Source organism: Melospiza melodia, chromosome 10 (assembly GCF_035770615.1).
Source record: "Melospiza melodia melodia isolate bMelMel2 chromosome 10, bMelMel2.pri, whole genome shotgun sequence".
NCBI lineage: Eukaryota > Metazoa > Chordata > Aves > Passeriformes > Passerellidae > Melospiza > Melospiza melodia.
The window spans coordinates 5,059,461-5,131,549 of NC_086203.1; positions in this window are offsets into that span (position 1 = coordinate 5,059,461).

Consider the following 72,089-nt stretch of genomic DNA (forward strand, 5'->3'; position numbering starts at 1 on the left):
CTCTCTGCTCTTCTCTGTGGCTGCACAGAGCACACAGAAGGACACACTGGCATTGCACATGGGAGGGGGTGGACAGATAAATGCCCCTTCCTCCCACTGACAGCGATCCTGTGGGATCACAGAAGGGAGAAGGGCAAGATTTCCAGCTTCTTTAAACCCTGAGATTATGTTAAGGGAGCAGGCTCATGAATGAGCTGTTGCCACATTGACACTGATTATTTTTCAGGAAAGGCACACAGAGAACTTGCCTGCACCATGCCCTCGAGTCTTCATAGTGTCGTTCACCAGCTTTTCCATATAAGCCATCTTTTCGTTCCAGTCTAGAAGAGAGCAAAGACCAGGACATTTTCATGGTGTGCTGGGATCCCCCACTGCCTATAGTAAATCGGCACTGCAAGGGGGTCATGTAAGGCTGTGGGTGCCAGATGTGAATGCACAAGGCCAAAGCTGCACACGGGCCTGGGGAGCTCTGGGCCGGCTCCTGGTCACTCTCCACCCTCTTTGCAGGCCCTGTGACGCATCCCTGGAGAGGAAACGGCCAGCCCAGAGCCCTGGGGGCTCTCTCCCTCCCCCAGAGGAAACCCTCCCTCAAGGCCTGGGGAAAACCATCCCCAGCGCTTCCCGGGGAGCAGGGAGCGCTGTCCCGGGAAAGGGGAGCCAGGCTGCCGGCTCACCTGCTCGCCGCGCTTGCAGCGGAGCAGCCTGGGCAGCCCTGGCAGGCAGGGCCACGGCCAGGAGGAGCAGGAGGAAGAGGCGCAGAGCAAGGGCCATGCTGCCTTGCCCTCTGCCAGTCCCGCAGCTCTTGCTGCCACCGCTGTCCTGACACCGCTGTCCCAATGTCAGCACCACTGCTGCCAGCGCCGCGGCTGCTGCCGCAACAGTTGTGCTCAAGCACTGAGTGCTCGCTCCTTGTGCTGCTGTGCAACCACGGGGCTCTGGCACCTCTGTGACCTCAGAGCCTGCTGTGACCTCATGGCCAGGGTGGAGGTGTGTGGGGAGTGGGATCTGCCTTCTTTGGCAGGGAGCTCATCCTGCCCAGCTGCCCTGTCCAAGGGCTGTGACACGGTCCCAGCCCAGCTGATCTCACAGGCTGGGCCATGAAGGGATGGAGAGCAGCCCTGCCAAGAAGGACTTGGGGGTGCTGCAAGACGAGAGGCAGAACATGAGCCAGCCATGTGCATCCAAAGGAGAGTGCCCAGCAGCTTGAAGGAGGTGATACCACCCCTCTGCTCTGGTGAGACCCCACCTGGAGTACAGTGGAAGAGGTTTTACAGTGACCTCTGTGAGCCACTGGGAACTGTGACAAGAGGATCCATGTTTACCCCTGAAAGAATTTCCTACCAAGGTTGTTGACATAGAAACCAAGAAAGAAAGATGGATAAATAAGATAAATCTGCAACTGCCTACTCCAAGAAGTATTTTGCTTGTCTCTGGTGACCAGTGAGTAAAGTGTAAACTTATGAGCTTTGTAAGAATGTAGAACAAGCATGCATGTTAGAATAAAAACAGTGTTTGAAGCCTTCTGGAAATGGAGTGTGTTGCTTTGTACTGTCTCTGTCTGTACCACGACAGAGTACTGCATCCATCTCTGGGCTCCCCACACAGGAAGGCCACGGTCCTGTTGGATCTAGTCCAGAGGAGGGACAAAATGCTCTGAGGGCTGGAGCCCTTCTGCTTTGGAGACAGGCTGGGAGAGCTGGTGGCATTCAGCCTGGAAGGGAGCAGACTCCAGGGAGACCTGATTGCTGCCTTTCAGTACCTTAAGGGGGCTTGTAAAAGAGATGGGACAGCACTTTTAGTAGAGCCTTTTGTGAGCAGACCAAGAGGGAATGCTTTTAATCTAAAAGATGGTCGATTCAGACTGGACAAAAGAAACCCATTTTTTACACTAGGTCTGGAAGGCCTGGCACAGGTTGCCCAGAGAGGTGGACATCCATCCCTGCAGACATTCAAGCTCATGCTCTCAGCAACCTGACCTACTTAAAGGTGTCCCTGCTCACTGCAGGGCATTGGACTAGATGGCCTTTAAATGTCCCTTCCAAGCCAAGCCATTCTGTGCTCCTGGGCACCATCAAAGCAGTGCTGGATTAGTGCTGGGGTGATTATGTGGCACCTGTATTTTGGTAGTTGGGTCCTTTAGCAATTGGCCCTGAGAGCATTCATGGGCTGGGCAGTGAAGTCTGCAAACAACAGACAGTGCGCTCCAGGAGAAACAGGGGAGGAACACTGCTTCCATTTCAAATAAATGCCAGTGTTTTGCTGCCCATTCCTAGTAAAGAAATAAAGGAATGTCCTGAAGATCCCCTCATGTAGGCGCATTTTTGGCTGCATCAGTATTTATGTTCTGTAAAACAGGTAAGTTGTTAATGCTTCTTGCCCCATTTATCACTGGATGAAACACAATTACTGCGTTGCTCCTTGTCTACTTGCTTCCAAGTCAAGGCAAATTTTGGTCATGATTGAGTGGGACATATTCATCTGTTCACAAACAAGTTCTTCTTGCCATTCACACAGTGGCAAGATTGCTTTGTGGATTTGCTAATCAGACTGGAATTAAGGTCTACCTCTCACTAGAATTAAAGCTGATGCATTAGGATGTAAAGTTTTGAGTAATTTGTCCTGGTGTCTGGCACTGTAGAGAGTTGTTCTGGAATTAAATGACACTTGAAGACACGTGTAGTCTACCATACTTCTGGCATACTAGAAGTGAAAAAACAGCCTTTGAAACCCAATTTTATCCTTTCTTCCTCCTCCTTCTCATCCCAGGAATTTTAATCTCTGAGGTCTAAGCTCTTCAGCTGCCTCACAAACATTGTTTTAATTCAGACAGGCATCCATGCCTTGAGCCACAAATCTGGCCTGTGGCTGTGAATCTTGAAGCAATGTAGGTTTATAGCACTAAAAGTAATAATCCATTCCCAGGTTAAGCTAATAATTTCCCAAGTAAGCCTACCTATGCTCAGGGATGTTTCAAAAAGGATCATTGTAAAAGCTAGGAATGGGGAGAAAGTGTGTCATCAAAATTAAAAAGACAGCTTTCTGAGATTTTTATATTCCGATAGAAAGAGATTCAAAATTATTCATATATGGAGCATTGACTAAGAAGTGAATTACAGGTTGTCAAAGTAATTGGGGAACACTATACCATAAATAATAATAAGTTTACATGTAGATAATAGGTAAACCACCTTGCTAAGAAAAAAACAGACCTGCCAATACTAAAACCAATAAGGATGTTTCATCTGTCTCAATACAAAAAAAAAAAACCACTGAAAATAATCAGAGGTCATTAAGATGATTAGAATATACAGGAAATTCCAGGTATTGGGAAAAAATGTAGTAAACTGTATTGTGCAATTCCCAGAGGTAACCTGTAATTTATTGGTGGATTTGTTGCAAAATTTCTGAGAGCAGACTGGAAAAGCATAGGGGCTGGTCAGCCCATGTGTGGGCATTTAGAGCAGTGTGAGGGATGTTTCTGGGACCAACTGCAGGGAAGAAGAGCAGTAGACAATCACTGGGACAATCTCTTTGCTGGCTGTGGAGTTTGTGTCAGTCGGTTCCCTGGGGCTGGGGGAGCTGTCACGGGGCAGGGAGGGCCAGGGCTGGCAGTGGCTGCTCAGGGATGGCTTTGGCCCCTGTCCCTCCAAGCAGCCACTGCCCAAGCAGCTGCGCTGCCCCCGGGCTCTCCTCCCGGCCTGCTGGGCTTTGTTGGGTGGCACAGCCTGTGCCAAGGGGCAGCAAGGTGCCCGCAGGCCCCAGCTCTGGGGGAAACACAGAACGTCCTGCCCACATCCACCGTGCTGCCAGCTCAGCAGTGCAGCACAGCACGGGCTGACGCTCCCCATTGCTCCCACAGGTGCAGCTGGAACCACCACACGTGTTCCTGATTCCCAGAAGAGGTGTGAAAAATGTTAATCACTTGTTTTTAAAATTTTATTAATAATAAAATGGTTATAAAAATAGCAATATCATTAGAGTGATAAAAATTTTGGACAATTTGGATTAGGAGAATATGAGACAATAGAAACAAAGAGTTACGGACATCTGGGTACCTATTTTCTGGGCAATATAAGTCAAAAAATAACACATGTTAACGGAGGATTAACCCTTGGAAACAATAACCTGTTGCATATTCATGCATCTCATACATGATGCATAAATTCCATTCAGGCACAGGATTTTGTCTGGTCATCGTCAACCTCTCCCTCTTAGTCCTAACCAGCCTTCTGAGGGCTGAGCGAGGCAGGAAGAATTTAGTTTCTTCTGGTAGGAGAGCAATAAATTCTTTTTCTCTGGCAAATTGCAGTGTTCTATGGCTGCTACCTCGCTATGAGCCCTTGCTTTCAAACAAGTATCTTACATACTGTCGTTTATATTTTAACATTCTGTTATAACCTAAAATTATATTTATAAGACTACTTGAGAAAATTAATACAGCATTAGTTTCTAAGATAACACATATAAATTTCATTTTAATATTTGCAAAAAGCCAATCATAAAACAAGCATGTTTCACAGGGGTTTGGAAGAGGTTACTGTTGGGGAACACTCTGTTTGCTTGTGATGAGGGCAAGTTTGAGCTTCTATTGATGCCAGGAAACTATTTGGAAGCGCTCAACAGAGCCCTGACTGAGAGCTTCCCTGTTGCAGTGCATGTTTTTGATTGTAATTCGGTTGTAGTAGTCAGTTTTATCACGCCCCCTTATTTGGTATTGTTACACCATATTTTATTTCCAATGAGTTGCTCGATTCCCCCCTGTATTGCTGGTTTTTCCCTAGTTGTCCATCTCCCCAAAGACCTGCCCTTTTGTTTCCTGTTCCTCCTCCCATTCAATGTCAATCCCTCCCCAAGCCTGCCCCTTTCTCTAGATACTTCCCTATCAATTTGTTATCCTTTGAAACCCTATTGGTTTGTTTATGTTGTCCTCCTCCCCTGTAATCCCCTATTGGTTTAAACATTGTATTCCCCGCCTTGTGTTCCACCCTCAGTTTCTCCCAATTGGACTGTGTCCTCCCCAGGGACCTCCCCAGGTTGGAAATCGGTGTATGGCTTTAATTCAGTGTCTTTCTGTCGCCGAGTCGGCAGGGAACAAACATACAGAAGAGCTCTCCGTGTTCCTTGTCTCTACCCCAGCGCAGTCCACCTGTGCTGTAAAGCAGCTGTGCCCTACAGCCAAACCCCAGAGTTGACAGTTTTCTGGGGGCGGCCCACTCTGGGTGTTGGTGTTGACAGCTAGTCGGGCTGAAGAAATCGGGCACTGCAGCACTTCCCAAATGAGCTCTTCTCTTGCAATAAAGAGATGGAGCTGCCAGCCCAGTGTCCGGGTGGCAGCAGCAGCAAAGCCCACCTGGCAGCAGCACAGACTGAGCTCCGTGCCCAGGAGCAGCCGTGGATGCCCACGGTGTGGGCAGGCAGGAGCCAGGCAGGGGCTGCTGTGACCAGCGGCGGGGCCCCGAGGGCTGGGGGAGCCCATGCTGAGCGTCCCTGGGCTGAGGGCACATTTCCTTCCCTGGCATCAGCTGGGCCTGGAGCTCCTCCAGTGGCATGCCCAGGAAAAGAGGGAAGCCATCGGATGGTGCTTTCATTGAGAGCAATGGAAAGAGGCTGGACTCTGAAGGAAGTCCTTCATAGCCTGAGGGATGAGCTCAGAGCCCGACAGACACTGGGCCTGTGGCAGCCCCAGATCTCTTATGAGCAGAGTGGGGATTTGCCCCCCAGGCCTCATCTGTTCACCAAGGGACACATGGTGAACACACACACACAGAAGATGGCTCAGCACTGGTGCTGCTCCCTGAGTGTTATGTTTGGGTCCCTCTAAAGGCATGCAGGGGCTTTGGGTCACCTCTGTCCTGTGCGGGGGACTGGGGACAGCAAGAAATTGTGCAGGGAATTTAATGTATGCCCAAAGGTGTACAGGGGCTGAGGGACAGCTGTAAATTGAGCAGGGCTTGGGGATCTCTTGTGGAGGCCACAGGGGGAATATAGGGTGGCTGAGGACACCCCTAAGATGTGCACCTGGTTTGGGTGTCCCCTAAAGCGTGCAGGTACCCTGATGTCCCGTGCTGCATAATTTTTGTCAGCTTTGGCATCAAGTTCTTCACTTTTTAAACACAGGCCAAATGGCCGCACAGCGCAGAGCAGGGACTCGGTGTTAGCATGGCAGGGCTGCTGCTGCCTGCAATAGTGGGAATCACCAACATGAGTGGAATTTTGGATTTGGCATTGCTGTTGTATGTAGAACCATGAAAAGCCTCACTTGTCCAATGTTTTATAACTCACTTCCTGTGAAAAACAAAAAGACATTGCAAATAGGTACCAGGACGGATATCCTCTCCTTGCTGGAAGGGTACCTCTTGAGATCCATTCTAACAAAATCCTGCCCCAGCCATGAGGTCACAGCAGGCTCTGAGGTCACAGAGGTGGCAGAGCCCCGTGGTTGCACAGCAGCACAAGGAGCAAGCAGTCAGTCCTTGAGCACAACTGTTGCGGCAGCAGGAGCGGCGGTGGCAGCAGTGGTGCTGACATTGGGACAGCGGTGTCAGGACAGCGGTGGCAGCGAGAGCTGCGGGACTGGCAGAGGGCAAGGCAGCATGGCCCTTGCTCTGCGCCTCTTCCTCCTGCTCCTCCTGGCCGTGGCCCTGCCTGCCAGGGCTGCCCAGGCTGCTCCACTGCAAGCGCGGGGAGCAGGTGAGCCGGCAGCCTGGCTCCCCTTTCCCGGGACAGCGCTCCCTGCTCCCCGGGAAGCGCTGGGGATGGTTTTCCCCAGGCCTTTAGGGAGGGTTTCCTCTGGGGGAGAGAGAGAGCCCCCACGGGCCCTGGGCTGGCCCAGTTTCCTCTCCAGGGTTGTGTCTCAGCGCCTGCAAAGAGGTTGCAGACTGACCAGGAGCCAGCCCAGAGCTCCCCAGGCCCCTGTGCAGCTCTGGCCTTGTCCATTGACATCTGGCCCCCACAGCCTTACCCGACCCCCTTGCAGTGCCCAGTTCCCGGAGGCAGAAGGGGATGCCAGCGCATCATGGAAATGGGTCTGGTCTTTGCTCCCTTCTAGATTTGGATCGCGACTTTGATTATTTAGAATTGTTGTTGAATGACATTTCGAACGTCTTGAAGACTGCTGGAGGTAAGTTCTGAATTTCCCTTTCTAGTGACATATTAATCAGTATCCAAGTGGCAAGAGCTCGTTCATCTGCCTGCCATTTTCGTTATAGCTTAAGTCAGGACAGAAAGGTTCTGAAAACCTTGCCCTGCTCTTTTCTGGAGCCCTGAGTGATCCCACAGGATGACTGTCAGTGGGAGGAAGGAGCATTTAGCTGTCCATCCTCCTCCCATGTGCAATGCCACTGTGTCCTTCCGTGCGGTCTGTGCAGTCACAGAGAAAAGCAGAGAGGGAAGGGGCTGGGCCCAGGGCTGTGCCCCGGGGCTGAGCCTTTCCTGCAGCCTGAGGATCTCCTGCAGTGACACAGGAGCTGTTCTGTCCTCCCTTTCTTTGCAGCTGAACCTGTTGGTGAAGGTGATGTGGCTTCCCAACCCACGTTCAGGATTGAGCCTCTGGGACATGGCGAGGGTAGGTCAAGGCCTTTCCCCTGGGAGAGCTGCCAGCTCAGAGCCCAAAGCTCGGCCAAGGGGGCATCGCTGCAGGTGCCAGGACAGAGCCATGCACGTGTGTGCCCTCGCCCTGCGCGATCCCCTCACACCTTCTGCTCAGGCCTGGCAACTATTTGGAGGAAGGTGGGCCCTGGCCCAGCCCCAAAGGGCCAGATGGTTTTGAATCTTATCCCCATTTTTGATAAGCATGATGTCCTGAAGATGCCACCAAAAGAAATCAGAAATTGTTCCATCTGATCCAGCTGAACTTTTTCCTTTTTCAAGTGATGGAGGAAAAGGCAGGACAGAAGGGAGTGTTTCCCCAAGCAAGCAGAGGCCGACTGGCAGCCCCTGCTGCAGGAGAGGAGGAGATGCCAGACATGGGCACTGGCGCAGGAGGTAATTGCTCTGCCACGGTCAGCCCTTGGAGGGGCTGTGTGGTGGCAGCTCTTTCCACCAGAGCCTACCCTTGCACGGCCCAGTACCAGCCAAAGCTGGAGGAGCCTCTGGAGGCTTGGAGGCCTCTGGAGCCTTGGAGGCCTCTGGAGCTCATTCACAGCCCCGGGGACAGGGGACCCGTGCACCACTGTCCCTCCCGCTGCAGCTGCTCCGGAGCTGGCCCTGAGTGCCCAGAGGCCCAAGGCACAGGAGCAGCCCCGAGCGGGAGCCCTGCCGCGAGCCCAGGGCCAGAGCCAGCCTTGGCTCCCGACTGGGCAGGGGCTGCACTGGGTCCTGACAGGGCCTGACTCTGTGCCCTGGGGCTGGGGGAGCTGTCACGGGGCAGGGAGGGCCAGGGCTGGCAGTGGCTGCTCAGGGATGGCTTTGGCCCGTGTCCCTCCAAGCAGCCACTGCCCAAGCAGCTGCGCTGCCCCCGGGCTCTCCTCCCGGCCTGCTGGGCTTTGTTGGGTGGCACAGCCTGTGCCAAGGGGCGGCAAGGTGCCTGCAGGCCCCAGCTCGGGGGGAAACGGAGAACGTCCTGCCCGCATCCACCGTGCTGCCAGCTCAGCAGTGCAGCACAGCACGAGCTCACGCTCCCCATTGCTCCCACAGGTGCAGCCGGCCCAACCACACGTGTTCCTGATTCCCAGAAGAGGTGTGAAAAATGTTAATCACTTGTTTTTAAAATTTTATAATTTTATTAATAATAAAATGTTTATAAAAATAGCAATATCATTAGAGTGATAAAAATTTTGGACAATTTGGATTAGGAGAATAGGAGACAATAGAAAGATAGAGCTACAGACATCTGCCTACCTATTTTCTGGGCAGCATAAGCCCGATAAAGGACAGACTTTAATGGAGGATTAACCCTTGGAAACAATAACCTGTTGCATATTCATGCATCTCATACATGATGCATAAATTCCATTCAAGCACAGGATTCTGTCTGGTCATCGTCAACTTCTCCCTCTTAGTCCTAACCGGCTTCTTGTGGGCTGAGCGAGGCAGAAGAAGTCAGTTCCTTCTGATAGGAGAGCAATAAATTCTTTCTCTGTGAAAGATTTCGGTGTCCTGTGGATGCTATATTTGCAAAAAGCCAATCATAAAATACACATTTCTCAGAGGACCTCAGAATGGGTTGCTGTTGGGGAACACTCTGTTTGCTTGGGATAAGGGCAAGTTTGACCTTCTGTTGTTGCTGGAAAGGATTTGGAAGCGCTCACCAGAGCCCTGACTGAGAGCTTCCCTGTTGTGGTGCATGTTTTTGATTGTAATTCGGTCCTAGTAGTCAGTTTTATCACAACCCCTTATTTGGTATTGTTATACCACATTTTATTGGCAATGTGTTGCTCGATTCCCCCCTGTATTGCTGGTTTTTCCCTAGTTGTCCATATCCCCAAAGACCTGCCCTTTTGTTTCCTGTTCCTCCTCCCATTCAATGTCAGCCCCTCCCCAAGTCTGCCCCTTTCTCTAGATACTTCCCTATCAATTTGTTATCCTTTGAAACCCTATTGGTTTGTTTAAGTTGTCCTCCTCCCCTGTAATCCCCTATTGGTTTAAACATTGTATTCCCCGCCTTGTGTTCCACTCTCAGTTTCTCCCAATTGGACTGTGTCCTCCCCAGGGACCTCCCCAGTTTGGAAATCGGTGTATGGCTTTAATTCAGTGTCTTTCTGTCGCTGACTCTGCGGGGAACAAACATACAGAAGAGCTCTCCGTCTTCCTTGTCCCTACCCCAGTGCAGTCCACCTGTGCTGTAAAGCAGCTGTGCCCTACAGCCAAACCCCAGAGCTGACAGTTTTCTGGGGGCGGCCCACTCTGGATGGTGGTGTTGGCAGCTAGTCGGGCTGAAGAAATCGGACACTGCAGCATTTCCCAAATGAGCTCTTCTCTAGCAATAAAGAGATGGAGCTGTCAGCCCAGTGTCCGGGTGGCAGCAGCAGCAGCAAAGCCCACCTGGCAGCAGCACAGACGGAGCTCCGTGCCCAGGAGCAGCCGTGGATGCCCACAGTGTGGGCAGGCAGGAGCCAGGCAGGGGCTGCTGTGACCAGCGGTGGGGCCCTGAGGGCTGGGGGAGCCCATGCTGAGCGTTCCTGGGCTGAGGGCACATTGCCTTCTGGGGGATGATCTGGGCCTGAACCTCATGAGACACAATGTGATATTTTGGGGTCTGTGCTCAGAGGTGAAGGGGTCCCTCATGAGGCACAAAGTGATATTTTGGGGTCCCTGCTGAGGTGTTCAGGGATCCCTCATGAATCACAAAGGATTATTGATGGCCACTCCTAAGGTGTGCAGGGATACCTCATGAGGTTTGCAGCGGGGTTACATTTTAGGGGCTTCTTTACTCTTTTCAGCACAGCAAAGGGTCTCTTGGCCGAGGTTTTGCAAAGCTGGGAGAAAGCCTCTTGCAAAGCCTTGGGCCCGGCCTGCGGGCACAGCGGACAGGTGGAGCCCATCTCCTGGCGCAGGCCGGGCTGCTCAGGCCGGGCCGGGCCGGGCCAGGCTCGGGGCCCCGGCAGTGAAGGGCCGCGGCCCTGGGCTCTGATGAGGCTGCTGAGCTCCGCCATGGCCCTGTGCTGCAGCCCAACACATTTACAGCCAGGGCCGTGCCCTGGCCCACAGGAGGCACCCGGGGCTGCAACTGAGGCCGCACCTTCTCCCACTCAAGGGGGCTTGCTCTGTTCCTTTGGAGTATCCCAAGCCTTGTACCTCGGCCTGATGGTGCAAAGATCCCCCCAGCATCCCTGAGCTTGCAGAAATAAATGCTTTGTGCTCATTGTTGTGTTTCCCCAATTACCCCATCATCAGAAAAACCCAACAATATTAGATGTATTAGCAAATCTAATTGAATAGTTTAGAAAATATATAAAATTTGATACACTTGAAATATTGACAGTATATTTTAATTAAAAATAAGGGATCATTTGGTTCCAATAATAGTGCATAAGCAAAAGATAACTGTGGGGTACAGGTTGCAAGGTTCTTGGACCCTTGCCACCTCACGAACAAGCTTGCCAATTGAAGATTCTCCTCTTCTATGCCATATGCCAATGGCATCTCCTCCCATTTTCGATTCATCACACTTCTACCTCCGCCCTCATCACCACCTTTACTACACATGCTCCACCATTCTTTTGGTGGTAGCACCCCTTTTTGGGGGTCATCTTTGGATGAAGGCTCTCCTCTTCTTCGATGTCTTTTAATTCACTTTTGGGTTACGCATGTACACTAAGCTAGCATAATGCAAGCCAAAACGAACATAATATTATATTTCAGCTTCAAAGCAATAAATCTCTTATAGCTGGCATTTTCCTGGGACCCAACCAGATTTTCTTTTTTTTCTGTTAATTTTTAGTACCTGATATCTCTTTCTTTTTCCTGCTTTGAACATCTGCAGGAAAGAGGGGGGTCGAACCCCTCCTCTCCCTTTCTTGGCATGACACGTTTTAACTGTGTTATTATTTCCAAATATTAATTACTGTATGAATATTGATTACTGTTTTAATTTTGTCAGCACGAATCATACTTATTTACCACAAATCCCCCATTTCTCTTCTTCATCACTGATTTGTGCTTTTTTAAAAAACTGTGCCCTGATATCCTTTATATTCTTCAGAATTTGGATTTTCTCGTTGTCTCATTTCAACTTCAAACTTTTCTAGCATTTCTCTCGCTGCCTTTAGTTTTTCACACTCTTTTTCAAATTTGGTTAGCATTTCCTGGGTTATTTCAATCTCTCCAGGTCCTGCCACAGTTAATTGGTTCCTTGTTCTTTAACACAGGTCGATTTAGCTCTTACTACCATTATAGATCTTGGTTTTCCTTTCACTGCTGATTCTGGATCTAGAGGCATTGTTGTAATCTGCATCCCTTGAATCACAAGTGAATTAGCCTACTAAAACACGGAATCATACAAAGCAGAAACAAAAGTCCCAAAACTGAACATAACCACGTGAATCCTAACTTTTTCCACCAAACACCTCCAAAGAGGTTATCTCACCAATCTGCTTTCAAGATTGAATTCTACTTTTGTACTGGCACATGGGCCACCCTTTTAATTTCCTCCGCTTGTTCGGTGATAGCTTCTCCATAATCATCAATTTCTATGCAGCACTCAGATTCATTAAATCTGCCAGAAACTCCTCCTTCTTCTGCTAACAGATAGTCTAGGGCAATCCTGTTTTGGTACACAAACGCCCGCATTTGTGAATATTGCCTGGCCAGCAATTTTAGGGCACCGGAGGTGTTATTTGACACCACTTCTACTACTGCTTGGAGCCTTATCAATCAATTCAACAGGTAAATTGGGGTCCTATATCCCCATGGCCCGTCCTGAGCCCATGTTGCTGGGTCATAATATGCTATAATTCTTTCTGCAGGCCATTTGTTCTCTCCCCATTTTTGGTTCCCTCCTGCTGTTGGAAAATTGAAATTCAAATCTCTTTTATTCCGCTGCAGGGTTTCATACAATGGAGTTCCTAACGTATTGCTCCTAGACCTCAGTAGAACAAAGAAGGAGGGTTGTATTACTCCTAAGGTAGAAGTTCCTCCCCATTTCTGAGGTAACTCACTGTATGCTCGTTGCCCACAAATCTAATATATCCCCTATGGGGCTTTCCATTTCTTATCAGTTTTCTCTGGCTGTTCCCAATAAGACCTCAGGCTGTTGATGGATTGGTAGGGGTTAGCTCCAGGACCTCTGTACCAGCATAAATCAATTTGATCATCCCACTCACAGTTTATTTCTTTTATTGGTCCCCCATATCCATCAGGAATTTCAGGTCGCCAAACTTTTGAACCATTATCCATATTGACTACTAATGTGGACTTAACAGGAGTATGCTGCACTATTTTATTGCATTTCTTTCCTTCTCGGGTTATACAAATGGTTCCAATTACTTGATGGCTTAAAATCTATCCTTCAGGTCTTCAATGTTCCAGAAATTTGGGTGTGGTTCCATTTTAAAAACTGCTCTGGAGCTAAGCTCTCACCTTTCCACAGCCATGTTTCAGCCATTTTTAGACCCCCATAAATACAACATTTGGATAATCCCAATTCTGCAGCAATCTCTTGCATCAATCCCACAAACGGATTCTTTTTGAGGCTGGCAGGTCCCAATCTTTGTAGCGCTGTTTTAGTTGTTTATACAATTCGGCCAGTTCTTTTGACTCTTTTTTCTCCTGTTCTTTCCTCTATTCCCCTTTGGTTCCTTTTCTTCTTTCCTGTTCTCTTTTAATTTTTCTCCTATTTCCCGGCCTCCTATGCCTATACTTGGATCATCTCCATTATCCTCGCTTTCAAAACAAAGAATCTTTCGTATTGAGGGCAAATCTGATGGCCATGGGGATAAGGAGCTCATTCATTGTATTCCAAATTTTTCCTTACCCAATACATCTTTCCCTTTTTAACACAAACATCTCTAAAGCTGCTGCAATTGTAGCAGGCAGAACTAACACAGATTCTATTTTGCCCCTAATCCAAACAGGGTGATTGCAATAGTCACAAATGTTGAAATTGCTGGGACTTGGTTTTTCTCTGTTTGCTTTTTCATTGCCGATCCTTTCATTTCTTGAACTCTGTCCAGTGTGGCTCTCTGGCTTTGGCCAACTGTCCAGGGTACCATAATAAACACAGTGAAAATAATCCTCAGGAAATCTACCTTTCTACCATTCTCAAGGCCCCTTGGGTTGCAACCAAGGGCCAAGATGCCAGTCTTCTCAGTAGCAAAGGTAATATCCCGGGATCTAGTCACTGGTGGTTTTAGTTTCCTTGGTACCCATAGCCCCACAGAGCTTGCTTTTCCCCTTTTAAAAGCCATTTCCCAGTTCAGGCTGGTTAAGAAAAGATAATTAAAATTAAAAGAACAGGGGAAAGGTTAGGCTGAAACACTATAAACCTGTATTTTCCAAAATCTCAGGGATGTGCCAACCACAATAGGATTTTACCAATTATTTTCTGCTTCAAGGGCGGGGAGTTCATTAAGTCGCCGCCTCCAATAGGCAAACTCGCAGCACCAATATGCCCCTGGAATGTGCCTATGATGTGGTATATAGACTTCTTCTCCACAACAACTCTTGATTATAAGACACTGGTCTATAAGGCCATTAATTGCTCGTTCTCTTATTTGTGCTACAGCCAATATAGCAAGAACCAATTGATCTAAGTTCTCTGTTAATCCATTTGTTGCTGGAAGGGTCCCGTCTCCCAGTCTCAAAGGTATCTCAAAAAATCACTAGCAATGCGTTTTATAGTTAGCCAGCTAAATGCATAACCATAGCAAAACCAACAAATCAATTGTCTCTCCTTCTCTTCCCTCTTAGTTACTCTCAACCATAAGTTAAAGCAAAGTGTGCAAACAATACACATCCAGAGAGGACACTTTAAACCATATTCACCGCACTCCCAACGTTTTACTTGTCTCTGAGGTCTTTTAACAACAGGTGTTATCAATCTCAGTTTCTAAAATTGCAGTGAAATGCGTACCCTGGTCTGAATCAATGACCCTCACTAATCCAAATCTTGGAATTACATGTTCTAACAACATTTTAGCCACTGTTTGAGCTGTAGCCCAAGCTGCTGGAAAAGCTTCTCCCACAGAGTTAATTGATCTATTATAACTAATAAATACTTCCACTGACCCACTTTAGACAATTCTGTGAAGTCAGCCTGGATCTTTTCAAATGGCCTGTAGGCTGTTTTGTGTCCTCCAGAGAGAGGGCTCCTCAACATGTTCTTAGACACCCCTGGGTAATTTGTTTTCCACTTTCAAATATCTCTATACACCCATAAGATTTTAAAAAGTGATCACAAAGGGCTCTTGTTCCCCAGTGTGTCTGTGTATGCAAGTTATCTAAGATCTGACGTGCCACTGGCTTTGGCATCATAATCCTGCCATCAGGAAGAAGCCACTTTCCCTCCTTAAATGTTGCTCCTAATTTCCTTATAGCTGCCAGTTCTGCTAGTGAAAGGGAAAATGTCTCCTGCTGAATGTCTGTTTCTTGTAAGTTCATGATTTCAGTATCTCTTTTCCTTAAGGCTGCTCTTCTTGCTTCTTCATTGGCCAGATTATTTCCTCTGACTCTAATATCCCTCCCTCTCTGGTGCCCCTTCACATGAACCACTGCTATTCTCTTTGGGCCCTTTAAAGCTTCAAGTATCTGAATTATCAATCTCTCGTGTACAAACCCTTTTCCTTGAGTGCTTATAAGTCTCCTTTCCTTCCAAATTTTTCCAGAAGTATGTACTACACTGAAAGCATATCTGGAGTCCATATAAATAGTCCCTTCTCGCCCTTCTAGTATTAATGATGCACGGAGTAATGCATTAAGTTCACAAGCTTGTGCTGACCAGGATGGACTAAGGGGACCAGACTCCTTTACCTCAAGCTGTCCCCCACTGATTATAGCATAAGCTGATTTTCTTTTCCCACTCACTACCCGAGATGACCCATCTGTAACTTACTTTTCTCCCCTTTGTAATTCTTGGTCTCCCAAATCTGGACGTATTTTTGTTTGTAATTCTGTAACCTCTATGCAATCATGTACCAGCTGTTCCCCTGGATCCCCATAAAGAAACTGAGCAGGGCTCTGTACTTGTGTCACCTTCAAGTCTAATTCGGGAGAGGTAATCAAGACAGCCTCGTACTTCGGTATTCGGCTATCTCTTAACCATTTTTCCGCTTTCTGTGCTAAAATTCCCCTAATATTGTGAGGGGTGTATACTCCCAAAGGTGCACCAAAGGTTACTTTTTGGGCCTCTTCCACTAGCAAGGCAGGCGCTACCAAAGCCTGTAAACATGTTGGCCAGCCTTTACTAACTGGATTTAATAGTTTTGAACAATAGCCCACTGGTTTCCAGCTTCCTGCCCAGTCTTGAGTCAGTACCCCATAGGCTGTCTGATGAGTTGTACTTACAAATAACTGAAAGGGTTTTCCCAAATGAGGAGGACTTAGTATAGGAGCCTGCAACAAAACTTCTTTAACCTCTTCAAATTTTTTCTAATCCTCCATAGTCCACTTAAAATGATTTGTAGGCAATTTTTCATACAGAAATTTCACTTTTCCACTAAATCCTTCAATCCACTGTCTGCAATAACCCAAAAGACCTAAAAATTGTCTTATTTTTTATTTCAGGGGTCCCATGTTTCATATTCCTCAAACTCTCTCAGGGTCCAGCTTTTTCTTTCCCTTACTGATCCAATGACCTAAGTACCTGACTTCTGACTCCACAAACTGTAATTTGGATCTGAATATTTTCAGACCATTTTCACCTCAAAAATTCAGCAAATGAATAGTGCTCCTTCTAGTTTTCTCCTCCCTTTCCTCTGCTAAGAACAAATCATCCACATACTGTAACAACTTGATTCCTTCAGGCAACTCAAAAGTTTTTAAGAGATTTTCTAATGCTCTCCCAAAAAGATTAGGTGACTCGGTGAAACCCTGCGGTAGTACCGTCCACCTGAGCTGTTCTCTTCTACCTGTCTGCCTATCTTCCCACTCAAAAGCAAAATAATCTCTACTGCCCTCATCCAAAGGGCAAGTCCAAAAGGCATCTTCTAAATCCACCACACTATACGACATGTAATTAGGAGGCAATTGACTCAACAAAGTATATGGGTTAGCCACTATTGGAAAATGTGTAATAGTCCTTTGTTTTATTGCCCTTCAATCTTGAACCAGCCTGTAACTCCCGTCAGGTTTCTTTACCCGTAAGATGGGAGTATTAGGGGGTGACGTGCAAGGTTCTAATATTCCTTGCTGTATTAAATTTTCAATCACTGGTTTTAATCCCTTCCGCCCCTCTAGTGATATTGAATATTGCTTCACTCAGATTGGCACTTCTCGATTCTGTATTTCAGTTTTAATAAGCGGAATGTTGAGGTTCCCCCCTTCACCCGAATGCCAAACCATATCATTAATTTCCAGATTATCCTCTCCAGTTAAAGAATAACTTTTAAGTTTTTCTTCACAGGGTTTTATCTGTAAATCCAAGGCTATTATTAGATCTCTGCCTAATAAATTATTCTCGGCCTCCAGTATCAACAATAAATCATTTACTCCAAATTTGTCATCTGTTTCAATTTGCACCCCTTTAATTACAGGAACGGGAAAAGCCTCTCCCTTAACTCGAATTACTGGAACTCTCTCCCGACTTATCTTACATCCCTGGGGTAATTTTCTAACTGTTGACCGAGAAGCTCCAGTATCCACTAAAAATACAACTTCTTTACTATGGGGACCTATCTTGAACTTTATCAAGGGCTCTTCTGGTGGTGTTTTGGTCCCCTTCATTAAATAGAGCCCCTGACCTCCCTAATCCTCCTGAAAATTTTTCTCCTCTTGCTGTTTCTTCCTAAAACTTTTTTGTAGGTGCCCCTTTTTATGACAGTAAAAACAGGTGGGTCCTGCACCCCTCAAGATAGGGCAAGAATTTTTAAATGCCCCTTCTTGTGGCAAGAAAAACACATGGGTCCTGTGTTCCTAAAAATAGATGCTGACATCTGCTCTGTTCTTTCCTGCAGGTTTTTCTGTAATCAAAGCTGCCTGCATTTCTTTAACTGCTGCCACCAAAATTCATGCATCTGCCTTCTGCTTTTCCTCGTCTCTCCTTACATACACCTTTTGTGCTTCTCTCAGTAATTCCTGAAGTCCCCTGTCCTGCCAATCTTCTAATTTTTCCAGCTTCTTCCTGATGTCTCCCCAACTTTTTGCTACAAACTGAGTTTTTAAAGAACCTGCCCCGCTGCAGTATCAGTATCTATGCCTGAATATAATTGCAAGTCTTTCTTTAATCTCTCTAACCATTCTGCCGGGGACTCATTCTTTCTCTGCTGCTCACTCAAAGCTTTTCCTATATTATGTCCCCTAGGCACTGCCCCACAAATTCCTTGAACAATTATCCATCAGAGATCACTCATATTCTACCTATGCTCTGCATTCTGATTATTCCAGTTTGGATCCTGCATAGGCCATTTCTGATCACTCCGCCCTTGTCCCTCACATTCTCTGTCCCAAATCCGCATTCCTGCCTGTCTGATAACCTCTCTCTCTTCTCTTGTAAACAAAATTCCTAGCATAGACTGCATCTGCACCCAGGTATATGTGTTTGGTCCCAAAAACTGATCTAACTTTTCTGCCACTCTGACGGGGTCCTCTATCAGTGTACCCATCTCCTTCTTAAACTCTCTGGCATCCCCGGTCTTTAGGGGAACACTCACATAACCAATAGGTGGCCTCTGTCCTGAATTTGCCATGGGAACCTCTCTAAGTGGGTACAATTGATTCTCCCTTTCTTCCCCCTCATCTCCATCATTTTCCTCCCCCTGTCTCCCTCTGCCTCTGGTTCTGTGTGCCACCAGCTCCTCTTGAAGAGGAGGTGCATTTGGATTTACTGGGGGACTCTCAGGGGCCTGTGGCTGAGCTAGCTGGTTGGGTTGTCCATAAGGGGGTGGGAGCTGATTTAGTGGGTCCCACGGCTCCTGCCTGTTCCTTTTAACCACCTTCCCTTTGGTTGATAAAGGATACATCGGGAACCCCCAGCTTCCTGCCTCTGAACAACAAACCTACTTCTCCCCTCAGGACTCCATAAGGCAGCATACTCACTCGCCTGCTGATTAACAGGGTTTTTCGAATTCACATAAATATTTAGAGCCTGGCAAATCCAATCCTCAAATGATCCAAACTTAGGCCAATATATCTTTCAGGATCATTTCCTTTGTCCATTTGTTGCCCGATTGATAATGACACAAAACTCGGATAAGTGTTGTAGGTGCTTTATAAAGGGCCCGGGGAGCTGGTGGACTAACGTCCCAAGCCCGAGCCCCCAATTTCACGTATGGGTGCTTCCCTCTTATACATGCGATTCATAACAAAGTCTCCAAGAAACAGTTCCCCTTTCCCCTTGCCTAGTCACAGACCCCTTGTGATACATTCCTTGGTTCACAAACAAGATCATTAATCTTCTGCTTATCTTATTCTAAGAGCATTGTAGGCTGCCTCCAGACAGGTTAGCATTCTTTCTTTCCTGCACTAGTTTAAATATTTATTAAATCCCTAAGACTACCTGCTAGGTTACACACAAAACCCAACACACTTTCAACGGCTACAAACCTGCTTTTAACAAACCAGTTCACACACAACTCACTATAATTAAACATTTTGCTAAATTTCATTTCTTTTCCAACATTTCCCCCCTTTTGATCATCCTTCTGTCCTGCTGCAAGGATGCTCAATCAACAGTATTGACAGTAACATCTTCATAACGAGGTGGGGAGTGTTCCTCATTCTGCCGCCCGCGGGTCATCGCCTTCAGCAACCGGAGAGATTGCCTCTTTTCCTTTTCGATCACACCTAAGAGGCATTTATATACAATCCATATAGTCACTAAAAATACTAAAAACATTAGTGCATACTGTATAGCAGACGTAATCCAGCCAGACAGGTGAAGCCCTAAAGAATTAAATACTGCTCCTATCCAGTTATGCTGTGCTTCCTTTTCAATTTCCTTGGTTTTTGTTTCCACTTCTGCCAGTTGAGAAATATCTTTCTCAACTTCAAGTGTAACATTTGGAATGTGTACACAGCAATGATCTATTCTCCTACTCAGGTAACCACAAAGTCCATGTTCCTTTAACAGTAGCAAATCCAATGCCATTCTATTTTGTAGGGTCATTCTTGATGTAGCTTGCAATTGCAAATTTAGATCTTTAAATCCCTTCTTAGCAGCTGCTGCCAACCTTTCTGTCTGTCCTAACAAATTGTTGAGCATTTCCCTGTTTCGATATGTCGCTACCAGAGGGAATAATGACTCTAATATCCATCCAAATTGCACTCCTGAGCCAGGTTCATGCCCCTGCTTCTTTAGGGATTCTTCCCTCTTTCTGAATCCTTTTCTTTGGATCAATCTATTCTGTTTCCAGTATGGACACAATGTGGGAACCCCTAGGGTGATTTGTGTTACTGATCCCTCTAGAGGTAAATGTGTGGTCCACTGTCCATGTCCCAACACCCAGACTAAATTTCCAGGGCTATGCACAGTAGTATATCTGCAATCTATAGGTCCATCCATGGACTCTCTGCTAACCGTGTGATCATACCCCCTACACTCACATCCCCACTTTAATGCCATTTTCACCGGTACCAATCCAGTTCGGTCTTCCGGTGTATCACATGTAAAAACCTCAGTACAATTCCAATCCTCTTTCTGCAGTCTGAACTCTTGGGAAGATGTAGACGTGATAAGGGCTCTATAATGTGACTGATTCTTTACTCCTGAACGCTGGATGCGCCATTGTACTTCCCCAAGGTAATTATAGGTAATTATAGTGTTCCAAAACACTAGGTCCCCATAATGTCTTCCAACTATTCCAGGTGTCAACATTCTGTGTGACATTCTGACAACTCATCTCATTTCAGTGGGATTTCGTTCTTATTCATACTGTATTGCATGGCTCATCTATTGGGGTTGCAATTAAACACCTCCTGGTATTTTGAATCCAACCATAATGATTGGGTTTCTTTTCACATTCCTCTCTAGTCATAGCCCGAATGGTCATACACAAATCCCTCCATACATCTACTGGTTTGGGAACTGACTGGCAGGACCATGACACATTCTTGAATGTTTCATGCATTTTGGTTACCGGTATTATTCCCCAGGGAATTGGTTCACCTGCAGCCTGTGGTAATGGCAGGCAAGCTGTTATTTTAGTCACGTTCTGCATGATCCCAAAATCTCTGATTAATCCTACCACTAAGTTTTCCTGCTCAGTATTTCGTTCTATTGTATCATTAACCTCACGTCTACTCCTTCTACCGTGTCTCTGTGAGGATAACATCATTCTGTCATGCCTCCACCATGCATTTCCTATTCTAGGATTAGTGACACTCGACCACCCACAACCTTTGCCTTCCTTCCCCCACCAACTGGTCCTGTCCTCTATTCTGTCCCAGGTCAGTTCCCTATTTTGCTTCCACCATTTGACCCAAAGGTTCCTTTGATATCTTGATCTTACTAGGAAGGAACAATTTATTCTGAGGGGTGGCCCATCCCATATGTCCACTGCCATTGATACTGGATTAACCTTTATGTTTTCAGCACGATCCCCTGTCCATGGCAAAACCCTCATACTCACTCTTTTGTAATCAAAACTATCCCGTATTTTGACCAAACATGTATATTATCCCGTATCGTTTGTGGTTATCTTGGTAAGATTCAGTACCGTGTTTCCTTGTTGTTTATCCTGATCCCAACCGACTCCTATTTTGCCTCAGCTTCTTTCAGCCCCCCGTTGCCATATTGCAATAACTTCACTGGCCTCAACTTTCTGGCTGTCAAATATAACACAAGTTAATTGAACATCCATCCCTTCCATGACTGTAACCTTTGTTTCTTCAGCCTGTACTAGAGTAGACCCTTGAACGGGTACTAGTCTCATGATCACTAGCAGTAATATAATTAAGAAGGCGGCTTTGCGCGGAAGATCATCCGGGTTGGAGACACTATCTGGGTTTCCCATTGGAACGGTGCCTTCTTTACCCTGGTGTAATGGATCCAAGCATCCGTCCCCTGGACCTTCACCGCCGTGTAGGTCGTCATCATCACCTGGCGGGGTCCGCTCCATGATTCCCGTAGTGAATCCGTGATCCACTTCTTGACGTACACCTGGTCCCCAGGCTGGATGTCGTGGACAGAATTCTCCAGCGAGAGCGGTCTATTCTGCTGTAACGTATTTTTTAAAGAATTCAAGATCTTACTAAGTGACATAACATACTCTGCAATCGCCTGGTCCCCACTCACATGTACCTTCCCTTTTAATACAGTTGCATGATATGGTTTGCCATATAATATCTCATATGGACTTACGCCTACCTTTTCCCTTGGTTTAATTTGAATCCTGAGTAAGGCCAAAGGCAAAGCTTGAGGCCAGTGCAGTTTAGCTTCCTGGCAAATCTTTTTGATTTGTCCTTTCAGGGTTTGATTCATCCTTTCCACCTGCCCACTAGACTGAGGTCTCCAGGGGGTATGCAAATTCCAGGTTATATCTAACATTCGTGCTAATTCCTGCACTACCCCAGCTATAAAATGTGGACCCCTATCTGATGACAATCCTAAAGGTACTCCAAATCTTGGTATTATTTCTTTTAGCAAGGTTTTTACCACCTCCTTAGCCTGATTAGTTCTACATGGAAAAGCTTCCGGCCACCCTGAGAACGTACATACGTACACTAACAAGTATCTGTATCCCTGTGCCCTAGGCAATTTGGAAAAATCAACTTGCCAGTAATCTCCTGGTTGTGGCCCGACTTGCAACTTTCCCATTTGTATTTGTCTCCTAACTACTGGATTATTTTTCAAACATACCGGGCACATTGCATTAATTCTTTTTGCCATTGTTAACATCTGATTAGAGATTATCTCATTCTTCGAAAATTTTACCAATACTTCTGCCCCCCAATGACATTTATTATGTTCTGATTCCAAAATAAATTTCATTATGCGAGTAGGTACCACTATTTGTCCCATTGGTGTAACGTACCACCCAAGTTGATTCCTCTGTGCCCCTAGCAAGTTTATTAGTTTTCCATCTTCTGTTGAATATTTGGGCTCCTGATTCAGGTATGGGGTAGCCGGATTTGTTCTTACCGGTACCAATGCCATTTGAGTCCATACTTCCCGTGCCACTTGCCATGCTGTAACATCGATTTCCTCTGCAAATGTCTCCTTCCACAGTCTGATGTCCTCTAACATGCATTACTGCAACTGCTTTGGGACTGTGTATCGCATCCAGTAGCTGTAGCACTTCTTCCCGGTGCTTGATGTTGGTTCCCTGTGAATTCAAAAGCCCCCTTTCCTTCCATAACGCCCCATGTACATGAACCACACCAAGGGCATATTTAGAATCTGTCCAGATATTAACCCTTTTGTCTTTGCTCAAATACAGGGCTCTGGTGAGTCCAATCACCTCTGCCTTCTGGGCCGAAGTTCCAGGTAACAAAGCCTTTGCCTCTATTACCGGATCCAATGTTACCACTGCATACCCGGCATAGTGAGTCCCATTCTCGACAAAACTGGATCCATCAGTGTATAGTTCCCATTCAGGTTCTTCCAATGGTTCATCCTTTAGGTCAGGTCTGCTGGCATATACTTGTTCAATTACCTCTACACAATCGTGCACCAGTCCCCCAGCCTCCTGGTCACTGCGTAAAAATTCTGCTGGATTAACATGATTAGTAGTCTTTATTTCAATATCATCCTGTTCTCTCAGGATGGCCTGGTATTGCAACATTCGACTGGATGATAGCCAGTGACCCCCCTTTTGCTCCAAAACGGCCATGACCATATGGGGAACAAACACTTTCATTTTTGCCCCCAAAGTCAATTTCTGGGCCTCTTGAATAAGAATTATTGTTGCCGCCACGGCTCGTAAACACGAGGGCCACCCAGAACTTATCAAATCCAGTTGTTTAGAGAAGTATCCCACTGGCCTCTTCCAGGATCCCACCTTCTGGGTGAGGACCCCCAATGCCAGTTTTTGCCTCTCATTCACGTACAACTGGAATTCCTTGGTCAGGTCAGGGAGTCCTAGGGCTGGGGCCTCCTTTAGTGTCTGCTTCAATTTCTGGAAGGCTTTCTTTTGCTGTGTCGTCCACTCCAACTGATGCTGCTTCAAGGCCTCATACAGTGGCTTAGCTAGGAGACCGAAATTCATGATCCACAGTCGACACCATCCCACCATTCCTAGAAAAGATCTCAATTCCTGATGGTTACGAGGCAAAGGAATAGCACATATTGCCTCTATTCGGTTTACTCCCAAACGTCTCTGCCCTTGCGTGATCTCACAACCGAGGTAAATAACGCTATTTTTGACCAATTGAGCTTTTTCCTTAGAAACCCGATACCCTGCTTGGCTAAGCATGTTGAGTAATTTAATTGTTAATTCCACACACATTTCCCTTTCCTTAGTAGCCAGAAAAATGTCGTCCACATACTGCAGGACTACATACAAGGATGGGGATATTGTTACCTGGGTTATCTTCCATTCCTCCAGCTCCTTGGCCAGTTGGTTTCCAAAAATAGTAGGGCTGCTTCTTTCTCCCAAACTCAGGACTCTCCCACTCAAAGGCAAAATATTTCCCACTCTCTACTGCCAGTGGGATGCAGAAGAAGGCATCTTTAAGGTCAATCACTGAGAACCATTTAAACTCCTCCGATACAGATGTTAACAAGGTGTAAGGATTAGCAACAACTGGATGTATGTCTTTCACTATTCATTAATAGCCCTCAAGTCCTGTACCACACGGTACTTACCATTAGGTTTCTTTACTGAAAAAATTGGAGTATTATACTCCGATTCACATTCCTGTAATATTCCTTGAACCAAAAATTGTTTAATTAACGGGGCTACTCCCCTCCTTGCCTCAAGCTTCAAGGAGTATTGCTTTACCCTCACTGGTTGGGCCCCTTCCTTTAGTTCCGCCTTTACTGGCTACGCAGCTTTAGATTTTCCGGGGACCCCTGACTCCCATACCCAGGGTACTACAGCCTGCTCAATTTCTTCTGGAATAGGAGAGGCATCCACTTCCTTGATCACAAAAATGCCTGCTATTTGTTCCTCAGGTATTTCCAGTTTCACCCTTCCTCCTTCAAATATTATTTTCACATTAAGTCGGGACAACAGGTCTCTGCCAAGAAGGGGTGTGGGGCAGTTTGGCATATACAAAAATTGGTGATCTAATTCCTTCCCCCCAAACCTAAGATTTAAAGGTTGTATAAATGGTTGTTCCTCTAGCTTCCCTGTTGTCCCCACCACCTGTACCGTTGTGTCACTCAAAGGTCCCAATCGTCTATTGAGTACAGAATATGTAGCTCCAGTATCTACCATAACTTCTTGATCCTTTCCATCTATCTCTAAAATTACCCTCACATCCTGGTCTAGTCAGCTTTGATTCTGATAGTTTCCCAAAACTAGTGCTTGAGCGGCCTCTGCTGGTCCTCCCGTGAATCCTCCCACAGGAGCATTCCCCATTGGACCTGTCCTTAATCCCATGTTTCCCATGCCCATACCTCCTCTAACTGGGCATTCATTTTTCCAGTGTCCCAATTGTCGGCAAAATGCACACTGGTTTGGATCCAACCTCCCCATGTTAGGTGCAAACCCCAATCCTCCCCGACCTCTTGGCAACCCCCTCTGTCCGTGATTAGCTCCTCCCCGAGCTCGACCCCTAATGGGTCTTTCTCCTGCCCCTGTCTGTTGCATTACAGCCAGAATACTAGCTTGTTGTCTTTTTGCAGTTTCTTGTTCCCTGTTGTTGTATACCTTCCACGCTACCTCCAGCATTTTATCCAAACTTTGAGTATCATCCCCTTCCAGCTTTTGTAACTTTTTCCTAATATCCTCTTGCGATTGCCCCATAAACAACAATGCCAATTGAAGTTTTCCTGATTCATCCTCTACACCTAAATTAGTAAACTTCCGAGCCATGTCTTTTAATCGTTCCAAAAAGGCAGACGGAAACTCATTCTTGTCCTGCTTGACCGAATACAACTTAGACCAATTCATAGTCTTAGGTATTCCTGTCCTAATTCCTTCCACCAACAATTCCTGATATCGTTTTACAGCCCTTATTCCTTCCGTAGAGTTTGGGTCCCACCTAGGTTCCTCACTTGGTACCAATTCATCAACTGTCTCATTTAGTTGTCTCAACCGAATCTCCTCATGAGCCTTTTCTCTAGTGGCTCTAATAACCATTTCCTTTTCCGTGGAATCCGTTATAGTGTCTAATAATACCTGTAAATCATTCCAGTCCAGATCCTGAGTCTTTATTACCATTTTAATCGCCCTTGCCACCCTTTCAGGATCCTCCCGATAACTCCCTGCTGATTGCTTCCATATTACCACCAAATCCCTGGGGGAGAAAGGCACCTTTATAAGTATCCTTTCTCCCGGTGGTCCCACAGCTTCCCTTAACGGCACAATTAACTGTGGCCCCTTCTGCCCCTTCCTTCCCTTGTGAGTCCATCCTGCTAACGGAGTTCTTTTAACACTCTCATTCTTTTCACCATCATCACCATCACTATCACTCTCACTAGATCCCGTTTTTATAGCTATATCCGCAGGGGGAGCAGGGGGCACATTAGGAGCAACCGGAACCCTTGAGGGTGCTATACAATAGGACAAATCTTCCTCGACTGAAGGATACAAATTACGCTCCTTTCTTTCTTTACATCCCACACACTCCCTCTCATCATTCACTTCTAAAACCAAGATACTGCACTCCTTTTCCCATTCCTCTTTCTGGTATAAAACAAAAACAAATCCAAATATGGTATTTCATCCCATTTCTCATTTCTCCTTAAAAATTGCATCAAAGATTCCATTATCCCCAATTCCAGTGTACCATTCACTGGCCATCCCACTTCCCCAATCTCATATTCAGGCCACCAATGATTACAATAATCTATCATTTTGCTTTTATCCCGTTCTTGATAATATCCCTCACTTTTCCATCGTTCAATATACAACCTAATGGCGTATTTTCAGGTATTTTAACATTGGCTTGCACTAAGGTTTTAAAAGTTTTAAAAAACATCATATTACAGCCTTTAATTCCACCTTTAATCCCAATAAACCAGTACACCTTAAACCAATATACCTTCTCGCCATCCTTCCCTAAAAAAAAAACCAGGAGGCGAGTTCCGGTCCTGCGTCCTTAGACGTCTTATGCCCAGAGCCTAGGCTTTTCTACCAACCACCAAATCCAAATCCAATTATCACCTTTTTCCAATATAAAGCACCTTCGGGCTTACCTTGGAAGTTTGTCCGACAGGCGCAGGGGGTCGGGCACGACCGATGACTCCCCGAGAAGTGCTCGGTGCCGGCTTGGAGTGGATCGAGACGTGAACCGCCCCGGCAACCCTCGGAGTCCTGCCGCAGTTGCTAGAAAACTGTTGCCCGATTGATAATGACACAAAACTCGGATAAGTTTTGTGGGTGCTTTATTAAGGGCCTGGGGAGCTGGTGGACTAACGTCCCAAGCCCGAGCCCCCAATTTCACGTATGGGTGCTTCCCTCTTATACATGCGATTCATAACAAAGTCTCCAAGAAACAGTTCCCCATTCCCCTTGCCTAGTCACAGACCCCTTGTGATACATTCCTTGGTTCACAAACAAGATCATTAATCTTCTGCTTATCTTATTCTAAGAGCATTGTAGGCTGCCTCCAGACAGGTTAGCATTCTTACTTTCCTGCACTAGTTTAAATATTTATTAAATCCCTAAGACTACCTGCTAGGTTACACACAAAACCCAACACACTTTCAACGGCTACAAACCTGCTTTTAACAAACCAATTCACACACAACTCACTACAATTAAACATTTTGCTAAATTTCATTTCTTTTCCAACACATTCAAACATGCAATACTTAATCATTTTCGTTTACTTTTTCCCCTTCAGGATTCCCATTCCATCCCAAAACTGTATCATCGCCAGTGGGCTGTCCTGAGGAATGCTCCCTTCCTGAGAACCCCCCTCAAAGTTCCCAGATACCCTAAACTCCTGCGAATTTTTCACACAATCCGCAGCCCCTGGGTCTAAGGACTTACTTTTTCCCTGACCCATCTCTGGCAGCAACAAACTCAGAGATCCCCGGTACCAGGAGAGTCTTGGTTTTCCACACTCACCTCGTGGTTCAACTTCCTCACTTACTACTCTGTCTCACTGCCTTTTCAATCTACTTGTTCCACTCCTATTTCTCACTCTTTCTCAATCCATTAGCCATGTTCTCTCACCATCTAATCTCATACTAAATTGCCAGCTACCAAGCCCTCCAAGGAAATTGAACCTATTCAATCACTCTCCTTCTCATTCTCCCTACTGAGTCAATCCCTCCTGCTCAAGGACCTTCCCACAGGTGCTTGGACCAGGGACACCCTCCTTCCCCCATGGTCAAACCCTCCTGGGGTCTCCACTCGTTCACTTTTCTTTCACTTCCCTCCTTTACTGGCCAGTCTCCTTGCGGATATCTTGGAAACGCGGTACCGGGAGGCCTCACCCGCTTGAGGGGTGCAGGACTGCCCAGCCTCTGTCTCAGATACTCCACACACACTCACACATGCATACAGCCACCCCCCAGACTCAAAACCTGGTGATACTCACAGCCTCCTTTTCTCTTTGGGGGTCATTTTTGATGAAGGCCTCTCCTCTTCTTCGATGTCCCTAACTCACCCTTGGGTTGCACATGTGCACCAAACCAGTAGAATGTAAGGCAAAACTAACATATTACCACATTTAAGCATCAAAGCAATAAATCTTTTATAGCTGGCATTTTCCTGGGACCCATCCAGATTTTCCCTTCTTTCTGTTAATTTTAATAACTGTTATCTCTTGCTTTTTCGTGTCCTTGAACATCTGCAGGAAAGTGGCAGGGGGTGGAAACCCTCCTCTCCCTTTCTTTCTTGGCATGACACGTTTTAACTGTTTTATTATTTCCAAATATTAATTACTGAATGAATATTGATTACTGTATAAATTTTGGCAGCAAAATTCATACCTATTTACCATAAAACCAATCCGGCTGATAGGTGAGGAAAGAGAATTCAAGTTCATTTAAAGCACTGCTCAATTGTTGGCTTTCTTTTGACTGAGCTGATGCTAAGACCTATTTTCTCACATATGGCGGCGTTTCTCTGCAAAGAGGCTTTGATGAGAAATTTCTGACCACATTTGCTTTTGCTCTTTAAGATAAGTCAAGAACATGAGTAGCTTTGTTGAGGAATGGAGAATTGTTTGTAGCTCAGGAGGAACCTTACATTTTAGCACAGGAGGAAGGTAAGGCACAGGTTTAAATGCTTTCTCCTCCTGGAGTGACACACTTTCAGAGGAGTCTGTGACGAGAAGTCCCCTCAGCCACTGCCAGGGCTGTCTGCCTCCTCTGCAGGCTCAGTATTCTGGGAGTTCCACGAGCCTCACCTGCAACTATATTTTCCTCTGAATATTTCTTGTTGTGCAGTACACAGGAAGAATGTTTGGTGCTAGATTCCCTATTTGGGCTTTGAGGTAAATCTCAGTAATGCTGGTGATTTTTATGTCCAGATCAACTTTTTATGGATAGTAAGGAAAAAGGAAGCAGTACCATGGAAAATTAATTGCTCAAAATGTGAGCAACCCAACCATACTAAAAATGAAATCAAAACTGAAATTTTTTTTTATTTTTTTTCCCTTGACAGGTAAGGCAAAACATGCAGTGCTAATAAAGTCTTTAAGAGATGCAACCAGCTCCCAACTGTATGAAAAGCAAAGAGGTAAAGGATGAGAAAGGGCATGGGAAGAATCTTCAGCCCTTCCTGTTGAAGGCCCAAGAGTGTGAAAACTGACTCTGGCTGTTGCCCGTAGGTAACACATGCTCATTGTAGAGGAGGGCAGGTGGCCAAGCTGTTGGTGGCGCAAGCCCTGCGTGGCTGGCCCAGTTGCAGTCCTAGTTGGACCAGGGCGGTGGGCTCGGGAGGGGAGGAGGTGGGGGGATCTCGGGAGGCTTCCGCTTCAAGGCCGGGCTGGGGGGCCGTGGGGGAGGCACGGAGGGCTGGTGCTCTGCTTTCCTGGGCAACTGCTGCTGCCGAGGCCTCGTGTGAGAGCTGTCAAAGGCGACGGTCTCTGGGCTCTCTGGGGGCGAGGGAGAGGCACGCCTTCTTGGCCGGGATGCTGGAGCGGCGGCAGCGCGACTGTGGAGAGAGGAGGCGGCTGAGGCCCCAGCTGCCAGTGGCACACAGGGAGCCTCCTGCACAGCAGGGCCCAGAGCTGGCAAGGCTCCCCAGCACGGCTGGAGCTGCTGGCACAGCTTGGCCCAGCTGCACAGCTGCCCCTCAAGGCCCCGGCAAGCAGGGCACGGCTCTGGACAGGCTCCCTGGCCAGGAGCGGGCCCCAGAGCGCCTCTGCCTTTCAAGGGCAATTTCGTCCCTGCTCTTTCTCCTCCCCACCTTGCTCTGCCTCTGCCCTGTGCTCTTGGGGCTGCTCTTGGCCAGGCAGCCTCAGTGGGAGCCAGCACTGGCTGCAGCCCCAGCAGGCCTACCAGGCAAAGGCCCAGCAATTAAGAGGCCAAGGAAACCTCTGGGCAGCAGCAGAACCCTCAGCAGAGTTCTTTGGACAGCCATGGACTGGCCACACCGACACTGCAGCCTCTCTGTTCCCTGAATGTTCCCTGACTGTGTGCGGCCTTTAAAGATTCTGGTGGGTAGAGATGAGCAACAACTTACCGTTTCTTTCCCTTCCACCACCGGAACCCAACATAGCACAGCAGCATGGAAATTGGCACAGTGAACAGTGTCACTACCGTGCCAATCATGCAGGACCTGCGCACGTCCTGGGGGCAGATAATTCTTGGGTTTTTCCGTGGATTCTGGGCGTCAGTGTCTGACTTGCCAAGCACTTCTGTGGGAGCAATGGGGAGCGTCAGCCCGTGCTGTGCTGCACTGCTGAGCTGGCAGCACGGTGGATGCGGGCAGGACGTTCTCCGTTTCCCCCAGAGCTGGGGCCTGCAGGCACCTTGCCGCCCCTTGGCACAGGCTGTGCCACCCAACAAAGCCCAGCAGGCCGGGAGGAGAGCCCGGGGACAGCGCAGCTGCTTGGGCAGGGGCTGCTTGGAGGGACACGGGCCAAAGCCATCCCTGAGCAGCCACTGCCAGCCCTGGCCCTCCCTGCCCCGTGACAGCTCCCCCAGCCCCAGGGCACAGAGTCAGGCCCTGTCAGGACCCAGTGCAGCCCCTGCCCAGTCGGGAGCCAAGGCTGGCTCTGGCCCTGGGCTCACGGCAGGGCTCCCGCTCGGGGCTGCTCCTGTGCCTTGGGCCTATGGGCACTCAGGGCCAGCTCCGGAGCAGCTGCAGCGGGAGGGACATTGGTGCATGGGTCCCCTTTCCCCGGGGCTGTGATCGAGCTCCAGAGGCCTCCAAGGCTCCAGAGGCTCCTCCAGCTTTGGCTGCTGCCGGGCCGGGCAAGGGCAGACCCTGGGGGAAGAGCTGCTGCCACACAGACCCGCCAAGGGCTGAGCCTAGCGGAGCAATTATCTTCTGTACCTGTGCCCAAGACTGGCATCTCCTCCTTTCCTGCATCGGTGGCTGGCACAAAGCCATTGCTTCCTACAGGATATGGCCCCATCTGCATGGACTTTTGCTCCATCGCTTGAGAAAGGAAAAAGCACAGCTGGATCCAATGGAATCATTGCAGGAGGTGGCAACTTCAGGGGAAAATACTTGTCAAGTCATAGATGAGGATCAGGAAAATAGCCAGGTTATTGGGGCTGGGCCAGGGCCCTCCCTGACCGAAAAAGCCCCTACACCTGATTTGACTGGAGATTAGGAAATTGCAGGGGATCTCAGGGCATGTATGGCCCGTGGTGCAGTTTGGGCTGCCTGTGAACTGATGCCAAATGCCTTCCTGCAGAGGCTGGGGAGAAGCTGCAGCCAGGCCAGGCTGGCAAACAGCCCTGCAGGGCGTGGAAGCAGCAGTGGGGCAGCGAGGCTGCCATGGATCCCTTCCCGCTGTGCCGGGCACGGTGTGTCCAGATGTGCAGCCAAAGCCCCCGGCTGCTGAGCCCCAGGACAAGGCTGAGGGAAATGCACCCACCACGGCGTCTCTCCAGGTCATTCAGCATCTGGTCCAGATGTTTGGCTGCCTCCAAGGATTTCGTGTCTCCTATGTCTCGGTTCTTCCATTTAGGAGGACCTTAATGGAAAGTTCCATTTCTCCTTCAGGCACAAGTGGCAGTGAGGGCACCTGGGTGATTGGTGCCCTCCAAGGCACTCCCTCAGCTCTGCCTTCCACTCAGGAGCAGGGCCAGGGGGACCTCATGCCTGCAGTGGCCCCACACTGTGATAGGAGGAGCCCCCTGTGTGGTAGTCTGGGCAGAAAGGACTCCCTGGAGCTGCTGCAGCTCCAAACCCAGCCCCAGGCAGGGCCAGGGCTTGGCAGTGGCAGCAGGAGCAGCTCAGGCTCCCTGGGGCTGGCAAAGGAGCTGAGAAAGGCTCAGCCACGGGGAACAGCCCTGGGCCCAGCCCCTTCCCTCTCTGCTCTTCTCTGTGGCTGCACAGAGCGCACGGAAGGACACACTGGCATTGCACATGGGAGGAGGATGGACAGATAAATGCTCCTTCCTCCCACTGACAGCGATCCTGTGGGATCACAGAAGGGAGCAGGGCAAGATTTCCAGCTTCATTAAACCCTGAGATTATGTTAAGGGAGCAGGCTCATGACTGAGCCGTTGCCACATGGACAGTGATTATTTTTCAGGAAAGGCACACAGAGAACTTGCCTGCACCATGCCCTCGAGTCTTCATAGTGTCTTTCACCAGCTTTTCCATATAAGCCATCTTTTCGTTCCAGTCTAGAAAAGAGCAAAGACCAGGACATTTCTGTGGTGTGCTGGGATCCCCCACTGCCTATAGAAAATCGGCGCTGCAAGGGGGTCATGTAAGGCTGTGGGTGCCAGATGTGAATGCACAAGGCCAAAGCTGCACAGGGGCCTGGGGAGCTCTGGGCTGGCTCCTGGTCACTCTGCACCCTCTTTGCAGGCCCTGTGACGCATCCCTGGAGAGGAAACTGGGCCAGCCCAGGGCCCTGGGGGCTCTCTCCCTCCCCCAGAGGAAACCCTCCCTGAAGGCCTGGGGAAAACCATCCCCAGCGCTTCCCGGGGAGCAGGGAGCGCTGTCCCGGGAAAGGGGAGCCAGGCTGCCGGCTCACCTGCTCGCCGCGCTTGCAGCGGAGCAGCCTGGGCAGCCCTGGCAGGCAGGGCCACGGCCAGGAGGAGCAGGAGGAAGAGGCGCAGAGCAAGGGCCATGCTGCCTTGCCCTCTGCCAGTCCCGCAGCTCTTGCTGCCACCGCTGTCCTGACACCGCTGTCCCAATGTCAGCACCACTGCTGCCACCGCCGCTGCTGCTGCCGCAACAGTTGTGCTCATGCACTGACTGCTCGCTCCTTGTGCTGCTGTGCAACCACGGGGCTCTGGCACCTCTGTGACCTCAGAGCCTGCTGTGACCTCATGGCCAGGGTGGAGTTGTGTGGGGAGTGGGATCTGCCTTCTTTGGCAGGGAGCTCATCCTGCCCAGCTGCTCTGTCCAAGGGCTGTGACACGGTCCCAGCCCAGCTGATCTCACAGGCTGGGCCATGAAGGGATGGAGAGCAGCCCTGCCAAGAAGGACTTGGGGGTGCTGCAAGATGAGAGGCTGCACATGACCCAGCCATGTGCATCCAAAGGAGAGTGCCCAGCAGCTTGAAGGAGGTGATACCACCCCTCTGCTCTGGTGAGACCCCACCTGGAGTACAGTGGAAGAGGTTTTACAGTGACCTCTGTGAGCCACTGGGAACTGTGACAAGAGGATCCATGTTTACCCCTGAAAGAATTTCCTACCAAGGTTGTTGACATAGAAACCAAGAAAGAAAGAAGGATAAATAAGATAAATCTGCAACTGCCTACTCCAAGAAGTATTTTGCTTGTCTCTGGTGACCAGTGAGTAAAGTGTAAACTTAGGAGCTTTGTAAGAATGTAGAACAAGCATGCATGCTAGAATAAAAACAGTGTTTGAAGCCTTCTGGAAATGGAGTGTGTTGCTTTGTACTGTCTCCGTCTCTACCACGACAGAGTACTGCATCCATCTCTGGGCTCCCCACACAGGAAGGCCACGGTCCTGTTGGATCTAGTCCAGAGGAGGGACAAATTGCTCTGAGGGCTGGAGCCCTTCTGCTTTGGAGACAGGCTGGGAGAGCTGGTGGCATTCAGTCTGGAAGAGAGCAGACTCCAGGGAGACCTGATTTCTGCCTTTCAGTACCTTAAGGGGGCTTGTAAAAGAGATGGGACAGAACTTTTAGTAGAGCCTTTTGTGAGCAGACCGACCGAGAGGGAATGGTTTTAATCTAAAAGATGGTCGATTCAGACTGGACAAAAGAAACCCATTTTTTACTCTAGGTCTGGAAGGCCTGGCACAGGTTGCCCAGAGAGGTGGACATCCATCCCTGCAGACATTCAAGCTCATGCTCTCAGCAACCTGACCTACTTAAAGGTGTCCCTGCTCACTGCAGGGCATTGGACTAGATGGCCTTTAAATGTCCCTTCCAAGCCAAGCCATTCTGTGTTCCTGGGCACCATCAAAGCAGTGCTGGATTAGTGCTGGGGTGATTATGTTGTCCCTGCATTTTGGTAGTTGGGTCCTTTAGCAATTGGCCCTGAGAGCATTCATGGGCTGGGCAGTGAAGTCTGCAAACAACAGACAGTGCGCTCCAGGAGAAACAGGGGAGGAACACTGCTTCCATTTCAAATAAATGCCAGCGTTTTGCTGCCCATTCCTAGTTAAGAAATAAAGGAATGTCCTGAAGATCCCCTCATGTAGGCCCATTTTTGGCTGCATCAGTATTTATGTTCTGTAAAACAGGTAAGTTGTTAATGCTTCTTGCCCCATTTATCACTGGATGAAACACAATTACTGCATTGCTTCTTGTCTACTTTCTTCCAAGTCAAGGCAAATTTTGGTCATGATTGAGTGGGACATATTCATCTGTTCACAAACAAGTTCTTCTTGCCATTCACACAGTGGCAAGATTGCTTTGTGGATTTGCTAATCGGACTGGAATTAAGGTCTACCTCTCACTAGAATTAAAGCTGATGCATTAGGATGTAAAGTTTTGAGTAATTTGTCCTGGTGTCTGGCACTGTAGAGAGTTGTTCTGGAATTAAATGACACTTGAAGACATGTGTAGTCTACCATACTTCTGGCACACTAGAAGTTAAAAAACAGCCTTTGAAACACAATTTTATCCTTTCTTCCTCCTCCTTCTCGTCCCAGGAATTTCAATGTCTGAGGTCTAAGCTCTTCAGCTGCCTCACAAACATTGTTTTAATTCAGACAGGCATCCCTGCCTTGAGCAACAAACCTGGCCTGTGGCTGTGAAGCTTGAAGCAATGTAGGTTTATAGCACTAAAAGTAATAATCCATTCCCAGGTTAAGCCAAGCATTTCCCAAGTAAGCCTACCTATGCTCAGGGATGGTTCAAAAAGGATCATTGTAAAAGCTAGGAATGGGGAGAAAGTGTGTCATCAAAATTAAAAAGACAGCTTTCTGAGATTTTTATATTCCGATAGAAAGAGATTCAAAATTATTCATATATGGAGCATTGACTAAGAAGTGAATGACAGGTTGTCAAAGTAATTGGGGAACACTATACCATAAATAATAATAAGTTTCCATGTAGACAATAAGTAAACCACCTTGCTAAGAAAAAAACAGACCTGCCAATACTAAAACCAATAAGGATGTTTCATCTGTCTCAATAAAAAAAAAAAAAAAAACACTGAAAAGAATCAGAGGTCATTAAGATGATTAGAATATACAGGAAATTCCAGGTATTGGGAAAAAATGAAGTAAACTGTATTGTCCAATTCCCAGAGGTAACCTGGAATTTATTGGTGGATTTGTTGCAAAATTTCTGAGAGCAGACTGGAAAAGCATAGGGGCTGGGCAGCCCATGTGTGTGCATTTAGAGCAGTGTGAGGGATGTTTCTGGGACCAACTGCAGGGAAGAAGAGCAGCAGACAATTACTGGGACAATCTCTTTGTTGCCTGTGGAGTTTGTGTCAGTCAGTTCCCTGGGGCTGGGGCAGCTGTCACGGGGCAGGGAGGGCCAGGGCTGGCAGTGGCTGCTCAGGGATGGCTTTGGCCCGTGTCCCTCCAAGCAGCCCCTGCCCAAGCAGCTGCGCTGCCCCCAGGCTCTCCTCCCGGCCTGCTGGGCTTTGTTGGGTGGCACAGCCTGTGCCAAGGGGCGGCAAGGTGCCTGCAGGCCCCAGCTCTGGGGGAAACGGAGAACGTCCTGCCCACATCCACCGTGCTGCCAGCTCAGCAGTGCAGCACAGCACGAGCTCACGCTCCCCATTGCTCCCACAGGTGCAGCCGGCCCCACCACAAGTGTTCCTAATTCCCAGAAGAGGTGTGAAAGATGTTAATCACTTGTTTTTAAAATTTTATTAATAATAAAATGTTTATAAAACTAGCAATATCATTAGAGTGATAAAAATTTTGGACAATTTGGATTAGGAGAATAGGAGACAATAGAAACAAAGAGTTACGGACATCTGGGTACCTATTTTCTGGGCAATATAAGTCAAAAAATAACACATGTTAACGGAGGATTAACCCTTGGAAACAATAACCTGTTGCATATTCATGCATCTCATACATGATGCATAAATTCCATTCAAGCACAGGATTTTGTCTGGTCATCATCAACCTCTCCCTCTTAGTCCTAACCAGTTTTCTGAGGGCTGAGCGAGGCAGGAAGAATTTAGTTTCTTCTGATAGGAGAGCAATAAATTCTTTTTCTCTGGCAAATTGCAGTGTTCTATGGCTGCTACCTCGCTATGTGCCCTTGCTTTCAAACAAGTATCTTACATAATGTCGTTTATATTTTAACATTCTGTTATAACCTAAAATTATATTTATAAGACTACTTGAGAAAATTAATACAGCATTAGTTTCTAAGATAACACATATAAATTTCATTTTAATATTTGCAAAAAGCCAATCATAAAACAAGCATGTTTCACAGGGGTTTGGAAGAGGTTATTGTTGGGGAACACTCTGTTTGCTTGTGATGAGGGCAAGTTTGAGCTTCTATTGATGCCAGGAAAGTATTTGGAAGTGCTCAACAGAGCCCTGAGTGAGAGCTTCCCTGTTGCGGTGCATGTTTTTGATTGTATTTCGGTTCTAGTAGTCAGTTTTATGACACCCCCTTATTTGGTATTGTTATACCATATTTTATTGCCAATGGGTTGTTCCTTTCCCCTCTGTGTTGTTGGCTTTGCCCTAGTTGTCCATCTCCCCAAAGTCCTGCCCTTTTGTTCCCTGTTCTTGCTCCCATCCAATGTCAATCCCTCCCCAAGCCTGCCCCTTTCTCTAGATGCTTCCCTATCCATTTGGGATCCTTTGAAACCCTATTGGTTTGTTTAAGTTGTCCTCCTCCCCTGTAATCCCCTATTGGTTTAAACATTGTATTCCCCGCCTTGTGTTCCACCCTCAGTTTCTCCCAATTGGACTGTATCCTCCCCAGGGACCTCTCCAGTTTGGAAATCGGTGTATGGCTTTAATTCAGTGTCATTCTGTCGCCGAGTCGGCAGGGAACAAACATACAGAAGACCTCTCCCTGTTTCTTGTCTCTACCCCAGCGCAGTCCACCTGTGCTGTAAAGCAGCTGTGCCCTACAGCCAAACCCCAGAGCTGACAGTTTTCTGGGGGCGGCCCACTCTGGGTGGTGGTGTTGGCAGCTAGTCGGGCTGAAGAAATTGGGCACTGCAGCACTTCCCAAATGAGCTCTTCTCTTGCAATAAAGAGATGGAGCTGTCAGGCCAGTGCCTGGGTGGCAGCAGCAGCAGCAAAGCCCACCTGGCAGCAGCACAGACTGAGCTCCGTGCCCAGGAGCAGCCGTGGATGCCCACGGTGTGGGCAGGCAGGAGCCAGGCAGGGGCTGCTGTGACCAGCGGCGGGGCCCCGAGGGCTGGGGGAGCCCATGCTGAGCGTCCCTGGGCTGAGGGCACATTGCCTTCCCTGGCATCAGCTGGGCCTGGGCCGCCTCCAGTGGCATGCCCAGGGAAAGAGGGAAGCCATCGGGAGGTGCTTTCATTGAGAATAATGGAAAGAGGCTGGACTCTGAAGGAAGTCCTTCATAGCCTGAGGGATGAGCTCAGAGCCCGACAGACACTGGGCCTGTGGCAGCCCCGGATCTCTTATCAGCAGAGTGGGGATTTGTCCGCCAGGCCTCATCTCTTCACCCAGGGACACATGGTGAACACAAACAGACAGAAGATGGCTCAGCACTGGTGCTGCTCCCTGAGTGTTATGTTTGGGTCCCTCTAAAGGCATGCAGGGGCTTTGGGTCACCTCTGTCCTGTGCGGGGGACTGGGGACACCAAGAAATTGTGCAGGGAATTTAATGTATGCCCAAAGGTGTACAGGGGCTGAGGGACAGCTGTAAATTGAGCAGGGCTTGGGGGTCTCTTGTGGAGGCCACAGGGGGATTTTAGGGCGGCTGAGGACACCCATAAGATGTGCACCTGGTTTGGGTGTCCCCTAAAGCGTGCAGGTACCCTGATGTCCCGTGTTGCATAATTTTTGTCAGCTTTGGCATCAAGTTCTTCACTTTTTAAATACGGGCCAAATGGCCGCACAGCGCAGAGCAGGGACTCGGTGTTAGCATGGCAGGGCTGCTTGCTGCCTGCAATAGTGGGAATCACCAACATGAGTGGAATTTTGGATTTGGCATTGCTGTTGTATGTAGAACCATGAAAAGCCTCACTTGTCCAATGTTTTATAACTCACTTCCTGTGAAAAACAAAATGACATTGTAAATAGGTACGAGGACGGACATCCTCTCCTCTCTGGAAGGGTACCACTTGAGATCCATTCTAACAAAATCCTGCCCCAGCCATGAGGTCACAGCAGGCTCTGAGGTCACAGAGGTGCCAGAGCCCCGTGGTTGCACAGCAGCACAAGGAGCAAGCAGTCAGTCCTTGAGCACAACTGTTGCGGCAGCAGCAGCGGCGGTGGCAGCAGTGGTGCTGACATTGGGACAGCGGTGTCAGGACAGCGGTGGCAGCGAGAGCTGCGGGACTGGCAGAGGGCAAGGCAGCATGGCCCTTGCTCTGCGCCTCTTCCTCCTGCTCCTCCTGGCCGTGGCCCTGCCTGCCAGGGCTGCCCAGGCTGCTCCGCTGCAAGCGCGGCGAGCAGGTGAGCCGGCAGCCTGGCTCCCCTTTCCCGGGACAGCGCTCCCTGCTCCCCGGGAAGCGCTGGGGATGGTTTTCCCCAGGCCTTTAGGGAGGGTTTCCTCTGGGGGAGGGAGAGAGCCCCCACGGGCCCTGGGCTGGCCCTGTTTCCTCTCCAGGGATGTGTCACAGGGCCTGCAAAGAGGGTGGAGAGTGACCAGGAGCCAGCCCAGAGCTCCCCAGGCCCCTGTGCAGCTCTGGCCTTGTGCATTGACATCTGGCCCCCACTGCCTGACCCAACCCCCTTGCAGTGCCCAGTTCCCGGAGGGAGAAGGGGATGCCAGTGCATCATGGAAATGGGTCTGGTCTTTGCTCCCTTCTAGATTTGAATCAGGACTTTGATGATTTAGAATTGTTGTTGAATGACATTTCGAACGTCTTGAAGAATGCTGGAGGTAAGTTCTGAATTTCCCTTTCTAGTCACATATTAATCAGTATCCAAGTGGCAAGAGCTCGTTCATCTGCCTGCCATTTTCTTTCGAGCTTAAGTCAGGGCAGAAGGGTTCTGAAAACCTTGCCCTGCTCCTTTCTGGAGCCCTGAGTGATCCCACAGGATGACTGTCAGTGGGAGGAAGGAGCATTTAGCCGTCCATCCTCCTCCCATGTGCAATGCCACTGTGTCCTTCCGTGCGGTCTGTGCAGTCACAGAGAAAAGCAGAGAGGGAAGGGGCTGGGCCCAGGGCTGTGCCCTGGGGCTGAGCCTTTCCTGCAGCCTGAGGATCTCCTGCAGTGTCACAGGAGCTGTTTTGTCCTCCCTTTCTTTGCAGCTGAACCTGTTGGTGAAGGTGATCTGGCTTCCCAACCCACGTTCAGGATTGAGCCTCTGGGACATGGCGAGGGTAGGTCAAGGCCTTTCCCCTGGGAGAGCTGCCAGCTCAGAGCCCAAAGCTCGGCCAAGGGGGCATCGCTGCAGGTGCCAGGACAGAGCCATGCACGTGTGTGCCCTTGCCCTGCACAATCCCCTCACACCTTCTACTCAGGCCTGGCAGCTATTTGGAGGAAGGTGGGCCCTGGCCCAGCCCCAAAAGGCCAGATGGTTTTGAATCCTATCCCCATTTTTGATAAGCATGATTTCCTGAAGATGCCACCAAAAGAAATCAGAAATTGTTCCATCTGATCCAGCTGAACTTTTTCCTTTTTCAAGTGATGGAGCAAAAGGCAGGACAGAAGGGAGTGTTTCCCCAAGCAAGCAGAGGCCGACTGGCAGCCCCTGCTGCAGGAAAGGAGGAGATGCCAGACATGGGCACTGGCGCAGGAGGTAATTGCTCTGCCACGGTCAGCCCTTGGGGGGGCTGTGTGGTGGCAGCTCTTTCCACCAGAGCCTACCCTTGCATGGCCCAGTACCAGCCAAAGCTGGAGGAGCCTCTGGAGGCTTGGAGGCCTCTGGAGCCTTGGAGGCCTCTGGAGCTCATTCACAGCCCCGGGGAAAGGGGACCCGTGCACCACTGTCCCTCCTGCTGCAGCTGCTCCGGAGCTGGCCCTGAGTGCCCAGAGGCCCAAGGCACAGGAGCAGCCCCGAACGGGAGCCCTGCCGCGAGCCCAGGGCCAGAGCCAGCCTTGGCTCCAGACTGGGCAGGGGCTGCACTGGGTCCTGACAGGGACTCTTTGCCCTGGGGCTGGGGGAGCTGTCACGGGGCAGGGAGGGCCAGGGCTGGCAGTGGCTGCTCAGGGATGGCTTTGGCCCGTGTCCCTCCAAGCAGGCACTGCCCAAGCAGCTGCGCTGCCCCCGGGCTCTCCTCCCGGCCTGCTGGGCTTTGTTGGGTGGCACAGCCTGTGCCAAGGGGCGGCAAGGTGCCTGCAGGCCCCGGCTCTGGGGGAAACGGAGAACGTCCTGCCCGCATCCACCGTGCTGCCAGCTCAGCAGCGCAGCACAGCACGGGCTGACGCTCCCCATTGCTCCCACAGGTGCAGCCAGCCCCACCACACGTGTTCCTGATTCCCAGAAGAGGTGTGAAAAATGTTAATGAGTTGTTTTTAAAATTTTAAAATTTTATTAATAATAAAATGGTTATAAAAATAGCAATATCATTAGAGTGATAAAAATTTTGGACAATTTGGATTAGGAGAATAGGAGACAATAGAAAGATAGAGCTACAGACATCTGGGTACCTATTTTCTGAGCAGCATAAGCCTGATAAAGGACAGACTTGAACGGAGGATTAACCCTTGGAAACAATAACCTGTTGCATATTCATGCATCTCATACATGATGCATAAATTCCATTCAAGCACAGGATTCTGTCTGGTCATCGTCAACTTCTCCCTCTTAGTCCTAACCGGCTTCTTTTGGGCTGAGCGAGGCAGAAGTCAGTTTCTTCTGATAGGAGAGCAGTAAATTCTTTCTCTGTGAAAGATTTCGGTGTCCTGTGGCTGCTATATTTGCAAAAAGCCAATCATAAAATACACATTTCTCAGAGGACCTCAGAATGGGTTGCTGTTGGGGAACACTCTGTTTGCTTGGGATAAGGGCATGTTTGAACTTCTGTTGATGCTGGAAAGGATTTGGAAGCGCTCAACAGAGCCCTGACTGAGAGCTTCCCGGTTGCAGTGCATGTTTTTGATTGTAATTCGATCATTGTAGTCAGTTTTATCACACCCCCTTGTTTGGTATTGTTATACCATATTTTATTTCCAATGAGTTGCTCGATTCCCCCCTGTATTGCTGGTTTTTCCCTAGTTGTCCATCTCCCCAAAGACCGGCCCTTTTGTTTCCTGTTCCTCCTCCCATTCAATGTCAATCCCTTCCCAAGCCTGCCCCTCTTTCTAGATACTTCCCTATCCATTTGGTATTCTTTGAAACCCTATTGGTTTGTTTAAGTTGTCCTCCTCCCCTGTAATCCCCTATTGGTTTAAACATTGTATTCCCTGCCTTGTGTTCCACCCTCAGTTTCTCCCAATTGGACTGTGTCCTCCCCAGGGACCTCCCCAGTTTGGAAATCGGTGTATGGCTTTAATTCAGTGTCATTGTGTCGCCGAGTCGGCAGGGAACAAACATACAGAAGAGCTCTCCCTGTTCCTTGTCTCTACCCCAGCGCAGTCCACCTGTGCTGTAAAGCAGCTGTGCCCTACAGCCAAACCCCAGAGCTGACAGTTTTCTGGTGGCGGCCCACTCTGGGTGGTGGTGTTGGCAGCTAGTCGGGCTGAAGATATTGGGCACTGCAGCAGTTCCCAAATGAGCTCTTCTCTTGCAATAAAGAGATGGAGCTGCCAGCCCAGTGTCCGGGTGGCAGCAGCAGCAGCAAAGCCCACCCGGCAGCAGCACAGGCTGAGCTCCGTGCCCAGGAGCAGCCGTGGATGCCCACAGTGTGGGCAGGCAGGAGCCAGGCAGGGGCTGCTGTGACCAGCGGCGGGGTCCCGAGGGCTGGGGGAGCCCATGCTGAGCGTCCCTGGGCTGAGGGCACATTGCCTTCTGGGGGATGATCTGGGCCTGAACCTCATGAGGCACAAAGTGATATTTTGGGGTCCCTGCTGAGGGGTTCAGGGATCCCTCATGAATCACAAAGGAATATTGATGGCCACTCCTAAGGTGTGCAGGGATCCCTCATGAGGTGTGCAGCGGGGTTACATTTGAGGGGGTTCTTTACTCTTCTCAGCACAGCAGAGGGTCACTTGGCCGAGGTTTTGCAAAGCTGGGAGAAAGCCTCTTGCAAAGCCTTGGGCCCGGCCTGCGGGCACAGCGGACAGGCGGAGCTCATCCCCTGGGGCCAGGCCGGGCTGCTCAGGCCGGGCCGGGCCGGGCCAGGCTCGTGTCCCGGCAGGGAAGGGCCATGGCCCTGGGCTCTGATGAGGCTGCTGAGCTCCGCCATGGCCCTGTGCTGCAGCCCAACACATTTACAGCCAGGGCCGTGCCCTGGCCCACAGGAGGCACCCGGGGCTGCAACTGAGGCCGCACCTTCTCCCACTCAAGGGGGCTGGCTCTGTTCCTTTGGAGGATCCAGAGCCTTGTACCTCGGCCTGATGGTGCAAAGATCCCCCCAGCATCCCTGAGCTTGCAGAAATAAAGGCTTTGTGCTCATTGTTATGTTCCCCCAATTACCCCATCATCAGAAAAACCTAACAATATTAGAGGTATTAGCAAAACTAATTGAATAGTTTAGAAAATATATAAAATTGGATACACTTGAAATATTGACAATATAATTTGATTAAAAATAAGGGATCATTTGGTTCCAATAATAGTGCATAAGCAAAAGATAACTGTGGGGTACAGGTTGCAAGGTTCTTGGACCCTTGCCACCTCACGAACAAGCTTGCCAATTGATGATTCTCCTCTTCTATGCCATATACCAATGGCATCTCCTCCCATTTTCGATTCATCACACTTCTACCTCCGCCCTCATCACCACCTTTACTACGCATGCTCCACCATTCTTTTGGTGGTCGCACCCCTTTTTGGGGGTCATCTTTGGATGAAGGCTCTCCTCTTCTTCGATGTCTTTTAATTCGCTTTTGGGTTACGCATGTACACTAAGCTAGCATAATGCAAGCCAAAACGAACATAATATTATATTTCAGCTTCAAAGCAATAAATCTCTTATTGGTGGCATTTTCCTGGGACCCAACCAGATTTTCCTTTTTTTCTGTTAATATTTAGTACCTGATATCTCTTTCTTTTTCTTGCTTTGAACATCTGCAGGAAAGAGGGGGGTCGAACCCCTCCTCTCCCTTTCTTTCTTGGCATGACATGTTTTAACTGTGTTATTATTTCCAAATATTAATTACTGTATGAATATTGATTACTGTTTTAATTTTGTCAGTACGAATCATACTTATTTACCACAAATCCCCCATTTCTCTTCTTCATCATTGATTTGTGCTTTATTAAAAATCTGTGCCCTGATATCCTTTATATTCTTCAGAATTTGGATTTTCTCGTTGTCTCATTTCAACTTCAAACTTTTCTAGCATTTCTCTCACTGCCTTTAGTTTTTCACACACTTTTTCAAATTTGGTTAGCATTTCCTGGGTTATTTCAATCTCTCCAGGTCCTGCCACAGTTAATTGGTTCCTTGTTCTTTAACACAGGTCGATTTAGCTCTTACTACCATGATAGATCTTGGTTTTCCTTTCACTGCTGATTCTGGATCTAGAGGCATTGTTGTAATCTGCATCCCTTGAATCACAAGTGAATTAGCCTACTACTAAAACACAGAATCATACAAAGCAGAAACAAAAGTCCCAAAACTGAACATAACCACGTGAATCCTAACTTTTTCCACCAAACACCTCCAAAGAGGTTATCTCACCAATCTGCTTTCAAGATTGAATTCTACTTTTGTACTGGCACATGGGCCACCCTTTTAATTTCCTCTGCTTGTTCGGTGATAGCTTCTCCATAATCATCAATTTCTATGCAGCACTCAGATTCATTAAATCTGCCAGAAACTCCTCCTTCTTCTGCTAACAGATAGTCTAGGGCAATCCTGTTTTGGTACACAAACGCCCGCATTTGTGAATATTGCCTGGCCAGCAATTTTAGGGCACCGGAGGTGTGATTTGACACCACCTCCACTACTGCCTGGAGCCTTATCAATCAATTCAACAGGTAAATTGGGGTCCTGTATCCCCATGGCCCGTCCTGAGCCCTTGTTGCTGGGTCATAATATGCTGTAATTCTTTCTGCAGGCCATTTGTTCTCTCCCCATTTTTGGTTCCCTCCTGCTGTTGGAAAATTGAAATTCAAATCTCCTTTATTCCGCTGCAGGGTTTCATACAATGGAGTTCCTAACGTATTGCTCCTAGACCTCGGTAGAACAAAGAAGGAGGGTTGTATTACTCCCAAGGTAGAGGTTCCTCCGTATTTTTGAGGTAACTCACTGTATGCTCGTTGCCCACAAATCTAATATATCCCCTATGGGGCTTTCCATTTCTTATCAGTTTTCTCTGGCTGTTCCCAATAAGACCTCAGTCTGTTGATGGATTGGTAGGGGTTAGCTCCAGGACTTCTGTACCAGCACAAATCAATTTGATCATCCCACTCACAGTTTATTTCTTTTATTGCTCCCCCATATCCATCAGGAACTTCAGGTCGCCAAACTTTTGAACCATTATCCATATTGACTACTAATGTGGACTTAAGAGGAGTATGCTGCACTATTTTATTACATTTCTTTCCTTCTCGGGTTATACAAATGGTTCCAATTACTTGATGGCTTAAAATCTATCTTTCAGGTCTCTTCAATGTTCCAGAAATTTGGGTGTGGTTCCATTTTAAAAATTGCTCTGGAGCTAAGCTCTCACCTTTCCACAGCCATGTTTCAGCCATTTTTAGACCCCCATAAATCCAACATTTGGATAATCCCAATTCTGCAGCAATCTCTTGCATCAATCCCACAAACGGATTCTTTTTGAGGCTGGCAGGTCCCAATCTTTGTAGTGCTGTTTTAGTTGTTTATACAATTCGGCCAGTTCTTTTGACTCTTTTTTCTCCTGTTCTTTACTCTATTCCCCTTTGGTTCCTTTTCTTGTTTCCTGTTCTCTTTTAATTTTTCTCTCACTTCCCGGCCTCCTATGCCTATACTTGGATCATCTCCATTATCCTCGCTTTCAAAACAAAAGAATCTTTCGTATTGAGGGCAAATCTGATCGCCATGGGGATAAGGAGCTCGTTCATTGTATTCCAAATTTTTCCTTACCCAATACATCTTTCCCTTTTTAACACAAACATCTATAAAGCTGCTGCAATTGTAGCAGGCAGAACTAACACAGATTCTATTTTGTCCCTAATCCAAACAGGGTGATTGCAATAGTCACAAATGTTGAAATTGCTGGGACTTGGTTTTTTTCTGTTTGCTTTTTCATTGCTGATCCTTTCATTTCTTGAACTCTGTCCAGTGTGGCTCTCTGGCTTTGGCCAACTGTCCAGGGTACCATAATAAACACAGTGAAAATAATCCTCAGGAAATCTACCTTTCTACCATTCTCAAGGCCCCTTGGGTTGCAACCAAGGGCCGAGATGCCAGTCTTCTCAGTAGCAAAGGTAATATCCCGGAATCTAGTCACTGGTGGTTTTAGTTTCCTTGGTACCCATAGCCCCAAAAAGAGCTTGCTTTTCCCCTTTTAAATGCCATTTCCCAGTTCAGGTTGGTTAAGAAAAGATAATTAAAATTAAAAGAACAGGGAAAAGGTTAGCCTGAAACACCATAAACCTATATTTTCCAAAATCTCAGGGATGTGCCAACCACAATAGGATTTTTCCAGTTATTTTCTGCTTCAAGGGCGGGGAGTTCATTAAGTCGCCGCCTCCAATAGGCAAACTCGCAGCACCAATATGCCCCTGGAATGTGCCTATGATGTGGTATATAGACTTCTTCTCCACAACAACTATTGATTATAAGACACTGGTCTATAAGGCCATTAATTGCTCATTCTCTTATTTGTGCTACAGCCAATATAGCAAGAACCAATTGATCTAAGTTCTCTGTTAATCCAATTGTTGCGGGAAGGGTCCCGTCTCCCAGTCTCAAAGGTATCTCAAAAAATCACAAGCAATGCGTTCTATAGTTAGCCAGCTAAATACATAACCATAGCAAAACCAACAAATCAATTGTCTCTCCTTCTCTTCCCTCTTAGCTACTCTCAACCATAAGTTAAAGCAAAGTGTGCAAACAATACACATCCAGAGAGGACACTTTAAACCATGTTCACCGCACTCCCAACGTTTTACTTGTCTCTCAGGTCTTTTAACAACAGGTGTTACCAATCTCAGTTTCTAAAACTGCAGTGAAATGCGTACCCTGGTCTGAATCAATGACCCTCACTAATCCAAATCTTGGAATTACATGTTCTAACAATATTTTAGCCACCGTTTGAGCTGTAGCCCAAGCTGCTGGAAATGCTTCTCCCACAGAGTTAATTGATCTATTATAACTAACAAATACTTCCACTGACCCACTTTAGACAATTCTGTGAAGTCAGCCTGGATCTTTTCAAATGGCCTGTAGGCTGTTTTGTGTCCTCCAGAGAGAGGGCTCCAAAACACGTTCTTAGACACCCCTGGGTAATTTGTTTTCCACTTTCAAATATCTCTATACACCCATAAAATTTTAAAAAGTGATCACAAAGGGCTCTTGTTCCCCAGAGTGTCTGTGTATGCAAGTTATCTAAGATCTGACGTGCCACTGGCTTTGGCATCATAATCCTGCCATCAGGAAGAAGCCACTTTCCCTCCTTAAATGTTGCTCCTAATTTCCTTATAGCTGCCAGTTCTGCTAGTGAAAGGGAAAGTGTCTCCCGCTGAATGTCTGTTTCTTGTAAGGTCATGATTTCAGTATCTCTTTTCCTTAAGGCTGCTCTTCTTGCTTCTTCATTGGCCAGATTATTTCCTCAGACTCTAATATCCCTCCCTCTCTGGTGCCCCTTCACATGAACCACTGCTATTCTCTTTGGGCCCTTTAAAGCTTCAAGTATCTGAATTATCAATCTCTCGTGTACTAACCCTTTTCCTCGAGTGCTTATAAGTCTCCTTTCCTTACAAATTTTTCCAAAAGTATGTACTACACTGAAAGCATATCTGGAGTCCATATAAATAGTCCCTTCTTGCCCTTCTAGTATTAATGATGCACGGAGTAATGCATTAAGTTCACAAGCTTGTGCTGACCAGGATGGACTAAGGGGACCAGATTCCTTTACCTCGAGCTGTCCCCCACTGATTATAGCATAACCTGATTTTCTTTTCCCACTCACTACCCGAGATTACCCATCTGTAACTAACTTTCCTCCCCTTTGTAATTCTTGGTCTCCCAAATCTGGAGGTATTTTTGTTTGTAATTCTGTAACCTCTATGCAATCATGTATCAGCTGTTCCCCTGGATCCCCATAAAGAAATTGAGCAGGGCTCTGTACTTGTGTCGCCTTCAAGTCTAATTCGGGGGAGGTAATCAAGACAGCCTCGTACTTCAGTATTCGTCTATCTGTTAACCATTATCAGCTTTCTGTGCTAAAATTCCCCTAATATTGTGAGGGGTGTATACTTCCAAAGGTGCACCAAAGGTTACTTTTTGGGCCTCTTCCACTAGCAATGCAGGCGCTACCAAAGCCTGTAAACATGTTGGCCAGCCTTTACTAACTGGATTTAATAGTTTTGAACAATAGCCCACTGGTTTCAAGCTTCCTGCCCAGTCTTGAGTCAGTACCCCTGTCTGATGAGTTGTACTTAGAAATAACTGAAAGGGTTTTCCCAAATCAGGAAGACTTAGTACAGGAGCCTGCAACAAAACTTCTTTAACCTCTTCAAATTTTTTCTAATCCTCCGTAGTCCACTTAAAATGGTTTGTAGGCAATTTTTCATACAAAAATTTCACTTTTCCACTAAATCCTTCAATCCACTGTCTGCAATAACCCAAAAGACCTAAAAACTGTCTTATTTTTTATTTCAGGGGTCCCATGTTTCATATTTCTCAAACTCTCTGAGGGTCCAGCTTTTTCTTTCCCTTACTGATCCAATGACCTAAGTACCTGACTTCTGACTCCGCAAACTGTAATTTGGATCTGAATATTTTCAGACCATTTTCACCTAAAAAATTCAGCAAATGAATAGTGCTCCTCCTAGTTTTCTCCTCCCTTTCCTCTGCTAATAACAAATCATCCACATACTGTAACAACTTGATTCCTTCAGGCAACTCAAAAGTTTTTAAGAGATTTTCTAATGCTCTCCCAAAAAGATTAGGTGACTCGGTGAAACCCTGCAGTAGTACCGTCCACCTGAGCTGTTCTCTTCTACCTGTCTCCCAATCTTCCCACTGAAAAGCAAAATAATCTCTACTGCCCTCATCCAAAGGGCAAGGCCAAAAGGCATCTTTTAAATCCACCACACTATACCACATGTAATTAGGAGGCAATTGACTCAACAAAGTATATGGGTTAGCCACTATTGGAAAATGTGTAATAGTCCTTTGTTTTATTGCCCTTCAATCTTGAACCAGCCTGTAACTCCCGTCAGGTTTCTTTACCCGTAAGATGGGAGTATTAGGGGGTGACGTGCAAGGTTCTAATATTCCTTGCTGTATCAAATTTTCAATCACTGGTTTTAATCTCTTCCGCCCCTCTAGTGATATTGAATATTGCTTCACTCAGATTGGTACTTCTCGATTCTGTATTTCAATTTTAATAGGCGGAATGTTGAGGTTCCCCCCTTCACCCGAATGCCAAACCGTATCATTAATTTCCAGATTGTCCTCTCCAGTTAAAGAATAACTTTTAAGTTTTTCTTCACAGGGTTTTATCTGTAAATCCAAGGCTATTATTCGATCTCTGCCTAATAAATTATTCTCGGCCTCCAGTATCAACAATAAATCATTTACTCCAAATTTGTCATCTGTTTCAATTTGCACCCTTTTAATTACAGGAACGGGAAAAGCCTCTCCCTTAACTCCAATTACTGGAACTCGCTCATGACTTATCTTACATCCCTGGGGTAATTTTCTAACTGTTGCCCGAGAAGCTCCAGTATCCACTAAAAATACAACTTCTTTACTATGGGGACCTATCTTGAACTTTATCAAGGGCTCTTCTGGTGGTGTTTTGGTCCCCTTCATTAAATAGAGCCCCTGACCTCCCTAATCCTCCTGAAAATTTTTCTCCTCTTGCTGTTTCTTCCTAAAACTTTTTTGTAGGTGCCCCTTTTTATGACAGTAAAAACAGGTGGGGCCTGCACCCCTCAAGGTAGGGCAAGAATTTTTAAATGCCCCTTCTTGTGGCAAGAAAAACACATGGGTCCTGTGTTCCTAAAAATAGATGCTGACATCTGCTCTGTTCTTTCCTGCAGGTTTTTCTGTAATCAAAGCTGCCTGCATTTCTTTAACTGCCGCCACCAAAATTCATGCATCTGCCTTCTGCTTTTCCTCATCTCTCCTTACATACACCTTTTGTGCTTCTCTCAGTAATTCCTGAAGTCCCCTGTCCTGCCAATCTTCTAATTTTTCCAGCTTCTTCCTGATGTCTCCCCAGGATTTTGCTACAAACTGAGTTTTTAAAGAACCTGCCCCGCTGCAGTATCAGTATCTATGCCTGAATATAATTGCAAGTCTTTCTTTAATCTCTCTAACCATTCTGCCAGGGACTCATTCTTTCTCTGCTGCTCACTCAAAGCTTTTCCTATATTATGCCCCCTAGGCACTGACCCACAAATTCCTTGAACTATTATCCACCGGAGATCACTCATATTCTACCTATGCTCTGCATTCTGATTATTCCAATTTGGATCCTGGATAGGGCATTTCTGATCACTCCGCCCTTGTCCCTCAGTTCTCTGTCCCAAATCCACATTCCTGCCTGTCTGATAACCTCTCTCTCTTCTCTTGTAAACAAAATTCCTAGCATAGACTGCATCTGCACCCAGGTATATGTGTTTGGTCCCAAAAACTGATCTAACTTTTCTGCCTCCGACGGGGTCCTCTATCAGTGTACCCATCTCCTTCTTAAACTCCCTGACATCCCCGGTCTTTAGGGGAACACTCACATAACCAATAGGTGGCCTCTGTCCTGGATTTGCCATGGTGATAGTGGAACCCTGGAAAAAGTTAAAGATAGAATCTAAAATGTTAGGCTTTGTGCTTTCCCAGATCAACTGCACCTGCGTAAGCAGTATGATAAATTATATAATTGTTAGATGTGATGATTGTTTAGTAATTAAATGTAATTATTATATAACCATAAGAAGAATAGTGAGAAACTATGTTGGAAATTCAGAGAGGGGCTAAATTTATGTATACAATAGAACAATATAAGTTTAATAATTAACATGAAAGTTATGTAACGATAGAGTATAAAACATGATCATTTCGGATGTATGGTCGGAGTCAGATTTGGGTTGAATATACCCTGATTCCCAGAGCTCTTAATAAAAAGCACCGCATATAATCGCTCTGTGATTATGTGTTTTTGAACGCTAACATTTTGGTGAACCCAGAAGGGACCCTTGTGAGTGCTGCTGAGCGAGTTTGCGACTCGATCACGCTCCAGCCGGCACCGAGGGATTCTCGGGGAGCCCATCGGCCGCGACCGCTTCCGCTGCTCACAAACGTCCCTGGGAGAAAGGTAAGGTGCTTTTTACTTTGGTTTGGATGCCTGCCAATAAGACGCAGCGAAAGCTACGCTTGGTTGGGCTAAAGGAATTCCTGTTGGTGTAAGCCTAGGCGCCGTTCCGTAAGACAATCGCGAAAGCGTTGCGGGTTCGGCATTTGTGGTATTTTTGAAATGGAGAAACTTAAAGGGATTTTGGGCAGTAACACCCCTATCCTGCAAAATTCTCCTTTGGGGTGCTTATTAGCACATTGGAAACAAGGTAACTTTGGGGAAGGATTACGTAAAACTAAGTTGATTGATTATTGTAATTCATGATGGCCAGAATATGCCTTGGAGAACGGTGAAAAATGGCCAAAATACGGTACTCTGCAATATAACACTATTTCACAGTTAATGTCGTTTTGTAAACAAGAAGGAAAATGGGATGAAGTCCCATATGTTGATCTGTTTTTCTACTTACGGGGAAAGCCAGAATGGCAGGATCAATGTGGATTAATAGTGGTTAAAACATCTGCAAAGTGTGGGGTTTGTGAGGAATGTTGTTTAGAACACTTGGCGTTAAGAGAAAGCTTGAGTAGGGAAAATTATACAGATATTGATTTACAAGTAGCTCCAATAGGAACAAGAGAACCTAACCCTATCCCACCTGTTTCATCTGTCCCTATCCCACTACCTGCTCCTCATCCACCTACCCTGAACCTTTCTCATCTAGTACACCTTTCCCTCTTTATCCTCCTCTCCCATCATCACCTGATCCCTCTTCCTCGGAAGATGAGCAAAACCTAACTGTGATAGAAAGAGGAAAGAGGTATGCGAGTGAAAAAGATAGCAATGGTAATGAATCAGTGACCCCAATAGCCCATAGAACCTGGGGTCGGGCAAAGCATGCTCCAGTTGTGCATAGAGATGGCATAAGGAAACAAAAACGGACTGTGATTGCCCCCTTCCAGAGTGGAAGGGCCAGTATTTGTAAAAGTGCCTTTTTCCCTGGTAGACTTAGTTATTTGGAAACAGTCAGCCGGAACTTGTAGAGAAAATCCTGATAAAGTGGCACGCGTAGTAAAATGGTTATGAAAACTCAAAATCCTGACTGGGATGACATACAAGTAATATTAGATACTCTGATGGATTCTACTGAAAAAGAAATGGTACTTAAGGCAGCCAAAGACAGGGCAAGAGAAGATATTAGAAATGGACTGGTAACAGGGAATTTAGATGTGAATTTCCCAATTGAGGATCCAAATTGGGACCCTAATTTATTGTGCGATATGAGGAGATTACGGAAATACCAAGAGTGGATCCAAATAGGAGTTCAGAACGCTGTGCCCAAAACTATAAATTGGTCCAAACTATATGAGGTTCGACAGGAAAAGAAGGAATCTCCCACTGCATTTTTGGAGAGGCTTAAGGAGGTAGCAAGGAAATTATACAGACCTTCAAATGGATACAGAGCAAGCAAAGGTTCAGCTTGCTCTCATATTCTTGGGCCAATCACAGGATGACATTCGTAGAAAATTGCAAAAATTAGAAGGGGAAGAATTAAGGAATTTGGATAAGTTACTCGAGGTCGCCTGGAAGGTATATAACAATCGGGAAAAAGAAGCTAGTAAAAGGCAGCAGCAGAATCTTTTGGCAGTAATACAGGGAAGAAGGAACCCAAATTTCAGGGGGCGTAACAGGAATGGTCGGGGTAGGAGACCAGTTACCCAAGGGGTAAGCAGGAGGGGCATTGGAAGCCAAATTGCCCAAGTTTGAATAACCAGTTTGACCAGGGCAATCAGTTCCAGCAGGCTACCAAGGAGATGGTCCTGGGGGAGTATACCAGCTGACTAGACATAGAACCGGTAGAACAAGTTAAGGAACCTGTTGTAAATATACAGTTAGGGCATAAAGAGGTCAGATTTCTAATAGATACGGGAGCTACTTTTTCTGTATTGAATGATTTGCAAGGACAAATTGGGGACAAGGAAGCGACAATAATCGGCGCTACAGGGAAAGAGGAAAAACGGCCTTTCCTGCAACCCCTAGATTTGTGTTTTGGAAACAAGGTTATAACACACGAATTTTTATATGTACCTGAGTGTCCAATTCTGCTTTTAGGGAGAGATTTGCCAGCAAAACTTGATGCAGTAATTGCCTTTGTAAATGGAGAGCTTATAATGAAAATACCTGAATCAAAGACGAGACAGATATTAATGATCAAAGAAAAACCTGTCCCCTCTATCCCTAGGGAGGTAGAAGATGCAGTGATTCCCTCTGTATGGGAGACAGATATACCAGGGAAATCTAAATTGGCACAACCAGTGCATGTAGAGTTAAAAGAAGGGGCAAGGGCTGTACAAGTCAAACAATATCCCATAAAACCAGAAGTACAGCAAGGAATAGTAAAGATTATTGAGAAATTCTTGAAATACCGAATTTTAGAAGAATGTGAATCAGAATTTAATACACCAATACTTCCAGTTAAGAAGCCAAATGGTGAATATAGATTAGTGCAGGATTTGAGAGCAATAAATAAAATAACAAAGGACATTTATCCAGTGGTAACAAATCCTTATGCATTGCTAACATCTGTAAAGGAGATATATAAATGGTTTACCGTAATTGATTTAAAAGATGCCTTTTTCTGCATCCCCCTTGACAAAGAAAGTAGGAAACTGTTTGCCTTTAAGTGGGAAAACCCAGGGAACGGAAGAAAGACCCAGCTCACCTGGACACGACTCTCACAAGGCCACAAGAACAGTCCCACCCTATTTGGAAACGAACTGGCGAAGGAACTGGAGATTTGGACTGAAAATGGGCAAGTACCAAGAGACCAATAATTATTGTGGCAGTATGTTGATGATATACTAATAGCTACAGAAGAAAGAGCAACCTGTATAAAGGTAACCGTTGAGATTTTAAATTCACTGGGAATGGGAGGCTATAAAGTATCAAGAGGAAAGGCACAAATCACACATCAGACTGTGATTTACCTGAGATGTGAAATTTCACAAGGGCAACGAAAACTAGTAATCGTATCCAAGCTATTTGTGCTGTTCCAGAGCCCCAGAATTTACATGAGCTGCGAGTCTTCCTCGGGATGGCAGGATGGTGTCGCTTGTGGATCATGGACTATGGACTGATTGCAAAACCCTGTATGAAGCTCAGAAGACGCAGCCATTCACCTGGGGCAAACCACAGAAAGAAGCCTTCCTAAAATTAAAGGAAGCACTGACAACTGCTCCAGCATTAGGGTTACCTGATCTGTCTAAAGATTTTCAGCTGTTTGTACATGAAAGGCTGCGCCTAGCACTAGGAGTCCTGACCCAACATCTGGGAAGCTGGAAAAGGCCGGTGGGCTACTTTTCCAAACAACTCGACAACATAAGTGCCGGATGGCCCCCATGTCTGCGGGCAGTCGCAGCTACTGTGATCCTGATACAAGAAGCCAGGAAACTTACTATGGGAAGGCACATAGATGTCTATGTACCACACATGGTAACCACTGTCTTAGAACAAAAGGGGGGCCATTGGCTATCTCCCAGCAGGATGATGAAATTCCAGGTAGTCCTGACTGAACAGGATGATATCACATTAAAAACAACTAACCTTTTGAATCCAGCTTTGTTCCTAGGTACCACAACTGAAGAAGGCCCATTAGAACACGACTGTGTAGAAGTAATAGAGTACACCTATTCAGCAAGAGAAGACCTGAAAGACGTCCCACTAGAGCAGCCGGAGTGGGAGCTGTTTACAGATGGGAGCAGCTTCGTGGAAAACGGATCCAGATATGCTGGATATGCGATAACAACAGTCAATGCAGTAGTGGAGGCAAAGGCATTATCACCAAATACATCTGCCCAGAAGGCAGAACTGGTTGCTTTAACCAGGGCACTAGAATTAAGTGAAGGGAAAAAGGTAAATATCTGGACTGACTCAAAATATGCTTTTGGAGTGGTGCATGTACACGGAGGGAGCACTGTGGAAAGAAAGAGGACTGTTATCTTCTCGGGATACGCACATTAAACATCAGGATGCAGTCCTGCAATTGATAAAGGCAGTACAAAAACCTGAACAAGTGGCAGTCATACACTGCAAAGCACACCAATCAGGAAATTCCAAAATCTGTGAGGGAAATCGAAAGGCAGACTGGGCAGCCCGACAGTTTGCTCGAGAGGTACAAACAACAATGGCATTGATACCTTTGAAGCTTAATGTATCCCAATTCAATTTGCCTCCAAAACCAAAATATTCAGTAGAAGATGAGAGACTGGCACTTTTGCTAAATGCACAAAAGAATTCAGAGGGATGGTATGTAACTACACAAGGACAAATAGTGGTACCCCCCTTGATAATGAGAGAAGTTCTACAAATTAAACATAACGAATGTCACTGGGGAGCAGAGGCATTGGTAAAATTGCTAAAGCAGAGTTTAATTTCAGGACGGATGTTAACAATGGCAAAATCAGTAATGTCAAAATGTGATATCTGCTTGAAAAACAACCCGGTGGCCAGGCGACAGGCACAGCTAGGAAGAATTCGGATAGGAATAGAGCCAGGAAACTATTGGCAGGTAGATTTTGTAGAACTACCAAGGACTCGAGGATACAAATACCTGTTAGTGGGGGTTGACACATTCTCTGGGTGGCCAGAAGCCCTTCCCTGTCGCACGAACCAAGCAAAGGAAACAGTTAAGTGGTTACTACAGGAGATTATTCCCAGGTTTGGGGTACCCCTAGGGGTATCATCAGATAGGGGACCCCATTTCATAGCTACAGTAGTAAGAGAGGTAAGTAGATTGTTGGGGATAATTTGGGACCTCCACACACCGTGGAGACCCCAGTCAAGTGGACAGGTAGAGAGGACGAATCAGACACTAAAAAGGCAAATCAGTAAAATATGCCAAGAAGCCAAATTGCAGTGGCCCCAGGCTTTGCCAATAGCACTGTTGAGGATTCGGATAAAGCCTAGGAGTGGGATGTCAGTCAGTCCTTATGAGATATTGTATGGGAAACCATATGAATCTCCTGAGCCTAACCCTAGTGTACATGTCACAGGAAAGCAGGAAGTGTATAATTATGTTCTATCTCTTGGGAAAACTTTAGCTCGGCTCCGGAGTATCCTTGTGTGGAATAGACCACTGACTCTCGAGAACCCAGTCCATAACATACATCCAGGAGACGAGGTGTACATCAAGAACTGCAATGAGGAACCGCTGAAAGAAAAGTGGAGTGGACCCCATCAGGTACTACTGACCACCTTTACAGCAGTCAAAGTAGCCGGCGTGGACCCCTGGATTCACTATACCCGAGTGAAGAAAGTCCATTCTGGATCACAGACTGTATAAACTCTGGAATGAACAAAGGCTGCAGATAAGAAGTGTTTAATTGCTTTCAGAATGCTATCAGTAATTGTGCTAACATTATGGTTATTAATATCTTTGGGATGTGGAATGCAAAATGATCAACTAACCACTCTTCATTCTAGAATGAAGAGAGAGGTACAAATGGAAACACAGGTGATAAAGGTTTCTAATGCAGTTAAGGCTGAGAATGTAATGATTGGATTAGTCAAAGATTTTGCCAAAATGCAAAACACCAGCTGAATAACTGCCTGTCTGCCAATACCAAAGGCAGCAGGAGACCCAGTAAACTGGGGAATCATAACATCAAAACTACCTGAAATACAAAAGAACAAAACAATTACATGTAAACTGGTACCCGAATCAAGGCAAGTTACAGAAACAACTCTGGTATGGGAATGTGAGGCCAAGGATAAGAAAGATCAGATAGAACCTTGGGACAGTGCGTGGTCTGTGAGTTTTCTTCAAAGATTCCAATATATGGCAAACACCACTTGCTGTATTAAGTGGGAAGGCCCTGAGAATGAAACAGATCCAGCAATAACGAACACTGACACTAGTAGCAGAACGAGGACAGACAAAGTAAGTTGGTGGGCATGTAATAAAACTTACGACTGCACTTCAGATGATGAAGAGATGAAACAGATGCCACCCCTGGCAATAGCCCTACAAATTGGTTGTGCTTGCAGAGGGATCGAACATAACCAAGGCAGAGTGAATTATAAAGTAATTATAGGGTGTACCAGGATTACAATCCGAGGTCCAAGACAATTTGTATGGGCAGCAAGTGATGGTACCTGGACAACACATCTGCCTGTAGATGGGAAAGTAAAGGAGATTACTTTAGGCCTCCCAACCTTATGTCCAATTTGGAAAAAGTCCCCATTTAATGGAAAACATGAACTTCTGCAGATAAGAGCAAGACGAGAAGTTCTAGACAATGAAAATCCAGATGACACTTGGCAAGAACCCTCTAGTGGAGTGAAATTTGGATGGGCCCTAGAGTCATTGCTTGGTCCTATAGCAAACTATAAGAGCAGAGAGATGCTGTACAAACTTACAGGTCAGGTAGGTAGACTGGCAAGAGTCACCCGGGAAGGATTTAAAGAATTAAATATACAGTTACAAGCCACCACAAAACTGACTTTACAAAATCGATTGGCCCTAGATATGTTACTCCTGAAAGAGCATGGAGTATGTGGATTTTTAAAGGGACAAGTTGATCGTTGCTGCGTTCATATCCCAAATGTAACTGCAGATGTAGAATATGACATCAATCAGTTGAAACAAATAGATCATGAAGCACAAGAAAAGCAAAAGGATTTGGCTACAAGCTGGTTAGGAAAAAATCTTTAAAGGATTAGGGTGGAATGTGAGCTCATGGATTAAATCTATCATTGAGAGTGTGATAATCTTACTAATTGTATTCTTAGGTATTCTTAGCAATTTGGTTAGTTTACAGCATCTTAAAGGGAGAGATACAGAAGAAAACATCCTGGAACCAGAGGATAATAAAGGCACTAACACGAGATCCACGCCCACCATCTTCTGGTTCTCCAGTTTATAACAGCATCCACGACAACATTTAAATCAACCCTGGATTTGAAGAACCAAGTACGAACTGAGGAATAAAGGACTGTATCAAGTGAAAACATTTACACCTATAGTGAAGTGAAAATGCTTTCAAAGGGGGGAGAATGATAGTGGAACCATGGAAAAAGTTAAAGATAGAATCTAAAATGTTAGACTTTGTGCTTTCCCAGATCAACTGCACCTGCATAAGCAGTATGATAAACTATAGAATTGTTAGATGTGATGATTGTTTAGTAATTAAATGTAATTATTATATAACCATAAGAAGAATAGTGAGAAACTATGCTGGAAATTCAGAGAGGGGCTAAATTTATGTACACAATAGAACAATATAAGTGTAATAATTAACATGAAAGTTATGTAACGATAGAGTATAAAACATGATCAATTCGGATGTATGGTCGGAGTCAGATTTGGGTTGAATATACCCTGATTCCCAGAGCTCTTAATAAAAAGCACCGCATATAATTGCTCCATGATTATGTGTTTTTGAACACTAACAATGGGAACCTCTCTAAGTGGGTACAATTGATTCTCCCTTTCTTCCCCCTCATCTCCATCATTTTCCTCCCCTTGTCTCCCTCTGCCTCTGGTTCTGTGTGCCACCAGCTCCTCTTGAATAGGAGGTGCATTTGGATTTATGGGGGGACTCTCAGGGGCCTGTGGCTGAGCTAGCTGGTTGGGTTGTCCATAAGGGGGTGGGAGTTGATTTAGTGGGTCCCACGGCTCCTGCCTGTTCCTTTTAACCACCTTCCCTTTGGTTAATAAAGGAAACATCGGCAACCCCCAGCTTCCTGCCTCTGAACAACAAACCTACTTCTCCCCTCAGGACTCCATAAGGCAGCATACTCACTCGCCTGCTGATTAACAGGGTTTTTCGAATTCACATATATATTTAGAGCCTGGCAAATCCAATCCTCAAATGATCCAAACTTAGGCCAATATATCTTTCAGGATCATTTCCTTTGTCCATTCAAACATGCAATACTTAATCATTTTTGTTTACTTTTCCCCCTTCAGGATTCCCATTCCATCCCAAAACCGTATCATCATCGCCAGTGGGCTGTCCTGAGGAATGCTCCCTTCCTGAGAACCCCCCTCAAAGTTCCCAGATACCCTAAACTCCTGCGATTCTTTCACACAATCTGCAGCCCCTGGGTCTAAGGACTTACTTTTTCCCTGACCCATCTCTGGCAGCAACAAACTAAGAGATCCCCGGTACCAAGAGAGTCTTGGTTTTCCACACTCACCTCATGATTCAACTTCCTCACTTACTACTCTGTCTCACTGCCTTTTCAATCTACTTGTTCCACTCCTATTTCTCACTCTTTCTCAATCTATTAGCCACGTCCTCTCACCATCTAATCTCATACTAAATTGCCAGCTACCAAGCCCTCCAAGGAAATTGAACCTATTAAATCACTCTCCTTCTCATTCTCCCTACTGAGTCAATCCCTCCTGCTCAAGGACCTTCGCACAGGTGCTTGGACCAGGGACGCCCTCCTTCCCCCTGGGTCAAACCCTCCTGGGGTCTCCACTCGTTCACTTTTCTTTCACTTCCCTCCTTTACTGGCCAGTCTCCTTGCGGATATCTTGGAAACGCGGTACCGGGAGGCCTCACCCGCTTGAGGGGTGCAGGACTGCCCAGCCTGTCTCAGATACTCCACACACACTCACACATACATACAGTCGCCCCCCAGACCCAAAACCTGGTGATACTCACGGCCTCCTTTTCTCTTTGAGGGTCATTTTTGATGAAGGCCTCTCCTCTTCTTTGATGTCCTTAACTCACACTAGGGTTACACATGCGCATCAAGCCAGTAGAATGTAAGGCAAAACTAACATATTACCACATTTAAGCATCAAAGCAATAAATCTTTTATAGCTGGCATTTTCCTGGGACCCAACCAGATTTTCCCTTCTTTCTGTTAATTTTTAGTAACTATTATCTCTTGCTTTTTCGTGTCCTTGAACAACTGCAGGAAAGGGGGGAGGGTGGAAACCCTCCTCTCCCTTTCTTTCTTGGCATGACACATTTTAACTGCTTTATTATTTCCCAATATTAATTACTGTATCAATATTAATTAGTGTTTAAATTTTGGCAGCAAAATTCATACCTATTTACCACAAAACCAATCCGGCTGATAGGTGAGGAAAGAGAATTCAAGTTCATTTAAAGCACTGCTCAATTGTTGGCTTTCTTTTGACTGAGCTGATGCTATCTCACATATGGCAGCGTTTCTCTGCAAAGAGGCTTTGATGAGAAATTTCTGACCACATTTGCTATTGCTCTTTAAGATAAGTCAAGAACATGAGTAGCTTTGTTGAGGAATGGAGAATTGTTTGTAGCTCAGGAGGAACCTTACATTTTAGCACAGGAGGAAGGTAAGGCACAGGTTTAAATGCTTTCTCCTCCTGGAGTGACACCCTTTCAGAGGAGTCTGTGATGAGAAGTCCCCTCAGCCACTGCCAGAGCTGTCTGCCTCCTCTGCAGGCTCAGTATTCTGGGAGCTCCACGAGCCTCAGCTGCCAGTGAATATTCTTCTGAATATTTCTTGTTGTGCAGTACACAGGGAGAATATTTAGTGCTAGATTCTCTATCTGGGCTTTGAGGTAAATCTCAGTAATGCTGGTGATTTTTATGTCCAGATGAACTTTTTGTGGATAGTACAGAAAAAGGAAGCAGTACTGTGGAAAATTAATTGCTGAAAATGTGAGCAGCCCAACCACACTAAAAATTAAATCAAAACTGAAGAATTTTTTTATTTTTTCCCCCTTAACTGGTAAGGTAAAGATGCAGTGCTAATAAAGCTTTAAGAGATGCAACTAGCTCCCAACTGTATGAAAAGCAAACAGGTAAAGGATGAGAAAGGGCATGGGAAGAATCTTCAGCCCTTCCTGTGGAAGGTCCAAGAGTATGAAAACTGACTCTGGCTGTTGCCCGTAGGTAACACATGCTCATTGTAGAGGAGGGCAGGTGGCCAAGCTGTTGGTGGCCCAAGCCCTGCGTGGCTGGCCCAGTTGCAGTCCTAGTTGGACCAGGGTGGTGGGCTCGGGAGGGGAGGAGGTGGGGGGATCTCGGGAGGCTTCCGCTTCAAGGACGGGCTGGGGGGCCGTGGGGGAGGCACGAAGGGCTGGTGCTCTGCTTTCTTGGGCAACTGCTGCTGCCGAGGCCTCGTGTGAGAGCTGTCAAAGGCGACGGTCTCTGGGCTCTCTGGGGGCGAGGGAGAGGCACGCCTTCTCGGCCGGGATGTTGGAGCGGCGGCAGCGCGACTGTGGAGAAAGGAGGTGGCTGAGGCCCCAGCTGCCAGGGGCACACAGGGAGCCTCCTGCACAGCAGGGCCCAGAGCTGACAAGGCTCCCCAGCATGGCTGGAGCTTCTGGCACAGCTTGGCCCAGCTGCACAGCTGCCCCTCAAGGCCCTGGCGAGCAGGGCACGGCTCTGGGCAGGCTCCCTGGCCAGGAGCAGGCCCCAGAGCGCCTCTGCCTTCCAAGGGAAATCTCGTCCCTGCTCTTTCTCCTCCCCACGGTGCTTTGCCTCTGTCCTGTGCCCCTGGGGTTTCCCTTGGCCAGGCAGCCTCAGTGGGAGCCAGCACTGGCTGCAGCCCAAGCGGGCCCCCCAGGACAAGGCTCAAAAATTAAGAGGCCAATGAAAGCTCTGGGCAGCAGCAGGACCCTCAGCAGAGTTCTTTGGACAGCCATGGACTGGCCGCACCTACACTGCAGCTTCTCTGTTCCCTGAATGTTCCCTGACTGTGTGCGGCCTTTAAAGAAGCTGGTGGGTAGAGATGAGCAACAACTTACCGTTTCTTTCCCTTCCACCACCAGAACCCAACACAGCACAGCACCATGGAAATTGGCACAGTGAACAGTGTCACTACCGTGCCAATCATGCAGGACCTGCGCACGTCCTGGGGGCAGATAATTCTTGAAGTTTTCCGTGGATTCTGGGCATCAGTGTCTGACTTGCCAAGCACTTCTGTGGGAGCAATGGGGAGCGTCAGCCCGTGCTGTGCTGCACTGCTGAGCTGGCAGCACGGTGGATGCGGGCAGGACGTTCTCCGTTTCCCCCAGAGCTGGGGCCTGCAGGCACCTTGCCGCCCCTTGGCACAGGCTGTGCCACCCAACAAAGCCCAGCAGGCCGGGAGGAGAGCCCGGGGGCAGCGCAGCTGCTTGGGCAGTGGCTGCTTGGAGGGACACGGGCCAAAGCCATCCCTGAGCAGCCACTGCCAGCCCTGGCCCTCCCTGCCCCGTGACAGCTCCCCCAGCCCCAGGGCACAGAGTCAGGCCCTGTCAGGACCCAGTGCAGCCCCTGCCCAGTTGGGAGCCGAGGCTGGCTCTGGCCCTGGGCTCGCGGCAGGGCTCCCGCTCGGGGCTGCTCCTGTGCCTTGGGCCTCTGGGCACTCAGGGCCAGCTCCAGAGCAGCTGCAGCGGGAGGGACGTTGGTGCACGTGTCCCCTTTCCCCTGGGCTGTGAACGAGCTCCGGAGGTCTCCAAGCCTCCAGAGGCTCCTCCAGCTTTGGCTGCTGCCTGGCCGGGCAAGGGCAGGCCCTGGGGGAAGAGCTGCTGCCACACAGCCCCGCCAAGGGCTGAGCCTAGCGGAGCAATTATCTCCTGTACCTGTGCCCATGTCTGGCATCTCCTCCTTTCCTGCATCAGTGGCTGGCACAAAGCCATTGCTTCCTACAGGATATGGCCCCATCTGCATGGACTTTTGCTCCATTGCTTGAGAAAGGAAAAAGCACAGCTGGATCCAATGGAATCATTGCAGGAGGTGGCAACTTCAGGAGACAATACTTGTAAAGTCATAGATAAGGATAAGGAAAATAGCCAGGTTATTGGGGCTGGGCCAGGGCCCTCCCTGACCGAAAAAGCCCCTACACCTGATCTGACTGGAGACTAGGAAATTGCAGGGGATCTCAGGGCATGTATGGCCCGTGGTGCAGTTTGGGCTGCCTGTGAACTGATGCCAAATGCCTTCGTGCAGAGGCTGGGGAGAAGCTGCAGCCAGGCCAGGCTGGCAAACAGCCCTGCAGGGCGTGGAAGCAGCAGCGGGGCAGCGAGGCTGCCATGGATCCCTTCCCACTGTGCCGGGCACGGCGTGTCCAGATGTGCAGCCAAAGCCCCCGGCTGCTGAGCCCCAGGACAAGGCTGAGGGAAATGCACCCACCACGGCGTCTCTCCAGGTCATTCAGCATCTGGTCCAGATGTTTGGCTGCCTCCAGAGATTTCGTTTCTCCTATGTCTCGGTTCTTCCATTTAGGAGGACCTTAATGGAAAGTTCCATTTCTCCTTCAGGCCCAAGTGGCAGTGAGGGCACCTGGATGGTTGGTGCCCTCCAAGGCACTCCCTCAGCTCTGCCTTCCACTCAGGAGCAGGGCCAGGGGGAGCTCGTGCCTGCAGTGGCCCCACACTGGGATGGAAGGAGCCCCCTGTGGGGCAGTCGGGGCAGAAAGGAATCCCTGGAGCTGCTGCAGCTCCAAACCCAGCCCCAGGCAGGGCCAGGGCTTGGCAGTGGCAGCAGGAGCAGCTCAGGCTCCCTGGGGCTGGCAAAGGAGCTGAGAAAGGCTCAGCCACGGGGAACAGCCCTGGGCCCAGCCCCTTTCCTCTCTGCTCTTCTCTGTGCCTGCACAGAGCGCACAGAAGGACACACTGGCATTGCACATGGGAGGAGGATGGACAGATAAATGCTCCTTCCTCCCACTGACAGCGATCCTGTGGGATCACAGAAGGGAGCAGGGCAAGATGTCCAGATTCTTTATACCCAGAGATTATGTTAAGGGAGTGGGCTCATGAGTGAGCCGTTGCCACATGGACACTGATTATTTTTCAGGAAAGGCACACAGAGAACTTGCCTCCACCATGCCCTAGAGTCTTCATATTGTCATTCACCAGCTTTTCCATATAAGCCATCTTTTCGTTCCAGTCTAGAAGAGAGCAAAGACCAGGACATTTTCATGGTGTGCTGGGATCCCCCACTGCCTATAGTAAATCGGCACTGCAAGGGGGTCATGTAAGGCTGTGGGTGCCAGATGTGAATGCACAAGGCCAAAGCTGCACACGGGCCTGGGGAGCTCTGGGCTGGCTCCTGGTCACTCTCCACCCTCTTTGCAGGCCCTGTGACGCATCCCCTGAGAGGAATCAGGGGCAGCCCAGGGCCCATGGGGGCTCTCTCCCTCCCCCAGAGGAAACCCTCCCTAAAGGCCTGGGGAAAACCATCCCCAGCGCTTCCCGGGGAGCAGGGAGCGCTGTCCCGGGAAAGGGGAGCCAGGCTGCCGACTCACCTGCTCGCCGCGCTTGCAGCGGAGCAGCCTGGGCAGCCCTGGCAGGCAGGGCCATGGCCAGGAGGAGCAGGAGGAAGAGGCGCAGAGCAAGGGCCATGCTGCCTTGCCCTCTGCCAGTCCCGCTGCTCTTGCTGCCACCGCTGTCCTGACACCCATGTGCAAGAATTGCTAAGGACTGAGGGGCTGGACATTGTGATGCTGTGACCCCAGAGTCTCTTTGGACGTCAGCCTGCCGTGACCTCACAATCCTGCTGTGACCTCATGGCCTGCTTGGGGATTGACCTCATGGCTGGAATTTTCCTTCTCTGGGAGGGAGCTCATGCTTGCCTGGCTGTTGTGTCCAAGGGCTGGCCTTGCGTCCCCCCAAGTTGAGCTCACTGCTCTGTGTTCTGGGCACTGGCACAGGAGATCACATCCAATGATTTCTGAGCTCCTCAGGCACTGTCAGCCACAGCCCAGCATGCTGAGGAATGAGTGATCTCTGGCTGGAGACAAGTGCCACATTCCCTCCTGTCAGCAGCTTCCCAGCTGGAAATTTGGCACCTTTGGGGGGCCATGGTTAACACAGCCCTTTGGTTTCATAGGAAATGTGAAGCCTTTACTTCACCATTTGTTCTTCATGTGCAATTTGAGTCACTGCTTCCTCTTAAGGCACTGTGTCCTCAAAGGACACAGTCAATAAAACAGGGGAAAAAACCACCCAACCTCTTCAATGCTTGGATATGTCAAAGGAAACCTTGAGGAGCACAAGGTGGGTCTGTGCTGCCTGACCAAGCCAGAGCCCTTCCATGATGGAGTGGCTGCCTCAGTGATGCGGTGCCAGAGTTCTTCAGCCTGGGCTGCTCCCAGCACTGTCACCAGGAGGGGGCTGCCCCCAAAAAGCCACACAATTTGGGGTGCGGCTGTAGGGCACAACTGCTCTATGGCGCAGGGGGAATGCTGCAAGGACAGGGACAAGGAACAAGGAGAGGTCTTCTGTATGACTCCCAAAGGTGTTTATGTCCAGGAAGGTCAGGCACAGAAAGACACAAGTCCAGGCTCCAGAAGGGGTTTTTCAACAAGGGGAGGTTCAAGAGGAGAGTACAAAACTTTAACCAAGTGGGAGAAACCTGGGGAGAAGCATAAGGCAGGGAATACAGTGCTTAAACCAATTGGGAATTACAGGGGAGGGGAAGAGGGTAAACAAACCAATGGGACCTCGTGGTATACAAAAATGACAGGGAGGTTTCTGGAGAAAGGGGCAGGTATGAGGAGGGATTGGCATTGTTCTTCCTGGGAGCAGGACTACGGAACATTAAGGAACAAAGGGCAGGTTTTTGGGAAGATGGAAACCCAGGGCAAAACCAACAAGAGAGGTGCAAAGGAACAATCCATTAAGGATAAAATATGCTATAGCAATACAAAAGACTGCAGGGGATTATAGAACCGACTGTTAAAACTGAATTGCAATTGAATATACAATAGAGAGACACCACAACACCCCAGAGCACAAGGGAAGAGCTAGAGATGCCACCACTCTGGACTTCTGCCATGCCCTGGACACATCAGCCCTGCCCAGCATCCTTGTCCCTCCTTTGGTGAGCTATGGATCTGATGGAGGCACAGTTTGCAGAATGAGCAATTGCCTGGCTGGTCACATCCAGGGGGTTGTGGTCAATGGCTCAGAGGCCCGAGGGACATCAGTGACCAGTGGTGTCCCTCAGGGTGACAGCAGAAACTTCCTGGACACTGGGGACTCAGTGTCCTGGTGGTGCTGCTGGACAAGAGAGCTGGAGGGGCCTCCAAAACAGAACTGTTGTGATTGCCCAAGTCTTTCAGACTTGCTCAGTGAATGAGCAGCTGATTGAAGTGAAAAGATACTGAGAAACCACACAGTCCCTTCCCTGGGAAGAAACATCTCCCCATCCAAACCTCCCCTGTCTTTATCCAGCTCCAAGAGGAACAGACATATATATGTATATCTATTCCACTTTAAATAAAATCTGTTTATTTTTCCTTTTTCTATGAAGTAGTGTTTACGAAGAAGTTTTATTTTATGCCGTTACATGTATTAAAGACATTAAATAACAGATGCTTTCAAGGTGTCAAATTCTGGAACTGCAGCAAATCCCTCCCTGACTGACTTTCATGAGTGCGTGCTGTCAGGGAGGGATCAGAAGGTCCTGTCCAGAGGGTGGGAGCAGATGTATGCCCTCTTCTCCAGGATCTGCTTTGCAGCTTTTTTAATGCAATCATCCTGATTGTCATTGGTATCTCTGGAGAAACAGAGGAAAGTCAACTAAAGGAGCACAAAAAGCAGTTGTAAATTTCTTTCAAGAAGTGGTTCTGAGTACAAATGCAAGAGTGAGTGCCAGGAAGAAACTCAACATTCTCTTCTGAAAAAGATTGATTATTACAGACTGAGCTATGGAGAGCCAATGCACGGCTGGTCAGCACATCCCAAAGAGTCCAAATCCCTCATTTCTATCAGTCACTTGACAGGAGTATTGTCCCAGATTGTATCTTCAATTAAGTGGGCAGTTTTCCTTATCTCTTTCACAACCACTCCTCATTTGGGGGGTGGGGTGGTGGGGGAAGTGTGGGTGGGCAGAGGGGGATTGGTTAGGGGGGATTGGGGGCGGGACTGGGACATTCAGGAACAGGACACAAACCTCTGCTGATAACCGGCTATTGAATGAATGATAAGAACTACAGCATCCCCGGTTGAGATGCTCTGCCCAGAGGGAATTCCTGCCAGAGATATAATGTAGAGATTCTGGAACACCAAGACAGCTTCTCCACTGGCTCTCCCAGAGGAACAGCAGCTGCCTCTTCTTCCCCTGGATCTTCAGAGGAAGACTACACCCTTTTCTACAGGATTCCTGCTCCAGCAGAACCACACTTGACGCTCCAGGAGGACTGCAGCCATAATTCCAATTGGACTGCTACCAACACCCTGACCCACAGGGTGTCAGGTTGTGTTCTTAGTTTACTGCATTGTTTATTTTATACTTTTATTTTATTCCCTATTTAAGAACTGTTATTTCCTGCTCCCATATTTTTGTTCCTAAGAGGCCCTTAATTTCAAATTTATAACAATTTGGAGGTTGGGGGGGAGTGGGGGCACTTACATTCTCCCTTTCAGGGGACGCTACTGCCTTCCTTAGCAGACTCCTGTCTGTTCCAAACCAAGACCGATTTTGGTGCCCACCGTGAGGCTCGAGGGCACAGAAACAAAAAGCGAATAACAGTTCTTGAGTAATCAATTTTTCTGTGTACGACTATAGAAACCTTGTTAAGCGACCCCATGGGGTCCAGCTTGCCCTGGTTTGGGTGGCACGTGGTACTGGCTGTATTCCTCCCATGTGCAAGCCCTTATCTAAACATGGGTCCTATAACCAAAGCTACTGTGTCTGTTATCTGGTTTGTTTTATGGGTGAATAAGGTGAGGAATTAATGGATTTTTAACTTGCTCTGGAAAGCAGGTACATGGATTCACAGCTATCACACACTAACTGTATGTTTTTGGGGTTACTTTATTAATGGCAGCTGGTGTAAGGAAATGACACGGGAGGAAATTTTCTCCCAGCCCTTTAATCATCTCTTTGGGTCTGCCCCACGAGTTTTTGAAGAGTTCAGATCCACTCTCAATACTAACAATATCATGCAGTTGCTGGTGTTGCTGATAGGCCTGTTCTATTTAGCATTTAGAGAGAAGGGAAGATTAACCTGGATAACTACCCTGACACCTACCCCAGAACCTGACATGGCACCAGAGCCTTGGGATGCTGCTGCCCCAGAGCCTGACCCTGCCCCACAGCCCATCCCAGATGTGAACTACCCAGATTGGGTGGGGGATCTGGTGAAGGAGATGCGTGATATGGGCCAGATGCTGAAGGAATACACTTCCCCACCTGGTGAGAAGTCCTCCCCCTGCCTTGAAGAGGGAGAGTCTAATAGTGCAGCAGCAGAACCCACAGATGTTACAACTGTCCAGGTTCCAGGTGAACTGCAAAGGCAGACACAGCCAGCAGCAGTCACCCCTGTGGAAACAAGAATATCTAAGATGAAAGCAGAGCACCCAGATAGGGGAGGGCCCTCAAAACCCATAGGGGAGCCAGAGGTTGCGATCATCACCGAGTCCCTAATGTATGAAAGTCTCTGTAATCTGCACAAAGACATTGTATGACGGGGATGTGAGGCTTGTACAACCTGGCTACTCCGGGTCTGGGACCTTATGGGGACACGTGTCCAGCTGGATGGTGGTGAGGCAAGGAATCTGGGAGCCTTGACCCAGGACTCCGGTATGAATCAGATTTTTATAAGGGAGCCAGGGTCCCTTTCCCTCTGGGAGTGGCTTTTAGTAAGTGTCAGAGAGAGGTTTGTGTGGGGGTCCCAGTCATTGGTTTTTCTGGGTCTGGATTGAAGGCACTTGAGACGGTAATTTCTGTTCAGACTCAAGTGTTTATTATTTCTTATCAGTAAAACAGTCTCATTACGGTGAGTTCCGCAGCTTTTCATTAGAAGGCACAAAATGGCCAACAAGCTCTTGTTCCACGGTCTTTTAAGACTAAACTATCCAATTAAGAACTGACACCTAGATTATTTTACCTTTTAACCCAATAACTGATCCCAAAGAGCTACAATGTGGACTTTTCTGCCCAATTACAAAATGCCACCCAAACCCATGAAGAAGGAGGAAGAAGAAGCATGAAGAAGAAACCCAGGATGACACCCTGTGCCCTCCATCTTGCTTTCATCCACAAAATACTAAAAATCCCAAAACTAAATTTCTCACCAAGTGATATAACTACACTACTCTCTATAATCTATTTCACACTTTTGTGGATTCTAGTTTATCTTGAAGTGTAGGAAACTTTCTCCATGAATGAGTGAGACAGAGTACAGATCCATTCTGAATTAGGTGAAGTGTCTAAGAAAAGTGAAAAGTCTGTGAGGCCAAAGCTGAAAGAAAAACTCGCATGCCGAGACAGCAAGGAGACAGAGAAAGAAAAACAGAAAAGACCACAAGGTCGATTTGCCCCCGACTTAGAAATTCCTTTGATAAAGAAGAACTGGTGCTACATGTCACGCGGAATGAATATGTATGAACTTATTGTGAAAGTGTATGCATATGCATTTGGAAGGGGGATAAAAGAAGACCCGAGGTCTTCAGAGGTACGCGTGCCTTGTTGGGGGACTTGTGTCTGGTGCGCATCGTAATAAAAGCATACCGGGATTTACAACTTTTACAAAGATGTGAGGTTTCTTCTTTTCTCCGCAAAACATTATGGCGAGCCAGGCAGGATTTCTCTGTCCCCGCAGGGGCAGGGGGGATAGACGGACCTCCAAGGCGCGCCCTAGGATTTTTTCCTGGTGGGGCTCCGCTCATCTCAACTTGCCACCTGCGAAGACAGACAAGGACCTGCTGGCCTGCGGAGGAAGATACGGTATGTACTGAGGGGCCCCGGGGGAGGGAAAGGAGAGCAAGGGAATAAACCACCCAGAGACGTCTGGGTTCAGCTGATAGAGCAGCTGTATTAGAGACGGGGTTCATCGTTCTGATAGAGCAGACCGCAAGCAGTTCTGGGGGTGAGCCAGGTGAACCCGTGTATGTGTGTGTTGGGGGTTCATAGTTCTGATAGAGCAGAACCGCTGAGCCCGTGTGTGTTTTGTTTTTGTGTGTGTGTGATGTCCGGACACTGTGTTGCTGTATAGTTAATGTGTGCATTGTGTGGTCAGTGCACTGTGTTTCTAATTGTGCAAGTGTATAAGTGTATGGTGTATAAAAGAGAATAAATCTATAGTGCCCTACAGTGAAGCCTGAAGCTGCAGCAGGCTGTGGGGGCAGAGAGAAAAGTGCCCCGCAGAGAAGCGAGTGGAGGAATGTCAGTGATGGTATTTATCGTGTTTAAATGTAGTAGTTTGTGTAGATTTAGTACATTTTAACCGTGAGTATGAGCTCAGAGAGTTCCTTTGCCTTAGATGTTTAGACTTGATCTCTAGACTGTATGCTGTTATTTTGATTGTGTCAAAGAAAAATTGATGTGAGTAAATGCTGAATTATGGTATGCTCTGTTGTGTTGAGAAAAGTGAGCACTTTGAGAGATATGCCCTTTCCCAGTGATTTTGTGTGGAGATTTTCTTCTGCTGCATTGTGGTAATTTGATTCTCAGATTGTATAGTAGTGTTTGTAGAGATTTTAAGATTTTGTTGCAACAAAAGTGGCATTTTACATAAGAGAACTATAGTACAGTGATTTATGCTTAACTACGATAAAGCGAGTTAAAGGAATTCCAAGAATTCTCCCCCTCACAGCAATTCAAGCCTTGGCTCTAGCGAATTTGAGATAAAGGGGGGTGTGGGTGCATGTGTCCGTGTCTGTGAGCATATCAGAGTTTTGGCTGTGACTAGCAACAGCCTTTTTGCAAAGCAGTAAAAGAAGTGTAAGTAAGCACAGTACTTAATTAGATTGTGCAAGAAGAGAACTAGAAAAGACTGATATTTTGTTTGATCAGAACATAGTGTCTATGTCACGTTTTTGATTAGCATGCTGTGTGAGGTGACAGTGGCTGTCCCCTGGGCACAGGGACAGCTCTGGCTGCCCCATCTCTCCAGGGAACACGGGAATGGCCTGTGAGCAAAAGCTAGATATGCAGGTATTATTGCAGTGTGGTGTTTATGACAAACACTGGTATTGCTGTTTTGCTGTCAGGACACATGCCCCGAGTGTAAATTAGAAGTTTCTAGTCAAGCAGATTCAGAACCTAAGGTCTTAGAGCTTGTGTGTGGGAACCACATCTGATACCTGCCACCTAGAGCTGTGTGTATAAGAAGAAAGTTGAGAAACTACTGTGAAGGTCTGTAAAAAAGTTTGAGTGGAAGCGAGATAAAGCAAGGAGAAATAAATAATGAGAACTGACCAGAGCAAAGAGGTTCCTAAATTCGCCCCTTTTGGGAGGGGCTCACTAAGAGAAAGCTGCCAGTAAGAGCAGCTCAGAAAATAAAAAGATTTATAATACTTCATTGCTGTTAGTACTGTTTTAAAATAAGAAGATAAATGAGATAGAGTTTTTGTATGCTGAAATGTCTTTTTGTTTTAAGAAATCACCCAGAATGGCAACGAGACTGTAAGATCAGACCTCCCTCCAGTCTTGGCCCTTGAAAAAGGAAACAAGGCAAAGAGAAAGCAAATCAAACATGTTGTTCAGCATGCAGCATAAGATAGCAACGTATGAAATCAGGCAAAGATTATCATGCTGAAATGCAAAGCAATCACAGTTCACAAAATGAGTACATATGATTTGCTAAAAGCTCCTCCCAAGGTAAGGGAGGAAGAGTAAAGATGACCTCCCAAAAAGGGAAGAATTTTTGTCGACACAAGGGTCGTATATTCAGTTTTAATAAAGCTTTAGTACCTGTGGAGAATGTTTATGTTGTAGTGTGGGGAATGAACAACTGGCCAGTCTGAGAAAGCATACTTGTGCAAACCTTTAAAGTAACATGTGTACTATGTGTACCTAAAAGCTTTTGTACAATTTGCTCAATTTACTAAACATTCTCAAATGAGAAAGGTTACTCTAGAAGCAAATGATATAAAGATGTTAGGCTTAACATTAACAGACACTGAAATTAAGAAAGACATTAGTAAAGAGATATTAGAATAAGTGAATAAGTGTTTTCAAGGGTATAAGCCTCTGGTGTACCAGAGAGACTGAAAGGTGCTCCCCCATGAGCATCAAGCTTAAAGAAAGAACACAACTAGTGAGAACTGAGTAGTACCCTCAAAAAGAAGATAAGGAAAGAATCAGCCCAATAATTGATAGTACTAGATTAAGGACTGTTAATAAGATAACACAGAATTTATACCCTGTGGTAGCAAATCCATATACCTTACTAACTTGTTTAACACCTGAGCTAACCTAGTTCCCTGTTTTAGGCCTAAGAGATGCTCTCTTTTCCTCCCTATCCACGAAGCCAGCCAGAAAATTTTTTGCATTCAAACTCAAGCTCACATAGTCCATGTGCCTGAAGGCTTCAAGATTCC